This window comes from Arachis ipaensis, chromosome B7 (assembly GCF_059453495.1).
Source record: "Arachis ipaensis isolate K30076 ecotype BB chromosome B7, ASM5945349v1, whole genome shotgun sequence".
Lineage (NCBI taxonomy): Eukaryota > Viridiplantae > Streptophyta > Magnoliopsida > Fabales > Fabaceae > Arachis > Arachis ipaensis.
This window is the reverse complement of record NC_142442.1, coordinates 20,651,860-20,723,948: the sequence shown is the minus strand read 5'-3', so window position 1 is coordinate 20,723,948 and position 72,089 is coordinate 20,651,860. Positions and strand designations below refer to the sequence as shown.

The following is a 72,089-nucleotide window of genomic DNA, read 5'->3' as shown; positions in this document are numbered from 1 at the left end:
ACCACAAACACCCCTACCTGCAAGGGACTTTGATTCCTAAGTCATTATTCTTTGGGAATGACTTCAGATGATCATGGGTAGTTATTTCTTATAAAATGGGAAGTTATCCCATGTTTGAGCTCGTTATCTCCTTAGTGATAATAACCGAAGTTGCGGGTGAAATTTTTTAGGTTGCTTCGTAAGTCGGGTCAGTTACAGACTTACGGATCAAGAGGCCCATATCCACGTTGGTCCAATCCATGTGGATGAGACCACACAGGTTGAATTCATTACTATTGGACCAACCCTGTGACGCAATTTTGGATGTTACTCGCTTTTTGTTTGGGTTGTGGAACTGTTGTCTTTATGCCCAAGTTTGAACATGTATTAAACAATATTTCAAGACCTTTCTTTTCCCTTAATTTGAAATTATTTTTAATTGTCCTTATGTATGCTTAAACTTAATCGTGTATGTTAAAAGCTGTAATTGATATAAGCTGTGATTGATATAAGAGTAAAACCCCTTTTTAGCTCCTGTTCATTTTCATTTTAGACAATCACGTACCCTATCGATTGGAAAATGAAAACGCAACCCCTATCCTTCATTTTCGTTAGACACATGAGATCCTCTATCAAATTCTCCGGCAAGTCTTTACAGAATTTAATGACATGTCACGTTGGACTCTATGATGTTGTGTCACTTCTTCTATGTGGACTATAATCATTCAATTAGAACAATTAAACCCTGCCGAATCATCAAAATAACGTTGCATGGAGGACTGTAATCAAAGGTCTCTCTCAACTTAAACCCCAAAGAACCCTCACTCCATTCTCAGAATTACAGAAAACCATAACGAATAGACACTTTTTCTTGCAAAATATTGGTGACAAAGAGCTTCAGTGAGGTGGTCGTGACGACACTGTACGGAAGGAGCAGAGCTATTAACGGAGGCTTTCACGGAGTATTAGTGGTGTGGCTGTCTGGTGCACGAATTGTGAATCACACTTTTCATAATTCGTACCGCTAACCAGCAAGTGCACTGGGTCGTCCAAGTAATACCTTACGTGAGTAAGGGTCGAATCCCACGGAGATTGTTGGTTTGAAGCAATCTCTGGTTATCTTGTAAATCTCAGTTAGGAGGTCAATTATAATTATCATTTGACTTGCAAATGAACAAGGGAACATAAAATAAATACTTGGTATGCAGTAATGGAGAATATGTTGGAGTTTTGGAGATGCTTTGTCTTCTGAATCTCTGCTTTCTCCCTGTCTTCTTCTTCACGCACGCAAGGTTCCTCCTATGGAAAGCTGTGTGTTGGTGGATCACCATTGTCAATGGCTACCATCCGTCCTCTCAATGAAAAAAGTCCAGGTGCGCTGTCACCACACGGCTAATCATCTGTCGGTTCTCGATCATGTCAGAATAGGATCCATTGATCCTTTTGCGTCTGTCACTACGCCCAACACTCACGAGTTTGAAACTCGTCATAGTCATTCAATCCCTGAATCCTACTCGGAATACCACAGACAAGGTTTAGACTTTCCGGATTCTCAAGAATGCTGCCAATGGATTCTAGCTTATACCACGAAGATTCTGATTAAGGAATCCAAGAGATATTCATTCAATCGAAAGTAGAACGGAGGTGGTTATCAGGCACGCGTTCATAGGTTGAGAATGGTGATGACTGTCACGGATCATCACATCCATCATATTGAAGTGCGAATGAATATCTTAGATAGAAACAAGCGTGTTTGAATAGAAAACAGAAATAGTTGCATTAATTCATCGAAACACAGCAGAGCTCCTCACTTCCAACAATGGAGTTTAGAGATTCATGCCGTCAAAGAGTACAAAGTTCAGATCTAAAATGTCATGAGGTGCGAAATAAACCTCTAAAAGTTGTTTAAATACTAAACTAGTAACCTAGGTTTACAGAAAATGAACAAACTATGATAGATGGTGCAGAAATCCACTTCTGGGGCCCACTTGGTGTGTGCTGGGGCTGAGACTTAAGTTTCTCACGTGCCTGGGCTATTTTGGGCGTTCAACGCCAGGTTGTAACCTGTTTCTGGCGTTGAACTCCAACTTGTAACTTGTTTCTGGTGCTGGACGCCAGACTGCAACATGGAACTGGCGTTGAATGCCAGTTTATGTCATCTATCCTTGAGCAAAGTATGGACTATTATATATTGCTGGAAAGCCCTGGATGTCTACTTTCCAACGCAATTAAGAGCGCGCCATTTGGAGTTCTGTAGCTCCAAAAAATTTACTTTGAGTGTAGGGAGGTCAGAATCCAACAGCATCAGCAGTCCTTTTTCAGCTTGAATCAGATTTCTGCTCAGCTCCCTCAATTTCAGCTAGAAAATACATGAAATCACAGAAAAACACACAAACTCATAGTAAAGTCCAGAAATGTGATTTTTAATTAAAAACTAATAAAAATATACTAAAAACCAACTAAATCATACTAAAAACTAAGTAAAAACAATGCCAAAAAGCGTATAAATTATCCGCTCATCACAACACCAAACTTAAATTGTTGCTTGTCCCCAAGCAACTAAAAACAAAGTAGGATAAAAAGAAGAGAATATACAATAAATTCCAAAAATATCTATGAAAATCAGTGTTAATTAGATGAGCGGGGCTATTAGCTTTTTGCTTCTGAACAGTTTTGGCATCTCACTTTATCCTTTGAAATTCAGAATGATTGGCATCTATAGGAACTTAGAATTTAGATAGTGTTATTGATTCTCCTAGTTCAGTATGTTGATTCTTGAACACAGCTACTTTATGAGTCTTGGCCATGGCCCTAAGCACTCTGTTTTCCAGTATTACCACCGGATACATACATGCCACAGACACATAACTGGGTGAACCTTTTCAGATTGTGACTCAGCTTTGCTAAAGTCTCCAATTAGAGGTGTCCAGGGTTCTTAAGCACACTCTGTTTTTTGCTTTGGACCTCGACTTTAACCGCTCAGTCTCAAGTTTTCACTTGACACCTTCACGCCACAAGCACATGGTTAGGGACAGCTTGGTTTAGCCGCTAAGGCTAGGATTTTATTCCTTTAGGCCCTCCTATCCACTGATGCTCAAAGCCTTGGATCCTTTTTATTACCCTTGCCTTTTGGTTTTAAGGGCTATTGGCTTTTTGCTCTTGCCTTTTGGTTTAAAGAGCTTTTGGCTTTTTCTGCTTGCTTTTTCTTTTTCTTGCTCTCTTTTTTTCTTTTTTTTTCGCTTTTTTTTTTTTTGCAAGCTTTGTTCTTCACTGCTTTTTCTTGCTTCAAGAATCATTTTTATGATTTTTCAGATTATCAAATAACATTTCTCCTTTTTCATCATTCTTTCAAGAGCCAACAATTTTAACATTCATAAACAACAAATTCAAAAGACATATGCACTGTTCAAGCATTCATTCAAAAAACAAAAAGTATTGCCACCACATCAAAATAATTAAACTATTTTAAAATTCGAAATTCATGTACTTCTTTTTCTTTTTCAGAAAATAATTTTCATTTAAGAAAGGTGATGGATTCATAGGACATTCATATCTTTAAGACATAGACACTTAGATACTAGTGATCATATAGTAAAGACACAAACATAATTAAACATGAAGCATAGTAAACGAAAAACAGAAAAATAAGAACAAGGAGATTAAGGAATGGGTCCACCTTAATGAGGGTGGCGTCTTCCTCTTCTTGAAGAACCAATGGTGCTCTTGAGCTCCTCTATGTCTCTTCCTTGCCTTTGTTGCTCTTTCCTCATAGCTCTTTGATCTGCAGTCAATTGCTCATCACTGAATTATGGAAAAACAAAAGCAATGCTTTTACCACACCAAACTTAAAAGGTTTGCTCGTCCTCGAGCAAAAGAAGAAAGAAGTGGAGAAGATGGAGGAGATGGAAGTGTGTGAATGGGTGGGTTTGGGAGGAAAATGGTTTGAATTTGAATGGTGAGGTAGGTGGGGATCCTGTGGGGTCCACAGATCCAGTGGGGTCAAGGATTTAGCATCCCTGCTTCAATTAGGCGTACAAAATGCCCTTACTGTGCAATCCTGGCGTTTAACGCCAGACTGCTGCCTGTTTCTGGCGTTAAACGCCTAAATGTAGCCTGTTTCTGGCGTTTAACGCCAGACTGATGCTTGTTTCTGGCATTAAACGCCAGCTTGGTGCTTGTTTTTGGCGTTAAACGCCAGACAGATGCTTGTTTTTGGCATTTAAACGCCAGAATGATCTTCCTCCAGGGTGTGCTATTTTTCATGCTGTTTTTCATTCTATTTTTGATTTTCCATTTGTTTTTGTGACTTCACATGATCATCAACCTAACGAAAACATAAAATAGCCATGGAAAATAAATAGATATAATTAAATAACATTGGGTTGCCTCCCAACAAGCACTTCTTTAATGTCAATAGCTTGACAGTGAGCTCTCATGGAGCCTCACAGATAATCAGAGCAAGGTTGGGACCTCCCAACACCAAACTTAGAGTTTGAATGTGGGGGTTCAACACCAAACTTAGAGTTTGACTGTGGGGGCTTTAGTTGACTCTGCAGTGAGAGAAGCTTTTCATGCTTCCTCTCCATGGTTACAGAAGAAGAACCTTGTGTCTTATAGTTTGCAATGTCTGCAAACCACAGAGTTTCTTGAATAGAAAACAATTGCTCATCCGGAAAGGTTTTAGAGATCTCAGTAGGAGGGAGGGATGCTCCTGCTACTGGTTCTATCCGGGACAGGTGATCGGCTACTTGATTCTCTGTCCCTTTTCTGTCTCTTATTTCTATATCAAACTCTTGCAGAAGCAACACCCATCTTATGAGCCTGGGCTTTGAATACTGTTTTGTGAGTAGATATTTAAGAGCAGCATGGTCAGTGTACACAATCACTTTTGATCCTACTAAGTAGGATCTAAACTTGTCAATGGCATAAACCATTGCAAGTAATTCTTTTTCTGTGGTTGTGTAATTTTTTTGGGCATCATTTAAAACACTGCTAGCATAATAAATGACATGCAGAAGCTTATTATGCCTCTGTCCCAATACTGCACCAATAGTATGGTCACTGGCATCACACATTAGTTCGAATGGTAATGTCCAGTCTGGTGCAGAAATAACTGGTGCTGTGACTAGCTTAGCTTTCAGGGTCTCAAACGCCTGCAGACACTTTGTGTCAAACACAAATAGCGTGTCAGCAGCTAGCAGATTGCTCAGAGGTTTTGCAATTTCTGAAAAATCCTTTATAAACCTCCTATAGAATCCTGCATGCCCCAGAAAGCTTCTGATTGCCTTAACATTGGCAGGTGGTGGTAATTTTTCAATTACTTCAACTTTAGCTTGATCCACCTCTATTCCCTTGTTTGAAATTTTATGCCTAAGGACAATCCCTTCAATCACCATAAAGTGACATTTTTCCCAGTTTAAAACTAGGTTGGTCTCTTGGCATCTTTTCAGAACAAGTGCTAAATGGTTAAGGCAGGAGCTGAATGAGTCTCCAAATACTGAAAAGTCATCCATGAAGACTTTCAGAAACTTCTCTACCATATCAGAGAAGATAGAGAGCATGCATCTCTGAAAGGTTGTAGGTGCATTACACAGACCAAAAGGCATCCTTCTATAGGCAAACACTCCAGAAGGACATGTGAATGCTGTTTTCTCTTGGTCTTGAGGATCTACTGCAATTTGGTTGTAACCTGAATAGCCATCCAAAAAGCATTAATATTCATGACCTGCTAGTCTCTCTAGCATCTGGTCTATGAATGGTAAAGGAAAATGATCCTTCCTGGTGGCTGTATTGAGCCTTCTGTAGTCAATACACATACGCCACCCTGTAACTGTTCTTGTAGGAACCAGTTCATTCTTTTCATTATGAACCATTGTCATTCCTCCCTTCTTAGGGAGAACATGGACAAGGCTCACCCAGGGGCTATCAGAAATAGGATAGATAATCCCAGCCTCTAGTAACTTAGTGACCTCTTTCTGCACCACCTCCTTCATGGCGGGATTTAGCCACCTCTGTCGTTGAACCACTGGCTTAGCATCATCCTCCAATAAGATCTTGTGCATGCATCTGGCTGGGCTAATGCCCTTAAGATCACTTATGGACCACCCAAGAGCTGTCTTGTGTGTCCTTAGCACCTGAATTAGTGCTTTCTCTTCCTGTGGCCCTAAAGCAGAGCTTATGATTACAGGAAAAGTGTCACCTTCTCCCAGAAATGCATATTTCATGGATGGTGGTAGTGGTTTGAACTCGGGTTTAGGAGGTTTCTCCTCTTCCTGAGGAGTTTTCAGAGGTTCTTTTATTTCCTCTGGTTCCTCCAGATGAGGCTGAACATCCTTAAAAATGTCCTCTAGCTCTGATTCGAGACTCTCAGTCATATGGACCTCTTCCACCAAGGAGTCAATAATATCAACGCCCAGGCAGTCGTCTGATGTGTCTGGATGTTGCATAGCTTTGACAACATTCAACTTAAACTCATCCTCATTGACTCTCAAGGTTATCTCCCCTTTTTGGACGTCAATGAGGGTTCGTCCAGTTGCTAGGAATGGTCTTCCTAGAATGAGAGTTACACTCTTGTGCTCCTCCATTTCCAGCACTACAAAGTCAGTAGAGAAGGCAAATGGCCCAACCTTGACAATCATGTCCTCAATTATGCCTGATGGGTATTTAATGGAACCATCAGCAAGTTGAAGACAGATCCGGGTTGGTTTGACCTCTTCAGTCAAGCCAAGCTTTCTGATAGTGGATGCAGGGATTAGGTTGATGCTTGCCCCAAGATCACATAGAGCTGTCTTGGTGCAGTTACCCTCGAATATGCATGGTATCATAAAGCTCCCGGGATCTTTAAGCTTTTCTGGGAAGCTTTTCAGAATGACTGCAATGCATTCTTCAGTGAGGAGAACTCTTTTAGTTTCTCTCCAATCCTTCTTATGACTCAAGATATCTTTCATGAACTTGGCATAAGAGGGTATTTGCTCAAGTGCCTCTGCAAACGGAATCTTTATTTCAAGAGTCCTGAGATAGTCTGCAAAGCGGGCAAATTGCTTATCCTGCTCCTCTTTGCAGAGTTTTTGAGGATAAGGCATCTTGGCTTTGTATTCCTCAACCTTAGTTGCTGCAGGTTTATTTCCTACAGAGGTAGGTTGAGAAGCCTTCTTGAGGGATTTATTATCAGCACTTGCAGGTGTCTGATCCCTCACTGGCATTTGAAAGCCAGGGTTGGAAGCTGGAGTGGCATTGGACGCCAACTCCTTACTTGTTCCTAGCGTTTGAACGCCAGAACTGAGCTTCCATTGGGCGTTTGACGCCAACTCCTTGCCTGTTTCTGGCGTTTGAACGCCAGAGTTATTCCTCTCTGGGCTCTTACTGTCCTCAGAGGGATTTTGGATAGCCGGTTGTTCATTTTTTAGCTTCCTGCTGCCTTGAAGTGAGGTATTTAATATTTTCCCATTTCTTAATTGAACTGCTTGGCACTCTTCTATTATTTGTTTTGATAACTGCTGTTCTGTTTGCTTCAACTGTACTTCCATATTCAGATTAGCCATTCTTGTGTCTTGTAGTATCTCCTTGAATTCGGCCAACTGTTTTGTTAGAAAGTCTAATTGCTGATTGAATTCTGTAATTTGTTCTGCAGGACTGAGCTTAGCAGTTACTGTTTTAGCCTCTTCTTTCATGGAAGATTCACTGCTTAGGTACAGATGCAGATTTCTGGCAACTATATCAATGAGCTCTTGAGCTTCTTCAATTATTTTTCTCATATGTATAGATCCACCAGCTGAGTGGTCTAGAGAAATCTGAGCTTTCTCTGTAAGCCCATAATAGAAGATGTCTAACTGCACCCATTCTGAAAACATTTCAGAAGGGCATTTGCTTAGCATCTCTCTGTATCTTTCCCAGGCATCATAAAGAGATTCATTATCTCCTTGTTTAAAACCTTGGATGTCCAGCCTTAGCTGTGTCATCCGTTTTGGAGGGAAGTATTGATTCAGAAATTTTTCTGTCAGCTGTTTCCATGTCCTTATGCTAGCTTTAGGTTGGTTATTTAACCACCTCTTAGCTTGATCTTTTACAGCAAATGAAAATAGTAATAATATGTAGACATCCTGATCTACTTCCTTATCATGTACTGTGTCAGCAATTTCTAAAAACTGTGCCAGAAACTCTGTAGGTTCTTCCTGTGGAAGACCGAAATACTGGCAACTCTGTTGCACCATGATAATGAGCTGAGGATTCAACTCAAAGCTACTGACTCCGATGGAGGGTATACAGATACTACTCCCATATGAAGCAGTAGTGGGGTTAGCATATGACCTCAGAGTCCTTCTGGACTGTTCATTTCCACTTATGTCCATGATGGAAAAAGGGAGATGATGCAGATTGCAAATTATTTTTTTTTTTTTGAAAATTGAAATTAAAATAAAATAAAATAAAATAAATGAAAAAGTGAGTATAATTTCGAAAATTAGAAGAAAAAGAAATAAAAAAATTGAAAACTAAATTAATTAATTAAAAAGATGTGGGTGAGGATTTTCGAAAAATGAAGAGAGAGAAAGTAGTTAGGAAGTTTTGAAATTTAAATTTTAAATTTGAAAATTTGAATTTTGAATTTTGAAAAAGTCAACAATATAAGATAAGGATTTGAAAGAGATTTAAATTTTGAAAAGATTTTATTTTTAAGTTTGAAAATTAAATTTTGAAAATTAAATTTTGAAATTTGAAATTTTGAAATTTGAAATTTGAAATTTGAATATTAAATTTTTAATTTGGAATAAGATAAGATAAGATTTTGAAAAAGATATGATTTTTGAAATTTTAAAACTAAGATAAGATGAAACAAAAAGTTTTAAAATAAAAATCTGAATTTTTAATGAAAAATTTCGAAAATTACTTAAAATAAAGAGAAAAGATATTTTTGAATTTAATGATGAAAGAGAAAAACACACAAAAGACACAAGACTTAAAATTTTTAGATCTAATGCTCCTTGTTTTCGAAAATTTTGGAGGGAGAACACCAAGGAACACCAAATTTAAAAATTTTAAGATCTAAACACAAAGAAGACTCAAGAACACTTTGAAGATTCACAAGAACAACAAGAACAACAGAAAGAACACCAAACTTAAAATTTTTAGAAAACTTCAATAAAATTTTCGAAAATTATAAAAAGATTAACAAGAAAACACCAAACTTAAAGTTTGGCACAAGATTCAATCAAAGAAAAATTATTTTTGAAAAAGATTTTAAAAAGAAGATACCCAATCACCAAGAACATAAACCAACGCTCTAACCAATTGAGCAGTAAATGTAACACTTGTTTTAAAGAGGTATTTTTAATAACTAAAAATAAATTTTTTGAAAACTAATGTTTTGAGAAAGCACAAGTAAAACAAGAAAAGACACAGAACAAGAAAAACTAAAGATCAAACAAAAAAAATAAACAAGAACAACTTGAAGATCAAGGAAGAATAAAGAACACAAATTCGAAAATTTAAGAGAAAAAGATAAGAATGCAGTTGACACCAAACTTAAAACATGACACTAAACTCACAAAAAAAATTAAAATTTAATAAAGAAAAATAATATTTTTGAAGAAAAAAAAAATTTTTGAAAATAAATTAAAGGAATCAGATTTGATGACTCTATAGCAACAAAATAAATTATTCCTAATCTAAGCAACAAAATAAACCTTTAGTTGTTCAAACTCGAACAATCCCCGGCAAGGGCACCAAAAACTTGGTGCACGAATTGTGAATCACACTTTTCACAATTCGTACCACTAACCAGCAAGTGCACTGGATCGTCCAAGTAATACCTTACGTGAGTAAGGGTCGAATCCCACGGAGATTGTTGGTTTGAAGCAATCTCTGGTTATCTTGTAAATCTCAGTTAGGAGGTCAATTATAATTATCAGTTGACTTGCAAATGAACAAGGGAACATAAAATAAATACTTGGTATGCAGTAATGGAGAATATGTTGGAGTTTTGGAGATGCTTTGTCTTCTGAATCTCTGCTTTCTCCCTGTCTTCTTCTTCACGCACGCAAGGTTCCTCCTATGGCAAGCTGTGTGTTGGTGGATCACCGTTGTCAATGGCTACCATCAGTCCTCTCAGTGAAAAAGGTCCAGGTGTGCTGTCACCGCACGGCTAATCATATGTCGGTTCTCGATCATGTCAGAATAGGATCCATTGATCCTTTTGCGTCTGTCACTACGCCCAACACTCGCGAGTTTGAAGCTCGTCACAGTCATTCAATCCCTAAATCCTACTCGGAATACCACAGACAAGGTTTAGACTTTTTGGATTCTCAAGAATGCTGCCAATGGATTCTAGCTTATACCACGAAGATTCTGATTAAGGAATCCAAGAGATATTCATTCAATCGAAAGTAGAACGGAGGTGGTTATCAGGCACGCATTCATAGGTTGAGAATGGTGATGATTGTCATGGATCATCACATCCATCATATTGAAGTGCGAATGAACATCTTAGATAGAAACAAGCGTGTTTGAATAGAAAACAGAAATAGTTGCATTAATTCATCGAAACACAGCAGAGCTCCTCACTCCCAACAATGGAGTTTAGAGACTCATGCCGTCAAAGAGTACAAAGTTCAGATCTAAAATGTCATGAGATGTGAAATAAACCTCTAAAAGTTGTTTAAATACTAAACTAGTAACCTAGGTTTACAGAAAATGAACAAACTATGATAGATGGTGCAGAAATCCACTTCTGGGACCCACTTGGTGTGTGCTGGGGCTGAGACTTAAGTTTCTCACGTGCCTGGGCTGTTTTGGGCATTCAACGCCAGGTTGTAACCTGTTTCTGGCGTTGAACTCCAACTTGTAACTTGTTTCTGGCGCTGGACGCCAGACTGCAACATGGAACTGGCGTTGAACGCCAGTTTACATCATCTATCCTTGAGAAAAGTATGGACTATTATATATTGCTGGAAAGCCCTGGATGTCTACTTTCCAAAGCAATTGCGAGCGCGCCATTTGGAGTTTTGTAGCTCCAGAAAATCCACTTTGAGTGCAGGGAGGTCAAAATCCAACAACATCAGCAGTCCTTTTTCAGCCTGAATCAGATTTTTGCTCAGCTCCCTCAATTTCAGTCAGAAAATACATGAAATCACAGAAAAATACACAAAATCATAGTAAAGTCTAGAAATGTGATTTTTAATTAAAAACTAATAAAAATATACTAAAAACCAACTAAATCATACTAAAAACTAAGTAAAAACAATGCCAAAAAGCGTATAAATTATCCACTCATCACTGTCGCTTTCGTTGAGGTAACCTTTTTTAATTATTTTCTGAACTATGTCCAGTGGTCCCATTTTTGTCGTCTCTTGTATGTTTATTTCTTTACTTTAACGAAAAATGCTATTTTAATCTATGATTAGGTCAGTAATTAGTTAATCTTTTTTTTTAATTTTTTGCATGTAGATGTCTTAAGAGGTTATCCCTGTCTTTCACCACAGGGGTTGGTTTGAAAAGGACTCCAATGGGGGTGATGTGCTACATGGATGTTAATGTGCACAGATTTTCTCCATTAGATATTGATCTTGACAATTTCATAAATTTGGAGCTAATGTTTAAAGGACTATGGTATTCTAGTTATAGATACTTTTGTGTATTTTGTGTTTGTCTTTTGATATGCATATGGATGCATTAGGTACTTGACATAGTTGGTTATGGTATTTTGGATGGATAATAGTTTGCTAATGGATGAAGTTGTTACTTAGTTGGCTTCATATTTGCTGTATGAAATTGGCAAATTAATATATTCCTATTATGGTTATTTGTTGTTATATTAATCTCTTCACAAAGCACCTAAGCAAAATCAAATCAAAAGTTAAATTCCATGCATATGAAAACAGGTTCAAAATACATAACCAGGTATTTAGTCATAGTTTTCTTCACATAGCACATCAACTTAGTAGAATACACCATACATAACTACTACAAATGCAGATAACAGAAACATCAAAATAACACATCTCCAAAAGCTAATTTCCCAACTTCTTTGTTATTTTCTGACTACATTACTCCAACTTTTGCTCCACTTTTTTCATTTTGTCTTCCAGCATTATCACCCTTTCATCAAAATCACCATTTTACATCATCACTCTATCTTTGCATATTTTCATACTTGGTTAAAATTAACTCATCAAACCACACGAAAAACTTGCAGTGTAGTTGATCACTCTAAAATTAAAATTTATTATAACAGTACAATCCAAATTCTGTAAATTAGCAAGTTGCATAGTTGCAAACGTCAAGCAGCAATTGCATAAATTAGACTCTGAAATAGCAGTACTTAAAGCATACTAAAACTAATAAATGGAAATCCACTTACACGATAGTAGCAGCAACCAAGAAAAATTCTCGTTGAGTTCTTTGTTGTCCCTAATTCTTGCATCACAGCATATGCTCCACATTCACGTCTAGGGTGCTCGAATTTTCCCCTCCAAATACTTGCACTTTCCATGGTGATCGAACCCATGAAATTCACACTCTTCCTACCTCCAAGACTTCGCTGAGATGTTAAAAACTACTCTGCATCACTCTTGGTTTCCTTCTTCTCCTAGGGTTAGCTTATTCTATTAGGTTTAGTAATAAAAATCTTTTCCCACGCGATATCATTTTGATGATTCAATAGAGGTTTAATTATCTTAATTGATTTATTATAATCCACGTAGGAGAAGCGATACTATGTTATAGAGCCCAATGTGACATGTTATCAAATTCCGTCAATACTTGTTAGAGAATTTGACAGAGGGACTCATGTGTCTAACAAAAACAAAGGGTAGGGATCGGATTATCATTTTCTAATCAATAGAGTCGAGTTGTCTAAAATAAAAATGGACAGGAGTCGAAAATGGATTTTACTCTTAATATAAACCAATTTGAAAAGTATATTTATTTTTCTTAGAAAAAAATTCAAATTAAATTGAATTTTTTAAAGTATTAATTTTTTGTAAATTTGAGTTTTGGTGAGAGAAAATAAACAAAATGTCACGTTTTTAATGCGCCTGGGGAACTGGAGCAGTTTCTAAACCGTCAATATGGTGTACCGTGCGGAGATGGGTGGTTTTGCTTTGACTTGGGTCATCTTTGTTTGAATTTTTTGTGCGCTAGTGGGTAAAGTTTCGTTCTTTTCGTTTCTCTCGGCCTTGACTGGTTTTTTGTGTTGGGGTTATTTGCTGAAGAATGGACAAAAGAGATTAGTGTTCTTTACTCTTCATTTTTTCTAATTTCGGTGCCATTTTCTTTTGCGATGGAAAAGGGAAAAGCTGTTATGAAAAAGAATGCCAAGGGTCGAGGGAGAAAGGCTGTTGTTGAGGATAAAGATAGACTAGTTGAGGAAGTTTTTGTTTGGGATCCTCGTGATCCCTTTGCTTGGGTTGCTGAGTCTGTGACGAAGTGGGTTTCGGTTTTTTATGATGAGAATAGTATCTCTCAGCTAGGTCCAGTGTCGTCTTGGGTTAGGGATGGTTCAGATATAAAAATGAAGTTTTTGCCATGCAATGGTGCTGATCGTGTGTATCATCGGGGCGAGGGTTTTGAGTTTTTCTTTATGTACAGTTCTGTATTTGTTGAGCTTGGTGTCAAGTTTTTGTTTTCTGAGTTTGAGTGTGGGGTGTTGATGCAATTGAAATGTGCCCTCTCCTAGTTACATCCAAATTCCTAGGCGTTTGTGAGAGAGTTTGAAGTGTTGCTGAGTTGTCTTGGTGTTGCACCATTGTTGGAGGTATTTTTGCTTTATTTCAGTGTAAAGGTGTTAAGAGGGGTTGTTGGTTGTGGTTTTAGGGATTTTCGGGGGAGTAATCCTTTTGGTTAGTGCTCCGATTCCGAGGTTGTTAGTGTGGGCCATACTTTGGGTAACGGATCAAACCTATTGAAAACCAAAAGATTCAACCCGAACCGGTGCTGTTTAGAGGCATGACCGGCGCGTCTTCACAATGCACCAGCAGGGATGCGACTCGAACGGTGAACCTTGTGTTAAGCTGCAACTCTCTTGCCACTAAACCAGACATACTCACTCTATTGTAGGCTAATAATAGAATATATAATAACCAAGTTCACATGAGTAATGCTCCAAGCCTACAACCTTACACTAGTTCATATGTGTAAACGAGATTTTATTAGAATAACTTTAACCTCACATATTTACTCATGTAATTCAACTTATATATGTTTATTTCTCTTTTAAAATTTTAATTGTTTCTTATATATAATTTTTTTTTAGATTAGACCCATTAAATTAAAAGCTAATAATTTATATAAATTATATATATCACATTAAAGCAATGAGCTAATGAAATATATACATATAATTTGTTTAAATTTAAATAATATAAAATATTAAACACTAATGTGTCAAACGGTTCAATCACTGATCCATCAGTTAAATTACTAATCCAATAATTTTATTGGATCGATTACCGGTTCAGTTTTGATAACTATGTTATTTTCAATTCACGTGAAAAATCTATTATATATATCCAATTTTACAACCAAAATGTGCCACATGTCACTTTCTCATTGCAATTGAAATCAAATCTTTCCCTCCAAAAGTAAAGAATTCTCCTCTCCTCCTTAATAATTCTACAACCAAAATGTGCCACATGTCACTCTCTCATTGTAATTAAAATTAAATCTTTTCCTCCAAAATTAAAGAATTCTTCCCTCCTTCTTACTAATTTTACAACCAAAATGTGCCACATGTCACTCCCTCATTACAATTGAAATCAAATCTTTCCCTAAAAAATTAAAGAGTCATCCCCTCCTTCCTCTTCCTTTCTGTAACACCCTACCACACAGAGCTTTAAGCTTAAGCCGTAAAATAGAGGTGGTGTGGTATTATGACCTCTAAAACAAAATGTGTACATATAATAGCAGAAAGAATATAATACACTAGGACACTTAAAGAACAGATGAAATAAAAATCGCGAAATAAAAGTGCAATGTTCAGAAAACGAGTTATCTTGCATACTAAGAAAGCTATAGCTGTCAAGAATAAGATAATAAAAGTAGGAGTAGAGGGCCAAAGATACAAAATAACAAGCTCCTAACTCAACCCGCGAAGTTAAGGCTGGCCGGAGAATATTTACACATATATATACCTAACCAAAATCCAAATTTACATAAACAAAATATTGTCTCTCCATAAGCCTCTAAGAGGGTTAAAAGAACAAGTCATGTGTAGAGGAAACTAAATACATGTATATACATAACTATACAATCAAAAAGTAATCCGATAACCACTTTGCTTCAGACGACCAGACGCCTAACAAAGTGCCTCTCGACCTGTATCTGAAAAACATCAACATAGTATGGGATGAGAATCAGAGGTTCTCAGCATGGTAAAGGTGCCACACATATAAGATATAAGGTCCTGAGAATGCTAGAAGCAATACTAGAACGCCGACACTCAGATTATAAAACCTAAAGTATTAAACAGAAATCATAAAAGGTGATTTTCTAAGAGTATTTAAGCCTAACTTAGCTTAATCTTGAACGTAAGTCTTACTGCCTTTCCTCCATAACATATCACAGACACATAAGCAGATAAAGGCAAGCACAAGAAGGTTACAAGTATTGTAGGTAACAAATATACATTTAACATAGCAAGTACACTTAGGCACACCCAGTTAATGCACAAACAAGTAATTCAAGTAATATGCACATGATGCATGCTTGTCCTATGGCTGATGAGTCTCATCTGTCGGTTATCAAGGCAATCCGACAAGTCCGGTTTGCTAAACCCTTAGACTGTCCCTCGACGTACATCCCCAAGAATCTATGCATAGTTTTTTCTCAAATAATCAATATTGCTCAATGAGGGTTAACATTCCGAGAAATTTAAAAGTGCCCGGTCACCCTTACGTCGTAGGCTCAACAGAGTATCGAGTTTCGACCTGGTACATGTGGTGGCAAGTCGCGGTACTTTACCCAGGGAATCTCGTATCTCAGATCATTTGATTATTTAAGCCAAGTATTATACATAATTATTCACAACTTTTCATATTCAATTCATCACTTTTTCAGCTTTACTTCACCTCCAAGTTATCCCCATTTCCTAACTTCATTTGATTATCAAGCTTAATACTATTATTTATGACTAGAAGAATGAAAATAGAGGTTTAAAAGTGTGAAATAAGGTTTAAAATTCAGAAAACCATATTTGTTGGAATAGGAGCCACGCGTACGCGTGGGAGTATAAAAGGCAGCTCGCGTGCGCATCCTCTTATCATACGTACGCGTAGGTGAGTACCTCATGTCACACGTACGCATGGACCATGCGTACGCGTAGACATGCATGCTGGCCCATTACGCGTACGCATATAAGGAGGTCATTCAAAAATTTCATGCCACGCGTACGCGTGGACGTACATATTGCAAAAATCTGATTAAGTTGAAAGCTACAGAATTTACCTATTCCAAACCTAAACTTCCGACGTGCATAACTTAATCATTTTAAATCCATTTTCATCCGCTCTTTGAACGGCATAAACTTCACGAACCCAATATTTTATCAAAATAAGTTTGAAACCATTTGGGGGTCCGGAGACCAAGTTATAGCTCGCTGAATTTCGGCCAAAACCAAAATTTTGCAAAACTTCCAAAACCTCATTTTCATTCAAAAATTCCATCCCATTCATCACCAAACCTGCAAATATCAACACAATATGCCCTTTCTCATCATCACAACAACTACCACAATAATCATACCTCAAATCAATAATAATACACTTACACTACCCAAATCCATCAACCAAACTATAGCTTACAAATTCTGGCTTACATGTTTATGTCCTCAAGTCATCAGTCAACAATTCACCAAATCACCAACTAATCAACAAGCACCAAACCAAACACATTTATTAACAACATACTAAACAATGAATATACACATACATTCCAACTTATCCTATGGTCATCTAGCCTAAGTTTTTACATAATATTATATATTAAATGCAAGAAACCTAGACCATACCTTGGCCAGTTCCCACATAATGATCAAGGCAACCCACCAAAACAAACACAGCCCCAAAAGCTCAATAAAATACTAGTGCTCAACCTCCACCAAATTCCAACGTCCATAATTTCAAGCTCTAATTATTTATTCACAACCTAATACATATCTGATACGTCACCTTTATCCTCGGCCGCCCGAAAAGCTCGGCACGTGAGCAGATAAGCTCGGACTCACTCATTTGAAAATAAGAAACGTGCTCAACAAACCTAATCACTAAAATAGAATGCGATAACCAACCTACAAACTAGGACTTATCCACTATAAATGGGTAAAACAACTCCTATAAAGCCGAACTAATATTCTCGGCTAAGGATCAGGTTCCATTCTCAGTCTTCATATTTACTTAATTACTCTCACTCGAGATTATCACTAACTTGAGCGTCGGAGTATCTTTTGCAGGTATTCCCGCCGATGTGTTCGATCCAGGCCGACGTATAGCTCTTCCCCTCCGACAGTCGCTTGCTTGGAATTGCTAAAGCTCGGCCACTCCAGTACCAGGACGAATCACTTGGCGCCCACCGTGGGGCCGGGAATATATCTGACCTCACCATCCATTTTATTTAGTATCTTACCTTATTTTGCAGGATTTCTGATCCTCGGACATGGCTGATAATGGGAACCCCCAACCCACACAGGCAGAGCTCCTAGCTCAGATCGCCAAACTCCAGGCGGAAGTGGGGAAGATAACTAAACTGACTGCACAGAACAACGGAAAGCACGAAGGAGAAAGCTCTAAAAGCTCGACACAGGGCAACACAGATCCCCTAAACATCACCCCGCCTAAGGAGAAGCTCACCCTCGAAAATCCCTTTTCTGAGGAGATCACTAAGTTCCAGATGCCGAAAAATTTTGTACTACCTACAGCACTGGAGCCATACAAGGGGTTCGGTGACCCCCGAGCTCATGTCAAGAAGTTTCAATCCATGATATTTTTTAATGGCGCTAATAACGAGCCCATGCTTCGCCGAGCTTTTCCTACTTATCTTGATGGTGCTGCATTACTGTGGTTTTCTAAACTGTCTACAGGTTCAATTTCCTCCTTTGAGGAACTGGCGAGATCGTTTATTGACTACTTTGCGGCATCAAGAATATACGTCCATGGATCAGACTACCTAGGCACGATCAAGCAAGGCCAACACAAGAGCTTAAAGGCCTACATGACCAGGTTTGCCGAGGCTACTATGGAGATCCAAGACTTGGGTCCGGCTGTCCACTTACATGCCTTCAAAGCCGACCTCTGACCAGGAAAGTTCCGGGAAACCATTGCAATAACAAAACCGAAAACATTGGAGGAGTTCCGAGAAAGGGCTGCAGGTCAAATGGAGATTGAAGAACTCCGCGAGGTCCAAAAGCCGAACAGACAACCACAACGAAGGGATGAGGAAAAAGCTTTCAGATCACCATGCAACAAGGATACCAAGAGGCCCTTCAAGCTCATACCAAAATACAACACGTATACCCAATTCAATACTAAGAGAGAAAACATCATCAAAGAGATTCTGAATGCCAAAATTGTGAAGCCACCAGCCCGAGCAGGGAACTACCAAGATCAACGGTTCGTAGATAGAAGCAAGCATTGCGCCTTCCATCAAAAGTTCGGCCATACCACGGACAACTGCATCGTTGCAAAAGACCTTCTCGAAAGACCGGCACGCCAAGGGCTCTTAGACAAATATGTCGAAGCTCGAAAAGCTAGAGGGGCAAACTCGGACAAGAACGAGCATAAACAAGCAGTGACAGATAAGAACAAAAAAGAACAGACAACTCCTGATCCGCCAAGAGGAATCATCAGCCACATATCAGGAGGATACGCAGGCGGAAGTGAAACAAATTCGGCCAGAAAATGAAGCTATAGGGCGATGCTGGCAATCGAAGGAACAGTACAGCCAAAGAAGAAGGAGGACCCAGATGTCACAATATCCTTCAATCAATCAGACTTCAGATCGGCAAGCCCTAACCTTGATGACCCAGTAGTGATCTCCATACAGGTTGGAGAGCTATTGGTAAGGAAAACACTGCTAGACCCAGGTAGTAGCGCTGATGTTTTGTTTTATTCTACCTTTAAAAAGATGAAGTTGTCAGAAAAACTAATACAGCCTTCCTCGGGATAGCTAATTGGGTTCTCCAAAGAAAGGGTCCCCATCATGGGACATATATGGCTGAGGACCACGATGGGAGAGATCCCTATGTCGAAGTCCATTGATATTCAATACCTAATAGTAGACTATTATAGCCCTTATAATATCATAATTGGGAGACCCGCCTTGAATATATTCAAAGCGGTAGTATCCACATTACATCTGTGTGTCAAGTTCCCAGTGCAGGAAAACAAGATAGCTACAGTGTACGCCGATCGCCAAGAAGCTCGGCAGTGCTACAATGCCTGTCTAAAGTAAGCCCACTTGAGGGAGATAGCTCGGCCCCAAGTCCAAGACATACATAACTCGGCCGAAGCTACAATGCTAGCTGATCTCGACCCGAGAGAATACCTCGGCAAAAGACCTCAGCCAATGGACAACCTTCACCAATTAACATTAATAGCAGATGAAAAGCAATACACATACATCGGAAAAGCACTAGAAGGAAATGAACGAGCAAGACTTATACACATACTGTGACAGAACGCCGACCTATTTGCATGGACACCAGACGACATGCCGGGAATAAGCCCAGAAGTCATCTGCCACAAATTAGCAATCGACAAAACAGTCCGACCAGTGGCACAGAAGAAAAGAAACCTCGGAGAAGAGAAAAAACAAGCAGCACTTGAAGAGACTAAGAAGCTCCTCAATGCAGGTTTCATCAGAGAAATCCGCTTCACCACATGGCTATCAAACGTGGTAATGGTAAGGAAAAACTCAGGTAAATGGCACATGTGCATCGATTTTACAAATCTAAACAAAGCTTGCCCTAAAGATGCATATCCATTACCTTGCATTGATAAATTAGTTGATAACGCTTCTGGTTTCAAAGCCTTGAGTTTTATGGATGCATACTCTAGTTATAACCAGATTTTGATGCACCCAGAAGACCAAAGCAAAACAGCTTTTATAACAGAGCATGGAAATTTTTGTTACAAGGTAATGCCTTTTGGCTTAAAGAATGTAGGTGCGACATATCAAAGATTGATGGACAAAGTATTCCAACAACAGATAGGTCAGAATATGGAAATCTATGTCGATGACATGGTAGCAAAAACGCATGTACAAGGGTCACACTGTGATGACCTGGTAGAAGTTTTCAATCAACTCCGAGCATATAACATGTGACTCAACCCGGACAAATGTGCTTTTAAAGTCCAAGGAGGGAAATTTCTTGGCTTCATACTAATCTCACGAGGTATAGAAGCCAACCCAGAGAAATGCAATGCAGTGCTGACCATGACAAGCCCAAAGACAGTAAAAGAAGTCCGACAATTAGCAGGGAGAATAGCCGCCCTATCACGTTTCCTACCCGCAATGGCAAACCGATCTTATCATTTCTTCCAGACAATCTCCAAGGGGAAGAAATTCTCATGGACGGAGGAATGTGAAAACTCCTTTATGGAACTCAAACAGCTCTTAACATCACCTCTAGTACTCCAAAGACCAGAGATTGGTAAGCCATTGCATTTGTATTTATCAGTATCTAACTATGCTATAAGCTCGGTCCTAGTGATGGAAACAGGAAAAAAGCAAAACCCAGTATACTTCATTAGTAAGGTACTGCAACCAGCAGAAATAAGATATCCGAAGATAGAGCAACTAGCGCTGGCACTAGTCACCACGGCAAGAAGGCTGCGACATTACTTTAAAAGCCATACAATCATAGTACGAACAAACCAACCACTAAGGCATGTATTAACCAGACCCAAGCTCGCCAGACGACTAATAAAGTGGTCAATCGAACTATCCGAGTTCGACATTCAGTACGAGTCGAGAAAGACTCTGAAATCACAAGTACTTGCCGACTTCGTGTCAGAAATGACTAATGAGACACAATATACAGCAACCAATTGGAGCATACACGTGGATGGAGCATCAAACAGAGAAGAAAGCGGAGCTGGGGTACTGCTAAAAGAAGGAGAGAAAGTGATAGCCGAACAATCACTACAATTCTGCTTCAATGCAAGTAACAACCAAGCGGAATATGAATCTTTGCTAGTAGGATTGAAGCTTACCCAGCAACTCAGAATACCTCAGATAACAGTCTACTGCGACTCATCACTTGTAGTACATCAAATCAAGGGTGAGTACCAGGTAAAAGATCCTTTGTTAGAGAAATATTGGCTCATAACAAAGGATCTCATCTCAAAGTTCAGTAAATTTGATATTATTCATGTAAACCGAGAACAAAACACCAAAGTCGATGTGTTATCCAAGTTAGCCACAACAAGGCAGGCGGAAAACACACTGGCCCTATCCCAACTAACACTCAACAAGCCGAGCTTTGAGCAGGACACAATCTTAAGCATCATGCAGGTACCAGATTGGAGAATACCTTTTCTCAATTACATCAACACAGGTGTCGTGCCAAACGAAGAGCTGAACTTGCCGCTCTTCCGAAGGAGAGCAAGTTTTTACACAGTACTCGAAAATACCCTGTACAGGCGAGGACACTCCCAACCACTCCTCAAATGCATCAGCAATGAGGAAGCCGAAGATGTTATGGTAGAAACACACGAAGGAGTTTGTGGAAACCACATCGGCGGCTGAGCATTGGCTGCAAAGATATTGGGAACAGGATACTATTGGCCGACGATAAAAAAGGACTGTATTTTGAAAGTCAAGGCATGTGACAATTGTCAAAAGCATGCCACCCTCTCAAAGACCCCGGCCGAGGAGCTCCACACCATAGAGGTAAGCTGGCCTTTCGATAGGTGGGGATTGGATATCCTCGGACCTTTTTCAAAAGCGCCAGGCCAGGTAAAGTTCCTTTTAGTATCAATAGACTATTTCTCTAAGTGGATAGAAGCACAACCACTAGCACATATAACGGCAGAAAAAGTGCGATCTTTCTTATGGAAAAACATTATATGTAGATACGATATCCCAAGAGAGATAATCTCAGATAACGGGAGACAATTTACTGACCATAAACTCGCTGCCTTCCTAACAAATTTTAACATTAAACATCATTTTAGCTCAGTCGAGCACCCACAAACCAACGGATAAGTTGAATCAGCTAACAGAATTATCTTGCAGGGATTAAAAAAAAAGCTCGGTGAGACTAAAGGAGAATGGGCCGACCTCATTCCAGAAATCCTATGGAGCTACAATACCACCATTCAATCTGCTACAGGAGAAACCCCTTTCAAACTAGTATATGGTGCAGAGGCACTGATCCCAGTAGAGGTCAGCATCCCAACATTAAGGGCTGAGCTTTATGATCAATCGAATAACTTGCAAGCTCGAAGAGCCAAGCTGGATCTTGTGGAAGAAGAAACAGACATCTCAGCCATAAAGCAACGAGCCAGAAAGCAATACATAGAGCAAAGACACTACAAAAGAGTAGTTCATAGGTCCTTCAATAAAGGAGACCTCATACTCAGACGAATAGAAGAAGCTCGGAAACCTCCAACACATGGCAAATTAGCAGCAAATTGGGAAGGACCTTTCCGAGTTCTCCAGAATCTTGGAAAGGGGGCTTACAAGCTAGAAACCCTTAAAGGAGATCAACTTCCAGGAACATGGAATGTCTCCTCACTAAGGGAATACCAATCATGACACATGCTGTAAACCCGCGAATGATGGTACTCTTTTTCCCCTTCGAAGGTTTTTTCCCAAAACACATGAGTTTTACTCGAAGAGGGTTTTAACGAGGCCGGACGCCATAAATCATCATACCAATGTAATTTACATTGCAAGCAAAACATTTCTTATCTTGGCAGTTAGCATATATTTCAATCAGTATAACATTCAAAACAATCCGAGCTTCATACTCGAAAACCAAAAATACATATGCCGAACATATTACTCGGAGAAATACAAACAAACAAAACAAAATCAAATTGTCTAAACGAAGCCCAAGGGCTCACTTCGCCATACCTCCTATATCAGAGCTACCACTCTCCTTATTGATAGTCTGATAATCTAAAGAATAGCAACAGACAGCCATCTTCAATACGTACACATAATTGCTATCATAACATAGTACTATTATCATGACTTTGCCAAAATATCATATCTTATAAAAGCCTAAATAGACACCATAAAAACCGAGCTATATACTCAGAAACCAAAAGATCACAACTGAGAATAATACTCGGAATTATCCAAAAAATCAAACAAGTCAAATACAAGTCTAAAAACCAGAATACCATATACAAAGCTTACAAAATAAAAGCATAAACTAAAGGCCTAATCTGCCTTATCACCAATGCTGGACCCCTCGCTATCACTTCCAGCAGCAGCCTCGTCATCCACCAGCTGACCATTCACGACCACCTTCATAACATCAAGCCTCGAAGGATCAGCTTCTGGGTATAGCACCTTCACCTGAGAAACAGCGCGACCAAAACCTTGAACAAAAGCCTCATAGATCCCACCTTCCAATTCTTTGATCCGAGCAGAAAGTTAATCATTCTCGAACCCCATAACCTTCAACCTTTCAGACGATGTCTTGTGCAACTTCCTCTCATCAGCCAATTCCAGCTCTTTCTTCTCCACAGAAAAAGAGAGCTCGGCAATCTTGTTATCTTTTTCCTGGATGATGCCAGACAGCTCCTCTACACGAGAAGCCTCCTTCTCCTCCCAGCCCAAGGCAAGCTCCTGTGCCCGACCAATGGCCACAATCTGAGCACCAATCACCTACAAAAAGAAAAACAAATAAATGGGTGACATTAACAAAAACATATTTACAACACTACAGCAAAACCTGTACCTGGAGAAATCGGCTAACACCAGCTCGGCCAACTTCGTCAATCATCTTCATGTCATCTGAGAAACAGCAAAATTCATCAGCCTTGGTACTAAAAGGATACAGCTTTGCCCACAAATATCTACCATGCTCATTCTCATCATACCCATGGAGCCTCTTCTGAGATTCATATGCAGACTCAACCATCTGCAGCATCATGGACGACTCCCTTTTACCTTCTAAGACCTCGGCAAGGCTACCCTGAACTTGTCCTCTCTTCCTCTTATGCTTCTGCCCAGGACCATACTGAAGTAAGGCGGCAGGACCTTTCCCAACATTTGAGGAAACCTCTTTTTCACCTTTCTTGCATTGATTAAAGTAAGATTTCAAACCTGCAGTAGTAATCGTAGGAGCTTTCTCGGCTGCAAATCACAAACGACCAAATCAGAAACAAATCAAAACAGAAAAGGAAACAAACATAGTAAAACAATTTACCTATGTGATCATACACAGCCTGCCTATCGGTATCCCATTTCAACATTTCAGCAACTGACAACAAACCCTTCGAACCCAACGACTTAAACAAAAAATCCATCACAACATCATCATCAAGAAGCCTATCATCTACATCCAGTGCTTGATACGGCTCGGCACACTAGAATAAGGGGAACCTTTCCACTAAATGTTCGTTTAAATAAAAGGGGAAATCCTCGGGTATACTCCTAACCTTTACAAACATAAAATTTGAAGTCCTTAAATGATGACTTATACAGACCAAATACAGCACGGCGGGGATAACTACTAAGGTTTACCCACAAGCCCCTATTCACCCCCTTCGCTTGAAATAATGAGAAAAATAGCCTGAGAGACGGCGGATGCTCTAACAGTTCCATCAAAATCTCGAACGCACGGACAAAACCCCAGGAGTTAGGGTGAAGCTGGGTTGGGGCACAATTCAACCAATACAAGACCCCACACTCAAACTCGGTAAAGGGAAGTCTCACACCCAACTCAGTGAACAGACAACTATACATGAAGAAGAAAGACCAATCATCCAATCGGTTGCACACCCGGTTACCTCTCCCACAAGGTAATAACTCTATCCTAACATTACTACCCTCCTTGACCCAGAAATTTGACCCCAACAACCTCACTGACTCCTCATTATCAAACTGGGAGACATGCTCTTTCACCCTAGCATCCACCCAACCATATGGGTCACCCACATTACAATTCTCCATCAAGGACAACGAAACAAAAAGCCAGAAAACAAAGAAGAAAAATAGGAAAAGAGTTAACACTGACCTTTCTTACTCACTCTCAGATAGGAAGAAACACAAACTTTTTTTCTGAAACACAGCAGTATGAAGGAAAGGAAAATGCAACTAAAGATAACTCCTCTAAAGCACAAACGGTTACTATATCATAGCATTTAATCCATCTTGCTAAAAACGAGAGAAGCATTAAAACCACTACGAAATCCAATGGACAAGGGTGCCTAGAAAAACGGGACAATTTCACATCAATCATGTCATGATGGCGAGCAGAACGAAGCCACCAATGCAAAACCGTTTTGAATTCTACACAGAACCAAGCCGAGCTTGGAGACTGTAAGGAGCATATACGACAACAACTCAGCGACCGAGGATTGCGGTATCCCTTGTTCGAAAGCTCGCCTTAGTCCTGTCCAAACCAAGGCAAGCTTGGGGGCTATGATACGTCACCTTTATCCTCCGCCGCCCGAAAAGCTCGGCACGTGAGCAGATAAGCTCGGCCTCACTCATTTGAAAATAAGAAACGTGCTCAACAAACCTAATCACTAAAATAGAATGTGATAACCAACCTACAACCTAGGACTTATCCACTATAAACGAGTAAAACAACTCCTATAAAGCCGAACTAATATTCTCGGCTAAGGATCAGGTTCCATTCTCAGTCTTTATATTTATTTAATTACTCTCACTCGAGATTATCACTAACTTGAGCATCAGAGTATCTTTTGCAGGTATTCCCGCCGCTGTGTTCGATCCAGGCCGACGTATAGCTTTTCCCCTCCGACAGTCGCCTGCTCGGAATTGCTAAAGCTCGGCCACCCCAGTACCAGGATGAATCCATATCCATAACACATATACACCCAATTAAATACCCAAAGCACAAATTCAGAAAATTAAATAGAGTTATAGTATCCTCACCTTACCCAAGCTTCATATAAGCAAGAGAACATTTTTCTCAAGCTAATTGGATCCTAATACATCAAAAAGCAAAGAAATTCAACACCACTACATAATTTTCAAAAATTGGGGGAAGGAGAGGTTGAGAGTAATTAAATGGCTTACCTATGAAATTATTCTGGTAAAATCGTAGAGCTCGACGCGGAGGTCGCGTGGTCACAAACAGTGTGGCAATCGAAACTCGAACGGAAGCGATACGGTGATTTGAAGTAACGTAAGGGGTTAGGGAAATTTCTTTTCTTCTCTCCCCTGTTTATGCTTTCAGTGTGTTCTTACTAAAGTGGGGAGGAAGAAGAGCCTTGGCTCATTTAAGTGCTGGGCCGGTTGGGCCCACGGGCTTGGTTCAACCGGTTCGACCTGTTCGGTCCAATTTTGGGCCAAATTCTTTGAAATTAGTGTCAAAATTCTTGTTTTGATGAGCTCTATCCTAATTTAATATAATATTCATAGTTCTAATTTTTTAATAAAAATTAATTTATTGACTAATTATTTACTAATTTAACGGGATTTACATCCTACCCACCTACAAAGAATTTTGCCCTCAAAATTCAAATTTAGTTACTTGAAAAGAGGTGTGGGTAGTCTTTCTGCATATCTGATTCGAGTTCCCAAGTATGTTCCTCAATACCAGTTCGACTCCAAGCTACTTTTACCAGTGATACTTCCTTCCCGCGCAATCGTTTAACGCTAGTGTCATCAATTCTCACTGGGATTATTGGAAGTGTTAGATCTTCTCTCACTTGATTGGTTCCGGTTCCAGAATATGACTTGCGTCAGGAGTATACTTCTGAAGCTGTGACACATGAAACATATCGTGCAAGTTTGAAAGATATGGCGGTAAAGCAATCCTATAAGCCATCGGTCCAATTCTTTTCAGGATCTCAAACGGTCCAATATAACAGGGATTCAGTTTCTTAGTCTTAATGGCTCTTCTCACTCCAGTGGTTGGTGTAACCTTCAGAAAGACATCCTCTCCTTCTTCAAATTTCAAAGGCTTTCGCCTTTGATCAGCATAGCTCTTTTGATGGCTTTGGGCTACCAACATTCGATTACGGATCTTCTTTATTTGCTCAGTAGTTTCAGCTATCATTTCAGGCCCTAGCAAACTTCTTTCTCCAGCTTCATACCAACATAGAGGATATTGATATTTTCTGCCATATAGAGCTCATATGGATCCATTCCGATACTCGCGTGATAGCTATTGTTGTAAGCAAACTTCGCTAGTGGCATATACTGATCCCAGCTCGTCGGCTGGTCCAAAACACAAGCCCTTAGCATATCCTCCAAGGTCTGGATAGTTCACTCTGATTGACCATCTGTCTGAGGGTGATATGCAGCACTCAAATTTAACTGAGTCCCAAATGCACGCTGAAAAGCTCCCCAGAATCTTGATGTGAAACGAGGATCTCTGTTAGATATAATGGTGGAAGGTACACCGTGCAATCTGACAATCTCTTTGATGTATATTCGAGCCAATTCTTCCATTGTGCAACTTATCCGGATGGGGAGAAAGTGAGCTAATTTTGTTAGTCGGTCCACAACCACCTAAATAGCATCATAACCAGTTCGAGTCCTAGGTAAACCCGTCACAAAATCCATTGTAATATTTTCCCATTTCCATTGTGGAATCTCTAAAGGCTGAAGGGTTCCTGATGGTCTCTGATGTTCGATTTTAACTTTCTTACATGTTAAACATTTGGATACATGCAACGCCACATTATTCTTCATTTCCGGCCACCAGAACATTGCTTTTAGATCTTGATACATTTTGGTGCTTCCTGGATGGATTGAAAACCCGCTCTTATGAGCTTTCTTCAAGATACTTTGTCGTAGGTCTCTGATATCTGGCACAATAATCCAGTTCTTAAACCTCCATAAACCATCCTTATCTTCTGACACTCTCCACGGTTTTCCTTGTTCAATTGCTGGCAAAACCTTATATATCTCTTTGTCATCTTGATGAGCCTTTAGGAGTTCAACCTTGAAGTCACTTGAAATTTGCAACTGGCTTAAACACAAAATTCTGGATTCTTCCCTAACTCCCAGTTTCAAACCCTGAAATGCTTTTAGTAACTCTTCTTCTCGCAGCATCATCCAAGCTGCATATAAAGATTTCTGACTCAAGGCGTCCGCCACAACGTTTGCTTTTCCAGGATGGTAATTCAATTCGAAATCATAGTCTTTCAGAAGCTCCATCCACCTCCTCTAACGCATATTTAACTCTTTCTGCTCAAATAGATACTTGAGAAAACATGAAACTTAACGCCATAAAGATAATGTCTCTAGATTTTCAGAGCAAACACTACGGTAGTAAGTTCTAAGTCGTGAGTCAGATAGTTCATCTCATGCAGCCTTAATTGTTGTGAGGCATATGCTACAACATTTCGGTGCTGCATCAGAACGCACCCCAAACCCTTTAATGATGCATCACAGTACACTTCAAATGGTTCACTTGGCTTAGGCAACACCAACACAGGTACAGTAGTCAACATTTGCTTTAATGCTTGAAAACTCTCCTCGCACTCCGAAGTCCAGACAAAAGGCGTATCCTTCCTAGTCAACTTAGTTAAAGGTAAGGCGAGCTGTGAAAATCTCTTAATGAATCTCCGATAATATCCTGCCAAACCTAGGAAACTCCTGATCTCTGTCACTGAAGTTGATCGCTCCCAATTCATTACTACTTCTACCTTAGCAGGATCCACAGCTATTCATTGCTTGCTCACTACGTGACCGAGAAACTTCACTTTACTCTTCTAGAACTTGCATTTAGATAACTTAGCATATAACTTCCTGTCTTTCAAAATTTGCAGCACAATTTTGCAAGTGATCAGCATGCTCTTCTTCAGTCTTAAAGTAAACAAGGATATCATCAATAAAGACAATAACAAACTTGTCCAGGTACGGCCGGAAAATCCTATTCATATAATCCATGAATACTGCTGGAGCATTGGTTAACCCGAAAGACATCACTGTATACTCATAATGACCATAACACGTTCTAAAAGCAGTTTTCGGAATATCTTCACCTCTAACCCTTATCTGATGATACCCGGATTGCAAATCAATCTTAGAGAATACACCGGTACCCTGTAACTGGTCTATTAGGTCATCGATTTTAGGTAATGGATATTTATTCTTCACGGTAATCTTATTCAGTTGCCGATAATCGACACACAAGCGCATACTTCCGTCTTTCTTCTTTACTAGTAACACTGGCGCTCCCCACGGAGAAACACTTGGTCAAATAAAATGCTTACCCAGTAAATCTTCTAGTTGAGTCTTCAGTTCAGCCATTTCTAGAGGTGACATTCTGTAAGGAGTACTGGAAATCGGACTGGCTCCAAGCACCAACTCAATTGCGAATTCAACCTCCCGGTTAGGTGGAAATTTATTAATATCCTTCGGAAACACTTCTGGAAATTCACATGCAACCGGAATCTGCTCTAAACTCTGATCATCACCTGATACTCCCGCAGTTAATAACATAATACCCTGACATTCAGTTCCAGAACAATTGACTATCATAGAGTTCAAATAGTAACTATTCACAACAACCGGTGCTTCTGACCCTTCCGGCATAAAATGTACTGACTTCTCAGAATAATCAAGCAAAACATGATTCTTGGATAACCAATCCAATCCCAAGATTAGATCAAGACCAGTCATCAGCAAACAAATTAAATCATGCACAAATTCACGTTGTTGTACTCGAAATGGAACTTGTGGACATCCTAACCTAGTCACCATAGCTTCATGAGTAGCATTATGCACTTTCAAATCATAACCTAAAACCACCATTCTCAATCCTAATTCATTAGCCTTTTCAAATGCAATAAATGAATGTGTTGCTCCTGAATCAAATAAGGCATTTAAGATTTTACCAGCCATTTTACAGTTACCTCTAATCAGTGTCTTAGATCTCTCAGCACCTCCTGCAGAAGTGGTGTACACTCTCCCTGGCTGCTGTACTCTATCAGTCTCATATTTCTTCTTCTCTGGACAATTACTGGCTAAGTGCCCGGGCCGTCCACAAAAATAGCATACCCCAAGTCCTGATCTGCACGGAACTCCAATATGATACTTCTTGCACCTCTGACAGCTCAAATCCTGTTGTGGCTGCTTTCCAAACTTTCTTCCTTGATTAACATTAGTATTCGACCTTTTGTAATTGCCCTGGCCTTGATTATGCTGCGGAACAAAGCCTCCACACTTGAAATTCCTACCTCTCGGAGGGTGAACTTTTAGAAATGTTGCAAGTGTCATAGGGCCTTCTTCGTCATTATTATTCTGTCACCTGCATAGCTACAGCCATATTTTCCAAGGCCGCCATAAAGTCTACTGGATCATTCCCTACCAGGCCAGGATTAACAGTGCCTATCCTACCTCTACCTCGCCCGCGATCGTGTCTGCGAGTCGACATCTGGTCCCTATACACACCAAACATGTGATATTAAGTTGATCAGTCTCAATATCGCAAGTCTAACGCTTTAAGTTCCAAATGCATGCTCACAAACATTTATGCCATATATATCAGTCAGATATTCTAATAGCACATAGACACATATACCGAGAATGCACAGAAGCATAATCAGTCCATCTTTCAGGCTCTATAGGAACGAACTACTCTGATACCATAATGTAACACCCTACCACACTGAGCTTTACACTTAAACCATAAAACAGAGGTGGTGTGGTATTACGACCTCTAAAACAAAATGTGTACATATAATAACAGAAAGAATATAATAAACTAGGAGCCTTGAAGAACAGATGAAATAAAAATTACGAAATAAAAGCGCAATGTTCAGAAAATGAGTTATCTTGCGTACTAAGAAAGCTATAGCTGTCAAGCATAAGATAACAAAAGTAGGAGTAGATGGTCAAAGATACAAAATAGCAAGCTCCTAACTCAGCCAGCAAAGTCAAGGCTGGCCGGAGAATATTTACACATATATATAAATAACCAAAATCCAAATTTACATAAACAAAATCATGTCTCTCCATAAGCCTTTAAAAGGGTTAAAAGAACAAGTCATGTGGAGAGGAAACTAAATACATATATATACATAACAATATAATCAAAAAGTAACCCAATAACCACTTCGCTTCAGACGTCCAGACGCCTAACGAGGTGCCTCTCAACCTGCATCTAAAAAACATCAACATAGTATGGGGTGAGAACCAGAGGTTCTCAGCATGGTAAAGGTGTCACACATATAAGATATAAGGTCCTGAGAATGCCAGAGGCAATCCTAGAATGCCGACACTCAGATTATAAAACCTAAAGTATTAAACATAAACCATAAAAGGTGGTTTTCTAAGAGTATCTAAACCTAACTTAGCTTAATCTTGAACGTAAGTCTTACTGCCTTTCCTCCATACCTCCATCTCCGACAACATATCACAGACACATAAGCAGATAAAGGCAAGCACAAGAAGGTTACAAGTATTGCAGGTAACAAATATACATTTAACATAGCAAGTACACTTAGGCACACCCAGTTAATGCACAAACAAGTAATTCAAGTAATATGCACATGATGCATGCTTGTCCTATGGCTGATGAGTCTCATCTGTCGGTTATCAAGGCAATCCGACAAGTCCGGTTTGCTAAACCCTTAGACTGTCCCTCGACGTGCATCCCCAAGAATCTATGCATAGTTTTTTCTCAAATAATCAATATTGCTCAATGGGGGTTAACATTTCCAGAAATTTATAAGTGTCCGGTCACCCTTACGTCGTAGGGTCAACAGAGTATCAAGTTTCGACCTGGTACACGTGGTGGCAAGCCGCGGTACTTTACCCAGGGAATCTCGTATCTCAGATCATTTGATTATTTAAGCCAAGTATTATACATAATTATTCACAACTTTTCATATTCAATTTATCACTTTTTCAACTTTACTTCACCTCCAAGTTATCCCCATTTCCTAACTTCATTTGATTATCAAGCTTAATACTATTATTTATAGAGGTTTAAAAGTGTGAAATAAGATTTAAAACTCAAAAAACCATATTTGCTGGAATATGAGCCACGCATACGCGTGGCTCACCCATACGCGTGGGAGTATAAAAGGCAGCTCGCGTGCGCATTCTCTTATCATACGTACACGTAGGTGAGTACCTCATGTCACGCGTACGCATATAAGGAGGTCATTCAAAAATTCCATGCCACGCGTACTCGTGGGTCACACGTACGCATGGACGTACGTATTCCAAAAATCTGATTAAGTTGAAAGCTGCAGAATTTACCTATTCCAAACCTAAACTTCTGACGTGCATAACTTAATCATTTTAAATCGTTTTTCATCCATTCTTCGAATGGCATAAACTTCACGATCCCAATGTTTTATCAAAATAAGTTTGAAACTATTTGGGGATCCGAAGGCCATGTTATAGCTCGCCGAAGTTTGGCCAAAACCAAAATTTTGCAAAACTTCCCAAACCTCATTTTCATTCAAAAATTCCATCCCATTCATCACCAAACCTGCAAATATCAACACAATATTCCCTTCCTCATCATCACAACAATCACCACAATAATCATACCTCAAATCAATAATAATACACTTACACTATCCAAATCCATCAGCCAAACCATAGCTTACAAATTCTAGGCTTACATGTTTATGTCCTCAAATCATTAGTCAAAAATTCACCAAATCACCAACTAATCAACAAGCACCAAACCAAACACATTTATTAATAAGATACTAAACAATGAATATCCACATACATTCTAACCTATCTTATGGTCATGTAGCCTAAGTTTTCATAGAATATTATATATTAAATGCAAGAAACATAAACCATACCTTGACCAGTTCCCACATAGTGATCAAGGCAACCCACTAAAACAGGCACAGCCCCAAAAGCTCAATAAAATACTAGTGCTCAACCTCCACCAAATTCCAACGTCTACAATTTCAAGCTCCAATTATTTATTCACAATCTAATACATATCCATAACACATATGCACCCAATTTAAAACCCAAATCACAAATTTAGAAAATTAAATAGAGTTATGATATCCTCACCTTACCCAAATTTTGTATAAGTAAGAGTGAACGTTTTTCTCATGCTAATGGGATCCTAATACATTAAAAAGCAAAGAAATTCAACACCATTACATAATTTTTGAAAATTGGGGGAAGGAGAGGCTGAGAGTAATTAAATGTCTTACCTATAAAATTATTCTGGTAGAATCATAGAGCTCAACGCAATGGTCGCGTGGCCACAAACGGTGCGGCGATCGGAGCTCGGACGGAGGAGATACGGTGATTTGAAGTAACGTAAGGGGTTAGGGAAATTTCTTTTCTTCTCTCCCCTGTTTATGCTTTCACCGTGTTCTTGCTGAAGTTGGGAGGAAGAAGAGCCTTGGCTCATTTAAGTGCTAGGCCGGTTGGGGCTACTGGCCCAGATGGGTCCACAGGTCTGGTTTGAGCTCGGTTCGATCCGTTCGATCTAATCTTGGGCCGAATTCTTTGAAATTAGTGTCAAAATTCTCGTTTTGATGAGCTCTATTCTAATTTAATATAATATTCACATTTCTAATTTTCTTTATTAAAAATTAATTTATTGACTAATTATTTACTAATTTAACGGGGTTTACACTTTCTCTATTTCTCTCATTCCTTCAACCACTCTATCTATTTTATATATATCATTATCAATATCAATGACTATTTACTAATTTGACAATTAAAATGTGCAACATGACATTTTTTAATTGCATTAAAATTAAAATAAAAATATTAAAATTGAAATTGAAATATATTTATATTATGTATCATATATTACTATCTAATTTAATAATCAAATGTATCACATGACATTCTCTTATTAAAATTGAAAAAAAAAATTAAATTAATAAATCCCTTCCTAAATTCTCTCATCTACCTCTCTCCATTTTTTTTTCTCTACCATTTTTACTCTATACACAATTTATATTTTATATTAGTAATTTGACAAATCAAAATATGTCATCCGATATTTTTTTACAATTAAAATAAAATTTTTTCGTTCAAAATTAACAAACTCTCACTCTCACTCTTATTCTTCATATTTATCTCTCTTTTCTCTCATTATTTTTTCTATCTTTCTATTCTACAGAAAAAAAAATTAACAAAATAATATAATTTAAATAAAAAATTATTATTATTATTATTATTATTATTATTATTATTATTATTATTATTATTATTATTATTATTATTATTATTATTATTTATTTAGTTTTAAATTTTCACCGCTTATCTTTCTAATCTATATTTTCATTTCTTTTCTTTCAAATATTTATTACATATAATTTGGAGAGAATACTAATGTTATAATTAAAAGTTAGAACCAAGATTCAATTGTTTTAAAAAAATTAATTTTGACACATAGAATGTTTTGGTGGTAACATGTTAGGCACGTGATCTTTTCACACATAGAAACCTTGGTCCTTAGGCGCATGACTTTTTTGAAGACTACAGGTAATGTTTTTAATGCCTTGCACATTTGGCCACTACCACTAAGAATATAGATGTTGCTTTAGTGGGGGACCTTATAAAGTGAAATTCACGGTGGGATTATTTGAATTATTGTGGACAATTTCGTCCCCAATCACTCTAAAGTTGTTGCATTGTTTTCGGAGAATGATTGAATCCATTATTAATATTATTGATGTTGCCAATGACTATAATTTACAGGTAAGAGAACAAAGCGATGGTTGAAGCTATGACAAAGAGAGGAAAAATATTAGTAAAGAAAAGGAAGGAGCTCAGATGTGGCACTTTTCGTCGGAAGATTCAGACGATGGTGATAGACCCAGCCATCACAGTTGACACAAGACTCGTCATAGCTCTCTTAGAAGTGCACCAGCCGGGAATCGAACCCGGGTCTGTACCGTGGCAGGGTACTATTCTACCACTAGACCACTGGTGCTTTGCTGCTGCTATTATCCGATTTATTTTAAATATACTTTTACTAATTTGGTTGACATAAAGGAAAATATGTTGATATATACATGTAATTCTCATTTAGATAATGGCACGTATGACTTTCTATGATTTATTACCTACTAGTATTTTTCCTTGTAATAATACTATGGGAGCATTTGTTTTTATTGTTCATTTATTTGTTTTATTACTATGGGAAATGCTAGTTGTACAATATTAATCAGTCTTTAATCAGCCTTTAATCAGATTTAAATAATATTTAATTATTTTTTTAGTGTAACATGTTCCTATTTTGTAGATACATATCTATAATTAGATTTTAATTTAAATTTAAATTTTAAAACCCACCCACTTCATTGGTGGTTACGGTGACTTTGCTTTACTTTCGTAACTTCACGTAACAGATATTTAAATTCCTTATTCTACGGGATATTTACACGCATTAGTGAATCCCAAACCAAAAAGAACGCTGCCAGCTGAATTCTCCATCTCCTCTTCATTGGTGAAGACCATCACCACTTCCAGCTGAAGCACTCTCTCATTTTGCATTGGTGAAAGGTATCATTATTTTCCACACATGTGTTTATGTAATTTGTTAAGAAATATCATGTTCAACATTTTTAATTATATTTTAATTTAAACATAAAAACACTCTGCTGATTTAATTGGAACAAGGTTGATCTTATTCAATTTTATTAATAAAGTTGTTGCAAATAAAGTATATAATCAACAATTAATTTAAAAATTATGAATGGTCGAATATAATTATATACATAAACTAAAATATTTTCAATTGTAGTTTCTTTTTCAATTGTAACACATCTAAAATATTAAGTTATACAAAAAATATTTTTAAAACACATCCAAAATCATAAATCTAAAATTTAAATTTAAACATTAAAAAATAATTGTAACACATCTAAAATTATGAAGTTATACAGAAAATATAAAATCATAAATCTAAAATCTAAATTTAAACATTAAAAAATAATTGTAACACATCTAAAATTATGAAGTTATACAGAAAATATTTTTGAAACACATCCAAAATCATAAATCTAAAATCTAAATTTAAACATTAAAAAATAATTGCAACACATCTAAAATTATGATGTTATACAGAAAATATTTTTAAAACACATCCAAAATCATAAATCTAAAATTTAAATTTAAACATTAAAAAGACAGCGTTGTAAATGAGCGCCGAAAAGGAGGAAGGCAGCGTTGAGGATGAGCGCGGAAGAGGATGAACGACAACGGAGGATGACTTCTCGATGTGCACCTCTGAATTTTCCATGTGCGCCTCTGAATTTTCGACATGGCGCAAACGTGACTTCTCTGCTTCTTTAAGTGTTTTGTATTGAGTTTAATTAATAATTTGATAGTTTAAGGTTTATTTTATATTTTTAAAATCAAAATTTTGAATTTTGAATAATTTGATTTTTAGATATGTATTTAAATTATAATATATTAATAATTAAATATATTAAATCTGAAACAAAAATTTAAAATTTAAATTTTAAATTTCAGTTTTTTTAGATTGTATTTTAAATGTGTATTTAATTTTAAAAAAACAACAAATCTATTCATAATTTTTAGTTGTGTTTGTTTTAATTTTTTTTAATTATTGTAATAAAAAGCTGAATGTTGTACGATTTTTAAAGGATACCTAGTTGAACCGTATTACTATTGTTTTCGTTAAACCGGAGTCAAACATTTAACATGAAATCAAAAATGAATCTTTCATTAAAATTTGTTATGACATCTTAACAACTTCATAGTTTAATAAACAAATTTTGTATAAAATAAAAGAAGGATTTGTGTGCAAGACATTTTGGAGTTTTTAAATTACAAAAATGAAAGTGATAAAAAAAAATATGCTTTTTTTTCTTTTAGAGTAAAGTATCGTTTTTGTCCCAAACGTTTGTGGTAAGTTTTAAAGTTGTCCCTAACGTTTCAATCGTCCTATTTAAGTCCCTAACGTTTCAAAATTGACTCAATGTTGTCCTGCCGTTAGGAATCCGTTAACAAAATTGACGGCGGGACAAAATTGAAACAATTTTGAAACGTTAGGGAGTTAAATAGGACGAAAACGTTAGGGACAAAAACGATACATAAAAATAAATTTTAATTTAATTTTATCTTTCAATAATATTAATTTTTTACTGTACATAGTATTCAATTATTTTTTAATTACATCTAAATAAATTACACTTAATCACATACATTACTTTCATTTTAAATAAATTTATTTTTTTATAATTTTAAAGAATTTTGATACATCAGAGACAAAAGGTATAATTTATATATATATATATATTTTCTGCAAGTTTATATACTAGTCATTCTATAAACATTTCATGATAACTAAAAATCTTTAAAAGTAAAATTATAAAAAAAATTAATTTATTTAAAATGAAAGTAATATGATTAAGTGTAATTTATTTAGATATGATTAAAAAATAATTGAATACTATATAGGGTAAAAAATAGATATTATTGAAGGATAAAATTAAAATTTATTTCTATGTATCATTTTTGTCTCCAACGTTTTCGTCCTATTTAAGTCTCTAACGTTTTAAAATCGTCTCAATTTTGTCCCGCCGTCAATTCTGTTAACAGATCCTTAACGACAGGACAACATTGAATCAATTTTGAAACGTTAGGGACTTAAATAAGACGATTAAAACGTTAGGGACAACTTTAAAACTTACCCCCAAACGTTGGGGACAAAAACAATACTTTACTCTTTCTTTTAAATCACATTTAGAAACACATTTTTCAAAGTGAGCCCACCCCTATAAATATTTAAATCTTCGGGTTAGAAACTCTTAAAATGCCTTTGTAATATGTATATGAAACTTAGAATTATAATTATTACAAATCATACATGTTAATAAGCCAAAAAAAAATGGTATCTGTTGAAACTAAAACACTATGCATTTCAAAATGCAGCCTTAATTGATTGTCCTTTATAGTTTTCCAGGCCTGCAATTCTAGCAGCTTCGACTCATATAATTAGATGTATTTCGATTAAACATGGATCATCCTTATTAATTACGAGTCTTCTTTTAGTCTGGAGAAATGGTAGACTCAACTCAACCAAGGGCGATAATCTATAAGGGTACTCTCCGGAGAAGTCCCTTCTCTTTTTTTTTTTTTTTCTCTTTTTTTTTCCCAATTAATGTGTTACAATAGAAAGTTCCTTAGCAATAATATACAACTTATATCCAACCGAACAATCCAAAAAATGGTACTTATTTTTCTAATTTTCCTGCTGATTTTGCCTGAACAAAAAATGGAAGCCAACATCTACAAAAAAATTATCATTATGAGCTACACAACATAACAAAAGCTACATCGCTACACAACAGGATGAAAACCAGGAATATTATCAATGAGCTACACATGATAGAAACTACCAACTATTGTTTCTCGGGGTCATCATCAAGGCTATTTGAATGGCCATGGACTCCACCAAGGATAATGCTGTCATAAAGAAAAACATCACATCTAATGGTCAAACTCGGAACTATATTCTCAATTTGAAGAAACATGAGAGGAGAAAATAAAATAAAGGAACCAATACACATTGCTACTTTAAAGAACAGAAATCATTTTCATATGCACAAAGGTCATTTAATCTGTTTCTAATTTTACACTTGAATCATGGATAGGGGTTTAGACAGGACAACTACCGCAGTACCTTTTCTTAGTGAGAACAGACTATTATAAATCAAATAAGAAATAATATTACTTTTTCTTCCAAAAGCACCACCAAGATCAATGCATTTACTTGCAATTTTCTTCCTCTAGCTCTCTATCAAACTAGTCTACAATTGATCAAACTCCTCTATTTACCCTTCTTTTTACATAACAAATCCTTCTTCGCTCTAATTGTTCTGCAACCCTTTTCTTTTTGATACGTTAATTCCTGATCTTATACCAGTATCATGCAAAACCACCAAATCCAAAAGCCTTAAAAGAAATTAGATCTAGGAGGAATTAAGTAACAAAAACCACACACCGCAATTATGCTGACTAGACATAATTCATTACATTCTCTCATTCATAAATAATGAAAATTATATCTCAGCTCAGTAGAATATTTTTATTGTCATAAATGATCTCTCCCAAGAAACCACATTAATATCTGTAATTGCATCGCTAACAGGCCCCCTCCCGCAGGAGGCCAATGTGGATAATGCACAAACCAACACCACCTGCTAAATTAAGAGTGACAATAACTGAATACAAGACCACTTGGTCATAAAAGCTGAGAATATGTCATGAACCATCTCTCTCAAAAGCTTAAGCTACTAAATCAGAAGACATGAATGGCTTGCATTGTTTCCCTAACTCAACATGGCAGATTTAGGAGTTTTGTGCATTACTGGTATGCTATGACTTACCTCTTCTCACTTTGGGTAAAGCATATGAAATCTTGAAGACTCTACTTCATTGTAGAACAAGCAAGGTCATGCATAAAATCATGGGCAAACACACAAATACCCCCAAACAAAAGTAAATTTATTACACTAATTGCAACTGACAGAAAACCATGTGTGGAATTCCATTCCGATATCTAAAATTTTGTGGGTTTATACTTTAAAACTACAAACAACAAAACTATAAACTCAGCTTCAGGAACATCACCCGATATCTACATCCCTAAATAATCCAGAATAAAAACAGGAGTGGAGATCAAAAAAAAAGTAAGCAGAATGTACACGCAGTTTTATACAAAAAGACCAACTACAGCAAGAAAAAGGGGAATGAGGGTGTCACAACACCCAATCTAGTTTAACTTTAACCTAGTTTGTTAGCATCTAAGGCTAGTCTCAGCATTTCTCACTTATTCAGTACTCTCACTTCTATGTATTGAACAATCTCTGGAAGAGACCCAGAGTTGAGGGAAGCTATCTTCATTTTTGAGATGCATGCACATTGTTCATACTTCTTAGTTCTTACAAAATCGGCTTCCCTTGGTTGCACCTGTTGTAAGGTAGGCAAATCATAATTGTTTCCATGTATTGACCATTACGGTTAATGATATTACATATTCACCATCCTTCACTGGCACTCAGTGGGAAAGTGGAGGAAAGTCATCTTCATTCTTCAAATGATAAGCTCCCACGTCAATCCTGAATCCCAAACCATAGACACCCCCTTAAAGGAGAGGAAAACTAGGAGCACAAACTATGAACATGTAATGGTCTAAGCATTAAAATTTGCCAGTGGTTTAACATCATTTGTGATCTCTGTACCAATGAATAAGTATCAACAGAGATGTTATATTACCTTTTGTTATCAACTGCAGATAATGAGTCAGAACTCTCCTCTGACACGACCCCTGTGCTGGGAGCAGAGCCCTTAGTAGTAGAAATGCTTGATTCATGTAGATTGCTAACTTCAATTCTTGGTGGTCCACGATGCTGAGGGCTTACAGTACCAGACTCATGCTTTTCAGACGTGTGAGGGAAACCGTTAGAATGACGTGGTCCCCATATGGCAGGTTGGCTGAAATACGTTTCTGATGATCTGGACTTAGCACTGCCAAGAGGAGGATATACTTCAAGAGGATGTTCAAAACTTCCCTCCACAGACAAATTCAACTCTTGTAGAGTAGGAATGAAGCCGTTGTTACGACTATGTGCATGTCTATGTTGTTGCCCATGAGCACCAGATGCTTGGCTCCGTCCCCTTCCTGACATTGGCCTGTTATCCCTATATGGACGAGATGACTGCAAAATTATGAGCTTTATAGTTAGAACATTACTGAAATATAATCTATATACCTAAATAGTTCAGGTGTGCATTACCATATTAGGGAAGTATGCGCCTGTTCCTCGAAGTTTTCTCTTCTCTTCTGAACCAAAAGGGGGGATCGGTAGAGTAGCATGATTAACAAGGTAAACTGGTCCAAGAACACCATTTGAATTTGCCTGTGAATGAATGCTTTGATTAATCTGAAGACATTGCCTAACAGTTTCCCAAGGATTCCTATTCTGTAACTTTGGAGACCTAGGAGGACTAGGCACCACAAGAGGAGAGACAGTATAACCATTGCACATCTGACCATATTGTAGATTCCTAATGTTACTTTCATAATCCCCAGCCAGGTCCAATAGGGATTTTGTAGCTTCAGTACCCCAAGATACAGTAGTAGTGTAACTATCACTATGAGGGAAATTATTTTCAAAGACATCAACTGCATTTCTCGAATCAACTAGCCCATAAGACGCCACACTATTTTCATCAAGATTTGACCTAGAGTTGTTCTCCATAACATGCTTCTCTTTCTCGTCATCAATAAGAGAATTAACTGTTGTTTCATTAGAAGCAATCCCATTTGAAAAATATGATGCATCATTACTGCTTGCAAGATCCAAGCATCCTATTGTTGCAACATCCTTAGAATCTTCAACTAGTTTATAAATTGGATCTGCATTTTCATCCCCAGATGAGTCAACTGATGGCCCTGCCAAAGAGGAGAAAACTTTTACTCCATTCCTTTCTCTTTCATTTTTAGTTTCACAATTATGTTGATTTCCGGGTAAACTTTCCACTTTGGATCCGGTAGAAACAAAGAAAGATGTCTTGTCTTCAGAGCACACTGCAGCCTCTGATGTTCCTGAGAAGTCAAAATCTCTAGGACTACAACCAAGACTCGGAGTTCGCATGTCATTCCCATGATTGCATCCATGCCTATCCAATGTGTTCGCAAAGAACCTATTAAGCTCATCTGCTATTCTATCTTCTGGTAGCATAAGAATCCAGCCAAGCTTTCGGGCACCATACTTAAAAGCACTGCGTATTCGATAGAAATTACCTGAAAAAGAAGAAAATAAACATTGTTCTAATGAGAGAGTACTAGACTAAAAAAATAATGGACTGATACACAAACGCAAGACACCTACAACTATTTATAATGCCACACTCGAGATCCATAATGGATTGTACATAAACAGAATCTAAGAACACATAGCGGCAACAGTGATGTGGTAGTGATGTATACAGTAGCAGGTTAATATCAAGTTGTGTCTGTTTGCTCATATATTTCTTCTAACACACTAGAAAACCAGGACTGTTGAGCATTGGAACCTTGAAAGCAATGAACCTTGACAAAGCATCTGCTACTTGGGGCTTTTACTAATTACTATATGTCAATCAAATCCTAATAATTTTTGCACTCATCTCTATTGTCCTTCACAAATCACTCACTGGTCCACAAGCTCTTTTTTCCTATCTGGATGACAAAATGCCTCCCCATCAAATAGTGTCCCCACTTCATCAATTAGAGGGCTCAAATAAGGGCTTTGACATAGTGAAATAAAGGTTGATCAATGCAAGAGTCAGGCCACTAATCTCTCCCACCACACGAACATTACCAATGCCCACATCTGGTCCAGAACCCACCCCACCCCCCCCCCCCTCTCCTCCCCTCCTCCTGCTCCCAGGTAAAAAATAAAAAAATAAAAAAACTCATCATTCATATTCTCAATCACCAGACAGAGTCATTCAATTACTCCCTCCAGTCTCCATTTACCAAAATCAAGGCTCCCTGATACAGATTTTGACAACTAAGGAATAGGTACTAGAATAAACTTTGACAAATATGGAATAGGTACTGGAATAAACTAATATTGATTTAGAAATAGAGACCTCAACAGTATTTGGAATGTCAGATTATGAAGTATATCACCACTCAAAGTAACAACCAGAAAAGGGCACCTATGGACTCGGACCTCAGTCATCTCACCACAATTTGTTCATCCTTCCCCACCTGCCCTCTCCCCTTTTTCCCCCTTTTCCTTCCATTTCTCATGAGAAGATATGCAATAATAATATTCTCCATTCAAAGCCCACCAGTTGCTCCTTCCTATCAAAGAAATAGTCATTCCAATCATCTTTCCAATTTCTCCCACAAACTCATGTAGATTATTGATCCCCATATTTGGTCCAAATACACACTGCCCTCCCTCAAGCTCGTCATTTCTCTCCTCAACAACATGCTCTCTCCATTGACTCCCACCACCATATGCACATTTTTCATACCTAGATTTGATGCAGATGCATTCTCCAATCTTTCTCTGGTCATCCACATATCCTCGCACAACCATGGGTTACAAAAATCATATCCCCATTTATAGAAGGACTTTATATCATCAAGTAACTGCTGCGCTTGCTTTATATGCAACTGATCTACTATCTAATATTTAAACTTCAACAAAAGAAGATGAACGACCATTCAGTACAGAACATTTCAATCAAAGGTGTCTTTTAAAAGGCACAATAACATATAAAAACTGGAAAAGAATTTATATCAGAACAGAGCATAATGGCATATTAAAACTAACGGGATATTCACTTCAACCTTTATTGACACTGCGACCAAGGTTGTTGTTTTCCTTTAGTGGATCAATGATGTTAAGATGTTTCTGAGGAAATGCACGAAAATTTAAATCAGGTCCCCTTGAAGGTACCGAGAATGATTCCACACAGGTTTTGATGAACTCCTCAGTCAGCAGAGCGTCTCCTCCATTTTCTGCCACCTCAGCTTCACACAACAGAGAGTCAGAAAACAACCTAAAAATACTATATCATTCAAAAAACAAAAACAGGGGGAATTTCATACCAACTATATTAGGCAGAGAAGATTTTCCAACTGGTCCCTTCAAACTAACACAATAATTATCCCAGTCGAATTTGCTGAAGTAGTCCAAAAATCTATAGAGAACCTGGATCGAAGGGCAAAGTGCAGCTTACTTAAAGAATGCATAGTCAGCATCAAGGGATGCAGATTTCTCTCCTTTCTTTTCCTCATTAAAATGACCCAAATAGATTTGATGGAGAACTTACCGCTAGTGGACCATCTAAGGATACATGAAACTGATGGAAAATATACAGAACAAGTGTTTCCAGAGCATATGTTGAAATCAAGCCATGATGAGCACCCAGAATACGACTCTCATAGTAGCACCAAGCTTTTATCAGTATAATGCTACGTTTGAAGAGATGATCCTTGCCAACAAGTCGATCAACCTAATTACGTAATGGAATTGTATAAGCATAATAATACAGTAAACATTGCACGTGTGGACACAGTACAGTACAAAAACAATAATGACAGACTACAATGTCTGCATGCATACAAGTTCTCCAAAGAATATAATACATAATACTTGCTTCTGTAGCCTTGATACATTGAATAAAATAAAGAAACTAAAAGATTGAGTTGAATCATCCTGCTTTCAAAATGTTGGCCAAAGTACATATGAACATGTTTCGTCACAGAACTTTTCATGATTTAAGTGGAGAATTGCCACATTAAGGGTACCTTTTCAAGAAAACATAACGTACTGAGTCCTCCTAATTGATTGAAAGAGATGTCTACAACAATATTCTGTACAATGCATTTGATAAGCTTAACCTGCATTAAGAAAAGGGGAGAAAAGGCACTTCAATATAAGGACCAACACTTTTTCTGTCCACACCGTACAGTGAAAACATATTAGATTTAAACTAACCAGAGTGACCATCATTCGCCCCAGATTCTATGCAAGGTTACCAACACAAAATTCACTACCTTTACAAAGATAGAAGAAACACAATGGTGATGGGTGAAAAATTTTGTGGCTTATTGAGCATAAAACACAAATAGAACAGTCTTAACAGAGCTTGCTTTGAAAAACTGACCACAAAACACAAAAATAACACTATAAACAGCCTGTTTTGAAAAGGAGGAATCATAAGGTAAGGGAAGAGAGGCAATCATGAATCATCTAAACATGTGAAAAGTTTCAATAGAGAGCAAGACTAAAAGACAGGGTCAATTCCATCCTAGAGAGAAAAGAAGTAATTCCTTTCCAAATGGAAAATTAAAGGAAATGCAGATTCAGCATTTCAGGCTTATAATAACTCTGGAATTATAATTTTACGGTGGTCATTTGGCACACAATGCTTGCAAACAGAACTGTATTCAATTTCCAATAAGGTGCCAAGAAAGAAGAAAAAACCTCTGCATCAATGAAACGAACATCCTTCACTTCATATTCAGCAGCTTCATTGATTTCCTCTCCTCGTAGAACAGTGTGAACATCCGACACTAAGCCATCCTCAATATTTTGACAACTGAGTGCAGTCAAATCAATATCTCCATCTGGAAGATATGTTTTTAAAGGAACCGACCCATATGGAAAGACCTGCAACAAAAGAAAGAGTATTTTAAATTTTAAGGTGAGCAGGCAAAGATGCATATATATATATTGACTGAATTCATCCATGTCATCATTTAGTGGTTTAAAATTACAGTGCACTATGCATCCTGTTTGTTCAAATATAATACAACCTCACTTTAAAGATGTTTTGCAAATGCAAAATATTCAAATAAGATTACATCCAGAGGCATGTGCATTTTATCATTTATCAACTCAAAGCAAATATGAGATTACAACCCATAAGTGATAATCCATTAAAACAAATCAGAAAATTCAAAATTGCACTTCGTTAACAGCACATATACATATTATTAAGCTAAACATATATATCCAGAAAAGGGTAATTCTTATAGAATGATTATACACTTAGACCAAAATCAGGAATAGATAGCTGATCCCGGATTTATTCATTTCCACAACTATCCTAAGGTTCGGCCTTGCGATTCTATCGGCCATAAAAACTCAACCAACCAAACAACCATACTCCATATCCTTCATTCCTTCTGCACTTAGCTCCCATAAACACGACTCAAGCTACAGGACACTCAGCTTGAATGGTAACTAGCGGGTCTTCCTACCTCCCAATCAAGTGCCATTAGAACAAGAACCCCCTCAACACATTCCTAAAGCTAAAAAGTAAAAACAGCAATCACCAACGTGCCATGCATAATCCACAGGCAAAAAGCACCGTTCAGTGAACACAAACAAAAACCCAACAACAACACTACATAACACAACAATCCAAACTCCCAATTGATGTGTCAAACAGCATATACACACACACTTGAAATTGCTCAGCAAACTATAACAGAATCATCACAAAACACAACAATATAACGCCAAAACCTCCAAAAACATCCAAGATCACAAAAAGAAAAGCATCCAATTCAAACAAAAGCTGCATGAAGTAAAGCACAATTATGAATCGAAAATTCAATGAGCAAACACAAAAATAAAATAAAATAACACCTCACACCGAGCGCCATATCGAATCAGCCTCTGCACGTAATCAACAACCTCGCGGCGCTTCCGGTCAGCACCGAGCGTCGGCCTAATCCGGCGGAGAATCGCGGAGGTGGTGGCCTCAGCGGCTGACCATGCGTCTGCAGCGACGGAGCTCGGATCGGGGTTTGACAACGGCAGCGGCGGCGACGGCGGCGACGAGGCGCAGGGGCGATCCTCCCCGAAAACGACGCCGTTCACATGAAGATCGCCCATGACAAAACGACAGCGCCGTTAACCCCTAACGGTTTAAAAAAAAAAGGAAAAATCCAGAAGACCAAAAAAAAATTGAAACGGCGAAATAAGCTTCCGAGAGCTCCGAACCCGAAATGGGGAGGCGAATTCGGGTACCCGATAACCCGAAACGGGTTTTGCGAACCCTCTCGGATGGAATTAAAAGGGGGAAGAGTGTGTTTGAGGTGAATCTAGCGACAGTGGGGGCATTAAGGGGAAATCATGAAATTGGGAAGAGGAAATGGGAGAGAGGGATTTTGAGGGAAAATGGGGGTGGAAATTCGATTCTATCTGGGGAAGAATATTGAAGGGGAGAAAGCATGAAGGCCAAAAACCGAAAAAGGGAGAAAAGAAAAGAAAATAAAATAAAATAAAATAAAATGTAAAGGGGAAGAGGAAGAGGGTAGAGGGTAGACGGGAAATAGAAAGTAGGGCTCTTTAGTTGAAGCGAGGAGAGCATTAGAGGAACTTGAACCAAGTCAAGCAGTTGGTCTCTTCTTCATTCATGTTACAAAAAATAAAATTTAGATTAACTCTTGTAAAATTTTTTGATAAAAAAAGTTAGTTATTTATGTCTTAAATTTTTTTTTGTGACTATTTCTGTCTTAAATTTGAAAAGGTTGAAGTGTTTTACAGACATTTATAAATATATTTTTAAAATTAGTTTGTAATTTTTAAATTAAAAAGACTAAATATAATTTTATATATTAACGAATATTTACATTTATTATTATTCTTTATAATATTTATAGGCCACAAAATTTACCTACGAAGATATAAATGGCGTATATGATTAAGAATGGTCTATTTGTGTAAAATTACATAGATATAATAGCAAAGCATTTTATTGGACGAAAAATCTATTTTATTATAGTCTATTTTAATAAATAGGATTGCTATACATTCAAGTATTTTTTTATTTAAGTTTATTCAATTAGGTCCAACACCAACAAAAATCACTATCATTAAAAGAGCATTATTACATGCGCTTTTTCTTCTTTTCCTCCTTCGCGCTTCTTCTTCTTCTCCCCTACGCTTCTTCTTTTTCTTCTTCTTCTTTTTCTTTCAAATACACGCATACGTCATCTTCTTCTTCTTTCAAATTCACGTATACCTCCTCCTCCTCTTCCTCCTTCACGCACGCAGATTCTTCTTCTTCTCCTTCAACTCCTCCTCCTCTTCTCCTCTTTCGTTATCGTCATCACCAACAACACCAACATTTTGCTAAATCGAATTGAATGGACGCAGCTGTTCTGAATTGAATTGAATTGATAATCTCTAAATTATAGACACAGGTGTTTTGAATTTGATTTTATATAATGAATAATGTTCCGTTCATTTAGTACTTTACAATTGTTTCACCTTAATAACGTGTTCAGTTCATTATGCAAAAAGCTGTTTTGAATTTGATTTTATATAATGGATAATGTTCCATTCATTTAGTATTATACAATTATTTCACCTTAATAACGTGTTCGGTTCATTATGAATTGAATTGAATTGAATTGATAATTTCTAAATTATAGACACATGTGTTTTGAATTTGATTTTATATAATGGATAATGTTCCGTTCATTTAATACTAACAATTGTTTCACCTTAATAACGTATTCGGTTCATTATGCAGGAAGCTGTTTTGAATTTGATTTTATATAATGGATAATGTTCCGTTCATTTAGTACTATACAATTGTTTTACCTTAATAACGTGTTCGTTTCATTATGAATTGAATTGAATTATTTTGAATTGAATGGACGCATGTGTTTTGAATTGAATTTAATTGAATTGATAATCTCTAAGAGGAGGAGAAGAAAGAGGAGGAGAAGAAGAAGGAAAGAAGAAAAATATGTGTGCAAATTTGGAAGAAGAAGTCTGCGTGTGCTTTGTTGGAAGAAGAAGAAGAAGAAAGAGGAGGAGAAAAAGAAAGAAAAGAAGAAGAAGAAGAAGGGAAGAAGAAGAACATGCGCGAATTTGGAAGAAGAAGAAGAAGAAATACGAAGGGGAGTAGAAGGAGAAGAAATGGAGAAGGAGAAGGAGAAGAAGAAGAAGCGCGTGATTTGAAAAGTTATTACAACAATTTGGATAAACCTGGATAAGGATTTTACTTGGATGTAGAGTTTTATTCTATAATAAATAAGAACAAATCATTCCTATATAGACACAAATTACAAAAAAAAAAATATTTTGAAACTGTTGTTTTCCTGATGAATGTATTATGTTGTTTGATTTATGCTGATTTATTTTAAATTTAGACTCTGAAAATAGAATTATCAATTATTACTTCTCGTGTATCTTAATCGTAATTAGCTTTTTTTTCTCAAACATCTTTTTTTTTTAGGTTATGAATCTTCTTTTCTAATTTTCTTTTTTGGTAACTTTGATTTTTTCTAATCTATTAGCATTTTTTTAAAATTTTTATCTATTTACTTATTTCTCTACTTATTTATTAACTCTATTCAACAACTTCTTTTTCAAAATACATGTAGAACAAGTGTTACCATTAAATTCTTTTCACTTCTGCAAAAAATTAACTTTTATTCAGTAAAAAAAATTATATGCACCACAATTGTATCTTATACCATCTATATTTTAAAAATTATTTTTTATATTGGTTTAATTTTGGTGTTGTACAAACTGTACAGGGGCTAAATCTGTGTATGATGAGAAAAACTTCTCGCAGGAAACGAGTATTTGATGCTGGCACCACGCAGACAGAAAAAAAATTATAGTTGTAACGTGTTCTGGGAGCACCTGACATTGACATCATGCAGACCGCAAGAAACTAGGATCTTTTAGCAGTTTTTCCAGCTTCTCATAGGTCACGATGTGTTGAGTCTGCTGCCACTGTCTTTTTGTTGGAAACGAAATGCTTTCATGGCGACACGATTATAAATACAGGAAAAAAATATAAAGTTAAACAAAAAAAGTATTAAAAAAGGTAGTTTATGTGGTGAATGGAGCTTAGGTAAGAGAAGATAAGATGGATTGTGGTTTGGAAATAAAGAAGGATTTTTTTATTGTTATGATTCTTATTATTTTGTACTTTTTTATATATTTAATGCTGTGTTTTAAGGTTTGTGCATTGTTGGCTTTGTTTTTTTGGTATTCTTGTGAGCAAAATAGTTTGATGTTGGTTATTTTTTATTGTTTATAAGTAGTACCTGGGTATTTTATGTGTTTGGATTTAAATTTTTATGGCTATATTTTTGTGATAGCATGGGATTATATTTTAGGTGGAGGCTGGATGAGAAAGAACAACTAGTCTTGATGTAGCGATGGGGTTCAGTGAAATCTAAAATGAGACTTAAATCAAACTGAAGCTCAACACAATTATATTTAATTAAAAAAAAAAACTCCATCTCACTTTTAGTGAGAAACATTGTCTGAATATCAAAATAAAATAAAATAAAATAATCTCGCATACAGAGAGATACTGTAAATACTTAAACAATTATATTTATCTTTCTTGAAATTGACAAGAAAATTTTGATTTCACTACAATTAAGAATAACATCCTCCAATCTTATGTTGGAATATAATTCCAAAAATCTTTTCATATTAAAATTTTTTGGCCTCTACATTCACCTTTATATTAAATATTATTTTTTCTCCATATTAAAGTGACATTTATGAGTTGTAAATGCATGTGAGTATTGCAGGGCTGATATTTGATTACTTTCTTTCATTTATGCATGCTATCATTCTTGTCTTTGTATTTTTAGCTTGTTATTTTGTATCAACTGTATTATTTTGTCATTTATATTTATTACAAGATTATCTTTCAGCTATAGTTACTCATCTAGCCATTGTCAAGTTTTTTATTTTCAATACAAATTCAAACATGCTTTATCTCTATTTCTAGAGCTTTATAAACTAATACTACTGTAAATTTTGTGTGCAACTCACCAAAAAAAGTAATATCTATTCTCTAAATTAACATTTTGATAAAAAGTTTGATTGATAGTTTACTTGTTTGAGCAAAATATAATTAGCATACACCTTAAGCAAATTTTATAAATAATATAGTCAAATGTAATTTATATTTATTTTCAGTATTTTTTAACCAAAAAATTAATGACTAATTTGTTATATATTTGAGCTCTATTTAAGAGTTTATTATTGACAAAGTTACACATACAAAATTAACTTTATTGATACTTTTAATAAGACTAAATTTATAATTATAATTAAAATACTAAAACAGAATACTAAAATATAATAACAACTAATTTTTTGTATTCATAAAAGAAAATGTCTGACATGATTATAAGAGGAAATAAATAGTGCTGAAAAAGTATAAGTTTTTGAGTTGATTTTATCTTCATAACAGAATTTCTACTGCTGAGTTCAAATTTTATCGTGCTCTTTCAGCGTCTGTATATGTCCAAGATGCCGACAAGCTCCTGAATCTCTCTTTCATTCTCTCAAAGATTGTACCAAAATCAGAGAAATTTGGACTCTTACAAGTATGTATTTAGTTTGTCCTAATTTAAAGAATTGGCTAAAGTGGAAACTCAAGATACTTTTTTGTTCTATTCAACCCAATGATGGATTTGGAGGGATAAAAATAATGATCTTCTTAACCCTGATGATGGGTGGGGGTGCCAACACAGTGATTAGTATGTTCTGGAGCTCAGTCAGGGAGTTGTATGTCATTTTTAATATGCATATTTCTTCATCTTCTCTTTTACTCTATTTTTCGTAGGTTTCTCCTTCTGTAAACTTGATTAAAGTGACTTGTGATGCTATTCTGAGCCCTTTTAGTGTGTTAACTGATTTTGGTCACCTTATTCGCAACTCTAACGGGTATTAGATAAAGGTTGCTCTAAGAAGTTAGAAAATGCTAGTGTTCTCCATGTTAAGCTTTATGCTATTTGAAGAGGATTAATCCTTGCTTAGGAATATGGTTCTCTCAATGTTGTTTGTGAGACAGATTGTTTGAAAGCTTTTTATATGATATATAAACAGAAATTTGATGATAGTATTCTAAAAGGGGACTCAATGAAGATCTAAGAACATCTCTAACCGAAAAAAATTTGAGTGTCCATTTCTGTTGTGTCAGAGAGAAAGAGGAATTTATGCATTGGAGTGAAATGAAGGAAAGTCCCTTATCTTAGATCCAGAAAGAGCAATCTCTCTAAAAAGAGACTTTAGACATCTAATAAAATTTTGTCATGTGATAAGTTAGTAAAAAAAATAAAAATATATATTACATATATATTAATAAATTAATAACATATGATTGTTGCATATATATTATATTACATATACATATTAATAAAAACATATGACCATTGGATTATCGTTATTATTAATAAATTAATATTTTGTTATTCTATATATATTACTTACATACATTTTTATTCCATAATTGTTTCTAATTTTTTTCAATCTTCTTTTAAATTTATGAAATGAAAGCTCTACTGACATTTAAAAAAAAAATAAATCCAAATCAATTCAATTTTTTTCAATTACTTACAATTTTTTTCTCAAAATCCAAATATCCAACAATGGCATCCTTAAAACTCTTAAATTCTAAATCAAAACTTCACACTATCAAATACATTTCAAAATTCAAATCATGAAGTTTTCCTAATTTCAATTTTCAAGTTCTGTATAATAATCAATTTTCTATTTTCAACCACATAATCAAAATTTACAAATACCGCAATATCCATTTTTATCCATATTTAAACCCTTTATTAAAAATGTTACTCCAACAACTTTGTTGTTTCCAACTCACTTCAGTGTAACGAGACATGACTCATCTAATGTTCATGATGTAACATTCTCACTATCAGAATGTCACGCTCCCGGCTGCACCACTCTGATAGCAAGAGGTATTACGACGACTTCATGTACTTAATAATAAAACATGAGCCTTTGACTCGAAACCGTGTCGCTATTTTATTTGAAAAACCGGAAAAAAATACTTTTACAATAAAACAAACAAGCATATAGATAAACAAAACTTCTTACTCAAGTAACTTGTACATATTATATACATACAAATCATACAACTCCTATCCTTCTTACAAAATTATAATATTAATGATGAGGGAAGAATAATAATAACTAAACTAATACATCCATTTCACATAAGCTAAACTAAAAAACTCTTCATGAGCTTTTTCGTCCGTTCCCTGAAAAGGAAAGTCTGTAGGGAGTGAGGACATCATTCTTGAAAGGGTTCTCAGTAGAGGGTTTTGAGAGTTGTCGTAAGAAGATATTATAATTAAAACTATTTTCAAAACATAGTGATTATCAATTTATTATTCAAATCTAAAATTCGTATTTCTCTTACAAAAATTCCATGTAAAATAACATTTTAACCCAAAACTTATCTCTAATCCAGTCAAGCATGGCCTCCGGCCCAAATCAAACCAAACCACCATCACCGTTATCATCAATCCACCATCAAATACTTAAAATAGAAAATCAAACACAAATGCAAGCAGGTACAAGGCAAACACATTTAAAGAACAAGTACAACAAGTATCACAGTTACCAGTTAACATAATTTATCAGATAAGCAAACCAAAACAAATAAGCACACACAACCAAATGCAAATGTACAAATAACATGATGCATGTCTATTTCTAATGCAGGCCATGAGCTCATGTGTCGGTTGCCTACCCACTCCTGACATTACCCGGGCACGAGTCCCAGATATGGCTTTCCAGATGTATACAATGTGCTTATAAGTCTTACAGTTAGGCCGCATACAGTGTGACTTTCAATGTGTTTACATCTGGAAAACAGTTCTCAGTGTGTGGGCGTCCCCACTATACATTTGGCACTAAGGCTCAAACAATGTCACATCTGCTCTCCTGTGGCAGACAATCTCTTAAAGCTTTTTCTTTGTCTTTATCCTCTGCTCTCATATGGCAGAGATTCCTTTAGTTAATACATTCTTTTAATCTTTGTTCTCTGCTCTCCTGTGGCAGAGATTCCTTTTCTTAATAAACCGAACTCAAATCATTTTTATTTAAAACCAACACCACTCTTTATAACCTTTTCCAAACCTCCGAAACCACTTTACTTACAACAAGTTATTCTTTCATACAAAAACCAGTTCTTACTTAATCATGATTTTTCCAAACCAACTTCAAAACCATTTAGATTTAAACCTCTTTCAAAAGACTAAAAGAATCATTTATTAAGTAAATCTCACGGCAGAGTCTCGAGACTTTAGGGGGGGACGACAATCAAACTCGTTCTTTAAAATTAATAAACTCCTCGAATTATAATTCCTTAAAATGTAGTTCTTTAATCAAACTCAAAACATGAAGTCTTTCTTAACGAGTCAAAACTCAATACATAACCTTTTCTTAATAAATCACATTCAAAACGTAAAGTTTTGGGTTAAGTATAGTTTTGGTCCCAAAGGTTTTCCGCCAGAATCGAAACTGTCCCTCATCTAATTTTCGATTTAGAATCATCCTTAACGTTTTTCCCTCATCTTTTCTTAATAAATTAAACCCAAACATAAATCTTTTCTTAATAAATTAAAAACCAAATAATACGATTTCTCAAGTCCAGTCTTTTTCTAAATATTTCAAACAAAGTCTTAACTTTCATAATAAAATTTCGACAGCATCTCCCCTAAAACTCAAACTTTGCCACCCTTTTCGGGTCCCAACCGAACCATTCTCAACCTCTTTTCAACAATTTCCAATAACTCAAACTAATTCCAATATCAGAAACCATTTTCAAATCTCAATTCAATACCAACAATTCAAACCAATCCCAATGTCAAAATTTTTACCGATCCTCAAAATCATTTTCGATAAACCAATAAAACTCATTCCCAATGTCTCAGATCGTTTCAAATGCGGATTCATTTTCAATATCAAATTAATCCCAAACCAAAAAAATCATTTTACATAATATTTAATCAAACTGATTTTCTAACTCAATAAACTCAATAATCAGAAAAAGCCACAACCCAATCATCATTATAACAACCTTAAACCAAGTACAAAAGTCAACTAAACATCTCCAATCAATCAATAAACCATTCAAACTAGCATTTACATTCATTCCAGACAACTCGTTTCAATTCATAAAACTTGCGAAATGATAAAAATATATTTTTCTTATTAATATCGACTTAAAACAATTCTTAGTAGTAAATTAAGTTTAAGAAATTGCCCCTATCTCAATTCAACGAAACTCACAAAACCCAAATGCGTCAAAACCTCTTCTTCTCCCAGCCCACAGCAGCGATAGTTACAACGACAGCTATGTCCTACTTCCGCAGCAACAACAGCGGCTTTAATCAAAACATGCACTGACGGAATCATGACCCTATGTTACCAAAATCCCAGAACCTTCAACAACTCATAACATAATACTGATTTCAAGAGGTTTCGGAAACGAAAATGCTTGCCAAAATGATAGGGCCCCCAGCGGCGGTTCTCGACAGCTAGAACGGTGGCGGAGCAGCTCCAACAACTACATGCAACTCAGTGGCAACCTTCAACCATAGCAACAGAAACCATGACAAAACCCCTCCTTACCATCACCTTCTCTCTCTTCCCAGCGTCTTCCTCTCCCTCAGTCCAGATCGGCGATGGGCCTGACCTCACCAGCAATGGCGATGACGGCGGTTTCTCACGGCAGCAGAGGAGCATGGCGACGATAGCACGAGACCTCCTCTGCTTCTCGCGTCTGGCTCTCTCTTCCGTATTCAGCGGCGACAGATCTGGTGACAACGGGAGTCACGGCAGTTCACGGTAGCGACGCATGTAACGGGCTTAGCGGCGGTGCTTCAGCGACTAGGTGTGGTGGCAGCAGCTCCCTCTGGCTCTCTCGCTCTTAGACGCATCTCTCTCTCTCCGATCGCAACCTTCTTTCTCTCGTCTCCCTTAATCCATTTTGCATTTGTGTGGGTTTGTTTCATGTGTAATGAAGAAGGAAGGGAAGCGATGTGGCGGTGAAGGGACCGAAAAAGTTAGGGTTTCATTTTAGGGACAATTAATAATATAATTAGGTATAAAGTAGTATTAAAAACTAATTTTAGTCCAATAAAATAATTTAAAAAAAATACTATTTGTTCATCAATGTACAAATTATATTCAAATAACTACTAATTAAATAAAGATTAGAAATAATTAAATTAATTTTCTTTCATTTATAAAATAAAATTCAATATCTAAATATTCAATTAATATAAAAGTCTCTAAAAATATATCCTTCAATAAATGAAATAAACCATAAATAATTTATTATTAAATTTCTAAAATCTGGGATTTTACACATGACTCTTCTAACTCATCTCCTCAAACTCTAATATATTGTAGTTAGAGGAGTTAATAATGGATCAGGAAAAGAAAAAAAATGAAGAGAAAATATAGAGAAAAGATTATGCAATCAAAGAAAATAAGTTACAAATTCAAGCAGCAATAAAGGAATAACAATTACAAACTTAGAAGTATAATAAAAAAATGGAAATAAATATAAAGAAAAGGAAAATAGAAAGGATGGCTAAGGAGAGGGAAAGAAAATGGATATGCAAATACGTAATGCTGACACATCTACAATGAATGAAAAACGACGAGCTTTTTACGAAATTGCATATGAAAAAATAATTAATAAATAGATTATTTAATGGTTTGTTGTATTCATAGAGTTAAGTAGTATGTTTTATTTTCATCGTGTATTTTCATATGTGATGTAGTTTGTTTTATTCTATTTTAGGATGTAGTATGTTTTAAAATGAGTCAATTTTATTATGTGTTATTGTTTATAAAAGTAATCATTGCAAAATTAACTATTTTTTAGTTGTTATAAATTAGTCATTCTAAATTAGATAAGAAAAACTAAATGTTATGAAATAGGCGTTGCAAAACTAGCAATTGAGAAGTAGCTACTTGTTGCGAAGACACTTGTAAATATCAATTATCAAACATTTACAATCACAAATTTCACTTCAAAATTAGTTTCTCACCTCAAAAGAATACTAAATATTATATTTCAACAAATGGCTAGAAATTTTGAGAATATATTTAATGAAGCTTTGTATGCAAGATAACACACTAATAATTGGATCGATGAGTGTTTGTTCAATGATTCAGAGGAAGAAGACATCGAGAAAAGCTCTTTCCTAACTCCTCGTAGATGGATCAACAGAGATCGAGAAGCCGACATGATCGCCTTTTGAAAGATTACTTTGCAGATGAAACTGTGTATAACGCTAACATTTTTTGAAGGAGGTTTCGAATGGGAAGACACGTGTTTTTTCGGATGGTAGACACCCTCTCAAATGTCTATCTGTATTTTTAACATAGGGTTAATGCTATTAGGAGAAGAGACTTGTCACACTGTAAAAATACATTGTTGCGATACGAATGTTAGCATATGGTATATCAACTGATGCTATTGATGATTATGTGCGCATAGGCAAAAGCACTACAATTAAATGCTTGAAAAATTTTTTTGAAGGTGTTATTTTAATGTTCAAGGATTAATACTTGCGAAGACTAAATTCAAATGATGTACAATGTCTACTACAAATGACAGAGGCTCGTGGCTTTCCTAGCATATTGGATAATATCGATTGCATGCATTGGCAATGAAAAAATTGTCTAAAGCTGTGGAAAGGTATGTACGTTACTAATTATCGTCGGGTTACAACTATAGTAGTTGAGGTTGTAGTATCTTCAAACTTCTGGACATAGAATTTTTTGGAGTTTCTAGTTCAAATGATGATATCAACTAGTTAGATCGTTCTCTGGAGGTAAATTATACTATTAATAGTAATAATTATATAAAGCGATACTATTTAGTGGATGATATATATCTTGAATGGACCACATTTGTCAAATCAATATTAAAGTCACAATGAGAGAAATGCAAGTTATCTACACAATACTAATAAGGAGAAAGAAAAGACGTAGAGCAAACATTCGGAATGTTGCAAGCACGCTTACGTGGTCCAACGCATTTTTGAAAAAAGAAGTTTGCAAACATAATGAGAACTTGTATTATATTGCACAATATGATTGTTGAGGATAAAAGAGACACTTATGCAGAAAATTTTACTCAAGACCTAGAGTATGACGATGTCGAAAATGGCTTATCACAACTTCAGTTGGAAGAGGAAGACTTTGCACCACAGCATCAATTTCTCCAAAGAAATGCTCAACTTCGAAATAGGCAACAGCATTGACAATTGAAAGAGAACTTGATTGAATACGTATGACAATTTTACAATGCACATCATCGTCAACTATAGAGTGTAACTATATTTTTCTTTATATTAAGTAATGTTGCAAATGAGTTTAAGTTCGAATTATATATGTGTATTATTGTTATTTATGAAGTTATTAGTTTTTTTAATTTAACTTTTTTATAATAGTAAATTATTTTTTAATTTATAAATTTTAATAATATTATTGTAAAAAAAATTAATAATTATATTAATTTTAATTATTTTAATTAATTAATTAAGTGATACTGCAATAAAAATTAAATTTAATTCTTTTTAATAAAAAAAGAGAAATATTTTAAATTTTTATTTATTATTTATGACATAAAAATTAATATAAAGTTATTTTTTATAACAAGTGAACCATAATTAAAAATTGCTGAGATGAGAATTATGTTATTCCAAATTTGTATAGAATACATTGCAAAATTAAACTTAGTCCTTGAGAATTAAGTTATCCCAAAGAATATTTTTCAATAAAAAATAAAGGATAAAAGTTGTTATTTTAACATTTAAAAGAAAATAAAAAATAAAAATAACATGGATAATGTATACTTTTTTTTAAAAAAATTAATTATAATTTTCATTATTCATCTAACTTCACTTTTTACTAAAGATTTTTTCAGACTAAATACTTGAATGAGCAAAAGACAATATGCAGCCTGAGTTAGAGTTGGATATTTATTTAGAATATTAATTACATATATAGAATATATATTAAAATTTTTTATAATAATCAAAATTAATCATACATATATATTTTCGTAATAATAATAATAATAATAATAATAATAATAATAATAATAATAATAATAATAATAATACATTTCTACCTAATAATTATTTTTTTATAAATACTAAAAATTAGTAGCATTGTATTTTGTATTTTTTTCATATTTTTCTATAGATAAGAATTTAATTTAAAAATATCATAAAAGATAAAGATGTATTAAAAATGATTGAAAATATGCTTTTTTTTTTTTTTATTTCTAATACGTTTGATATATCAAAAGATTTAAATTTTTTAATTATTATCTTCTTAAAATGTGCCTTTAAAATACAAAATAGCTAAATTTATATATTTTTATAAAATTTAATTATAAATAAAAAATCTAATTTAATTATATTATTTATTGAATTTGATTATATTATAAATATAATATTATTTCCTATAGAGATATATTGATATTTAGTAGGGCTGTCAAATGGGTCAGTCTGTTTCGTTTAAGATCATGGATAAATGGGTTGACCCGTTTAACTCCGTTTTATTCGCGAGACATAATTTTTCAACCCAAATCGTTTATAGTCAATCCGATAGATTAAAAGAGTTGGGCCGTTTACCTTTTTATTTTATTTTTAAAAAAATATTTTGACAAAAAATGATCACGCTTAGGTAAAAAATCTTAAATAAACTAAATTTTTTTAGTTGATCGATCGAATTTTCGGGTCGGGTCATGAGAAATATCGGCTAAAAATGTTACTTTCTTTTGAAAAACTATAAAAAGTAAAATAAATGAGCTGCTTGTTTAGCCCGCGGGCTAGGTCGTTTAACCCGTCATTTTTTTCAGATTAATATAGCTCAGCTCAAAATTTAAGCTGACTTAATTTTAAGGAAAAACAACCATTTGTACCCATGAACTTTACGAACGCTGACAAAAGTACCCATAGAAGACAGAAAGTGACTTCGTACCCATGAAAGGCTGGGTCCGTCTGTCGATAGTACCCGAACGTCTTTAACTCGTTTTGTCCGTTAACTTAAAGGCCAACATGGCATGTTAAGTGCTTACCTGGCTTTTGATTTTCAATTTTTATTTTTTAAAGAACGTTCCAGGTGGATATAGGAAAGGGAGAGAGAGACGTGAACCACCTACTGGGCTCCAACAAAACTGATATGAAAGTTGAAGGCGGCCACTCCAAAATCCACAATCGTGGTCCGGTGGTGATCCTTTGATGGTGTGGGTGACGATTGGAAGACAGTTGTCACTCCCACAGTGAGGGGTAAGCCATCTTTCTATAGTGCTAATGCCCAATTTCTCATTTTAGTTACCAATTTTTTTCAATAAACTCGTACACTATGAAATTGTTAACTGAAGTTAGGGTTTTTTGATTTCACTGATCGCATAGAGTTTGTCACTGGGGGGGTTGTGTTTCAGTTTTAAAAATTTGGAAAAATAGTAGGTATATTATTATGGTTTGTTCATTTTTTGATGTTTTATTCATGTCTTCTTAATTTTGAAAAAAACTGCGTGTTGGATAATGTCATAAATTTATTTTTATTATTGATAGTTTATTCACTTTTTGGTGATTTATTCATTTGGGTGTTGGGTAATATTAGAAGATATGATTATATTTTTTTTTGTTATTCACAGAAATGGCTGCCACCACGTATATCATGTTAGTGATACACCATAGAGGTAGACTTGAAAGGGGTCAGATGACAAGTTGTGTTATATACAAAGTGAAATTATTGAGGTGGAGAGAGTTAAATGGATACCCTGAATGGCTTCTTCATTAGTGACCTACTGAAAGACATTGGGTATCCAATTATCTCCGATTTTTACTGGCAACAGCCTGGAATGGAAATTGATGGTGGTTTGAGGCTTCTACAACTTGACATGGATATTGTTAAGATGTATGAAGCTGCTATAAAAAATGGACATAGGATTGAATTATACACAGAGCACCCCATCAGCCAAGCAGATGTTATAGATACAAGGGCTCAGAGGCTGCACAATATCTTAGGCTTCGTGACTATTCTAATGAGATATTGAAGACAAATTCAGGGAGTATAGTAAAAATACATACTTCTCCTATGCCTGGGTTGGAGAGTTTCTTATTTAAGAGAGTTTATGTTTGTCTGAATGCATGCAAGAAGCTATGGCTAGCGGAGGAGCTGCAGCAGGTAGTGGTAGTCAACATCAGGGTGCAGCAGCAACAACTGAAGGTATGGATGTTGATGATCTTGATGAGGATGCTGCCAAGAAGCAAGAAATATATTGGGAAGAGACTTTGGAGGCTGCAGATGTTGAAGCATCAGCTTCAGATTCACCTAACATAAGTTTTTTGTATTCACTCTCTTCTTCCACTTATTAGCATGAAAATAAATTTATCTTGCACTAAACATTTGAGTTAATGCAATTATCCTACATAGGTAAATGTTGATGTGGTGAACTCTGTGAAACCTTCTGAAGAACCTATGGCAATAAGACCTCCACCTTTTAGGTCCTCTACTGCACATGTGCCACCTAGACCTATCATAAAGCTAACCATGTCCAAGCGACCAATTAGGAGGAGAAATGTTAAGAGGCCACCACCATCACAACTTTCTCCCCTCAGACCTGCCCCACCACAATCTACTCTCATAATGCCTACCACACCACAACCTCTTCCTGTTAGGTCTACACCACCAACTAACCAACCTCCTCCAAAAGTTACCAGACAAATAATGCATGGTGCAAGTCGAGGGACCACTACAAGATTTATGCAATTCATGCCAACTCCATCATCCACAATTCAAACAGCAGGCAGATGGGCAGTACCTGGGTTCTGCCCACCAACAAGAGCATCTTTAAGTGGCAACAACAATGGGGTTCTAGTGGCAGCAGCAATTTCACACCTAGCAAATAGGATTTTCTAGTGTGACTTTATTTTTTGATCAAGGACTTACCGTAATGAGAGCTTTAAAACTCTGATACTATGATTTTTTTTGTAATTTATGTCTAGTGCTTACCTGATACTTTCATGTTCATAGTTTGTATTGGTACTTTTAGGTAATTTGAATTTGCTACTTTCTCATCAAACTCATAGACTTGTTTTGAGATTTTTGTTGATAAATGCTTATGTTAAAATTATTTCAAGGTTTATTATAGCATATAGAATGAATGTCTTTTATTTAGTTCTACTTTCAAGTTACATTTTCGTTATTTAGTATACAATACCAGATTTTTTGCTAGATTTGTCAATTCACGACATTTATATGTCTTGTTTTATCAAATTTGTGTTACATCCAATAACACACATGTCAAATACATTAACAATCATGGGAATTAATGTTATAACACAACTTGACTTTTCCACAACAAGTGAAGATATTAACAGAGTTTTGAAATTCATTATCATTGAAACTAAATAGCTACAAAAAGACCCCAGGACAAAATACACCATACGCACAATTACATATTGATTAATTGGAGCAGATTCAAGCCTACATAAATCAACAAACTAAAGAAATTTGTTATAATCCATGACCTAATGGTTCTAATTTCACCTGGAGCTTCTCCATTTTTATCAAGATCTTCACACTATTCTCTTGAATCTCTCTTCTTTGCCCAGTGACATTAATCTCATGGGTAGCACAGTAGCTATCTTGATTTTTTCTAACAATGGTTCTTGCCAATCCCTCCCAACCTCCGTCAATTTCATCCACCCATACAAAATACTTGCAATCCATCATCTGTAGCGTGAAAGGGAGGAATAAGGAATCGTTCACAATAAGTTAACCTAAATAGAAGCACAAAAATAAAAAGACTTACCTTCCATAGAGGATACCTAACGAACCATCTCCCAGGATTTGTAAAGATTCCAGATTGTAGCAACACCATACCCTGTCCACAAAATCATCTCTCAGACAAAGTCTTCTCTTCACTCCTTTTGGAAGACGAAATCCCTTCTTCGCTGATGCTTCTATTTGAAGAACAATGATTACCTCTGCTTCTCCTAGACATTCTAGGGTTTCCAATTTCAAATTTGGAAAATAATTGAGGATAAATTAGGAAAATGAGTGATGTTATAACGGTAACAACATGCTTGGACAAATCAAATTGCTGTCTCATAGCCAAGTAAATACTTAATGTGCCATGTTGGTTTTTAAGTTAACGGAACAAAAGAGTTAATGACGTTCGGATATCATCGATAGACGGATCCAGCATTTTATGGGTACAAAGTCACTCTCCGTCTTCTATGGATACTTTTGTCAGTATTCGTAAAGTTCATGAGTATAAATGGTAATTTACTCATTTATTTAAATGGATAAACACATTAATCTGATAAATTTGGTTCATTTTAACTATCATAATATTTAATATATATTTATCCGTTGTCACATAGTTGTTAATATATTTTTTCTTTTTTTTAAAAAAAATATTTATATCAGTCTGGTTTTGGGGCAGGACATTACATTTGTAACATAGGATAGCCATAGGTTATATGAAGCCAATTTTAAAAGGCAATTGGCACATGAAATCTGTCACACAACGTTTTCAAGTTTCCACACAAGAGACCAAATATAGTTGCCGTAAACCGCTCATACTCCACTTAACTTCTTAGCGAGGGTGGGCCTCAGTTAACTCTTCCCCAAATTATGAATTGATACACTTGCATGGTCGACATGTCACGCACACTTATCATTAAATTAAGAAAAATATTAGGGGTAAATAAGTTTTGTAATTTGTAATCATCAATTAATTATTATTAGTATTTTTAATAATATAAGATATTTAATAATATAAAATTATTCATTTTTTTTTACTGATTAAGTGTTGACTAAATTTTAATAAAAATATGAGTAATTATCCATATCAGTTCTCTATGATTTTAAAAACGGACATTTTAGTCCCAAAAAAATTAATACACAGATTAATCCCCAATGTTTACTTTGACAGACAAATCAGTCTCCAGTTCATTTGTCGGCAGATCAGTCCCAAAGATTTTAAAAACATACATTTTAGTTTCTAAGAAAAATTAATATACAGATCAATCTGTTATGTCTAATAGAGAAAAACATTGGGAATTAATTTGTGTATTAATTTTTTTGGAGACTAAAATATCCGTTTTTTAAATCCTTTTAGACTGATTTGGGTAATTACTCTGTCAAAAAATAAATTGAAAATTGATTTGTCTGCGAGAATAAAATCTTAGAAATTGATATGTATATTAATTTTTTTGAGACTAAAATATCCGTTTTTAAAATAAAGAACTAATTTAAATAATTACTCTAAAAATATTAATCTCGTAAACTTTGAATTTGATCCGAATATCAATAAATTGACGGAAAATATTGATGAAATACTGAGATATATAATATATAAGTGACTTTTGATTATTTGACAATGTGATCAAACTTAAACTAATTTAAAATTAAAAAAATCAATAAATCTAAAAGATAATAATAAAAAATATATGCCTCGTGGTATACGATGTTTTATGATTACTCACTGCGATGGCCATGTCCAATACAAAACAAAACCATGATGACAAAACGGAAAATGACAAAACAAAATGAATGAAGCTTTGGCTCTGGCACTAGCAGCAATCAAATATCAGAAAGTAACGTAACGCTCAAACATTGAACAATTCAATTTGTGGTTTGATATTTTCAATTTTATTTGATGCGGTTAAATGTAATATCTTATTTTACTTATATTTATTTGCCTTGTTTTGATTTTACCTAGAAATTGTACGATAAAAATTACCCTTAACTCTATTGAGTGAAAAATAGAATTGAGAAAAATCGTTAAAAGAAAGTGATAAACATAAGGTTTCAAGAAACATATGAGTAAATAGATAGGGAAGAGAAATGACTAATGACTAAAGAGCATGGTTTTTTATGCTTAAAGGCAAAGAAGATAATCGAAGAATTTCTCAGATTTATCAACATTTTTTTGGACAGGTCATATTTATCAACATTGACTTCTTATCATTTTGCCTTGCCGTCATCTTTGAGATTTTTTTTTTGTTCATAAGAGAAGTTCTTTTGTTTTTGGTATATAAGAGAGAAGTTATTTTGTTTTGGTGATACATATAAAATGGGTTCTTACAGCAACATAACCCAATATGGATTTGGGCCTACTTAATGACACAACCCAATAGCTTGGTGCGATTATAAAAAAAACAATTATTCATGACCAAAAAAAAAATACAATTATTCATGACCAAAACACAAAATACAATTATTATTATTAATTAGTTATATATTTATATTTTTTAAATAACAAAACAAAAAATATATATTGATTGTTAAAAAAATACAGTTATCAGAATTATATATAAGGGTTTACACATTTTCGGCCTAGTTATGTTGTTCATCTTATTTTATTTATTTATTTATTTCAATATTCCCTTCTCTAAGTATAAATTTGGCGTTTATTCCATATTATGATTCTTGGTATATTTTATATTGTTTTTTAATTCTTTTTTTATTTTAGAAAAAAATATTTGCTTCGTTCAGCCTGAAGAAAAGAAAAAAAATATATATATATATATATATATATATATATATATATATATATATATATATATATATATATATTTGGATATAGTAGAAAAGGCATTTTATTCTGGTAATTAAGAGAAAGTGTCTTTTTATTTGGACCTGAGAAAAAGAAACTTTAGGATAACTAAGGACACATGCATGGGTGAGAGTAGCTAGTCCAGAATCTCTGTGGGTTATACAGTGGTTCATCTTTGTTTTGGACTAATCATAGCGAGTACACAACCTTAAAATATTTGATTATATATAATAAAATAAATAGACAGCATTATTTTCTTAAAAGATAATGATGAACCCCAAGGTTTACTGAAAGTTAATTTTATAAAATTAAGAATCCAATAATAGCACAATACATTACATATGTGAAGAAGTCCCTAGCGGGTGTTATATTAAATCACCTCAGCTATACTTACCAGACCAATAAAAACACTCTGGCCCTTCTTAAATCACACGGCTACAACTTACAACAACAATCAACAATACCTAATAACACTTCTTTAATTCCGTCCACCAATAATAATAATAAACCAAAAACATACACACACTTCTTTAATTCATTTTTTTTCACTTTCCGAGATGAATGAATTTTGTTAACACAAACTAATCATATGATTAGTCCATGTTAACAAAAAATTGTGAGTGTACAATTTAATTTAACTAAGTTTATTTTTTTATTTAATTAAAACTGAGCACCTTGGAAAGTTTGACCAAACTGCCAGTTAGCTGGTGCCACGTTGAAGCTTGTGACGGTTCTACCGTCACTGGCGGTGACTTGAAAAGAGAGGCTCTGTCCATTAAGGTATGAGTTGCTTTGCCAATTTTGCCCCCAGTTCCTTGACATTGTTTGCCAGCCAGTTCTTGACCCTTTGATTGAGACTGCATGGATGTCCCCTGCACCCGCGACGTTTGTGATCAAAACTAGGTTGAAGTATGAATGCCCATTGATGGTGAACCTTATTCCTCCCTTTTTCATACAAGGCACTCTGCCACGTCCAATTTTGAACAAATTTAGAACAAGTTTGATACATTTAATCCTCATCATAAACTAATGCAATCAGGCTAGATATTTTTTTTTCAGTTTAATGTTTACTCATTGCAGGTGTAAAAAATTTATTACGTATTAATTCAATCTAACTAACTTAGATGAAATTTTATAATTTTAAATAGAGAAAGTACAGAAATTTAATTTTTAATTAATTAATATTAACTAATATTAGATTTTTGATTTAAAATTTAAAATTAATAATTTATAATTTAAAATTAAAATAAAATATTTTTTAAAAAATTAGTTAATATTAACTTAAAAAAAGAATTAATTTCCTAACATCACTCTTTTAAATATTCGAATATATATAAAATTACTAGACACGACTAAAATCATAACTATATATATATTATATATATATATAACTATGTTACGTAAACACAAAAAATAATTATAAAATTAATTATTTATATAAAATATATATTAAAATATTAAATATACATAAAAAATAAATTAAATAATATATTTTATATATAAATATATGATGTCTAATTTAGTGGTCCATCTTTAGCATGCAGATATCATTTTCTACTTTTTTTTTTGTGACTAGATATCATTTTCTACTTGAATATCAATAAAGTACTCCAATGATTTAGCGACTCGATTAGATTAGGTACCACAATTATTACAAAACAAATGTTCCATTTACTAAATTTGTACCTTTAAAAAGAGTAATACATTAATTCTTTAACGTATGATTTTTTTGTTACTAAATTTGTACCTTCTAAATGCAACAGGCACAATTCCAGCTCTATACTCAGCAATTTGAAGGAATGCAGGTTCAGCCATGTCAAAGTGTTGAAGGGGAGGGTTGCACCATCCACCATTGTTGTTAGCCAAAGCAAAATTTGGGGGACAAAAGTTTGTAGCAGTGACAATAATGGTGGCAGGTTTGCACCATCTTGGATCATCATCACACCTCATCTCATAGCAAGCACCACAGCTCAATCCATTGTTGAACAATGCTGTGCTTAGTGCTGCAGTGTTGGTTCCATATCCTTGGCTATACAAATTTCCATAACCACATGCTCCTCCTGCATAATCATGCACCAATTCCAAAAGGGTGAGTTTAATTTAAAATCCACCATTTGAGGGGGAATACACTAGAGGATACATATTGGTACACATTAATTCTTCATGGAGCATAAACTAGTTTTATTCTTAAAAAAATGATTTACGTGTGATAGAAATATTTGTTATATCGTATTTAATTATATATTTAACATTATAAGTAAGTAACTGATATGGTAATATATCATTAAATATCTATGCAAAAATATTTTAACTCTGCATACAAATTATAAAATTAAGTTTTATTGGCCATCAATAACAATAATGTAGTTATTTTTAAAGAACATTGTGTTTGAGATTTTATATTTTCTATAGTTGAAGATCAGAAAAAAATAATGACTAAGTCTAAACAAAATGTATAAAACTAACACTTTATGTTATTATCATGTTAATATAATCAACACATACACAAAAAATAGCTCTAATAAACTGACCCATTGTGCCGGAAGCATCACCACCACCATAGAAAGTGGCATGTCCACCCTGCCAACTACCACCATAGTCAGCAATGGCACCTTGAAGATTGATACCAATAAGTAAACCAATGAGAGCAACTAGAAGTGTAGTAGTAAAAAGTGCCATTCCAATTTTCTTAGTCCTTTCTGATAAGAGAGAAGAGAGTGTGAAAAGCAGGGGAAGTTGCAAGTTCTGTTTGCTATGTTGTGAGCTTCAATGCAATTGGGGGGACCTCTATTTATAACCAACATTTTTGTCATAATGGTTAATATAACATGCATATTTTATATATAATATTTAAATATTGTAAATGAAAAATAAATAACTCAAAATACTCTCTTTGGTAGTATTTTAAAGCTGTATTTGAAATACAAATTCAGAAATAATAACATAAAATTCTATTTAATAACTGAGGTAAATTAAAAAAAAAACTTTTTTTTATTCTTTCAAAAAAAAAAAACAAATAAAGATAAGAGATTGAAATAAAATTTTCTATCTCCATCTCAATTTGAAAACATTCTGCAACAATATTCAGAAGGATTATACTAGGTAATCAATGATTTTTTTGAACAACATGAATAACGGATTCTAAAATTGGTCCAATTCAAGCAAAACACATTACACTTCAAATTACTCACTTAAATCTTAATATTAGAATAAATCTGCACACTAATTAAATTGAACATCTGATATATCCATTGTTCACATTATTTAATATTTTCATGGTATACTTTTCTTATTCAAAATTTCTAACTATTGTATTTAATATATTAAAAAAGAAAATGAAAGTGTGTATTTGGATAAAACGACATACATGTGCAGGTTCTAGTTGTGATTCCCAACCCCTAATCTTGTAGGGCAGGACCATCACATGCAACCCCAACCATCTTCTTCCCAACTTTATAGACCCACTATCATATTCTTTGAACAGCCACTAGTTTAAGAGTTTTTTATTTTTATTTTTTAAATAAATTTCTTTTATTCATGTCTTTCTCCTTTTCACACTTCAAAGCTGTTATTAAATAGATTTAATGGCATAGGTGTCGTTAGGTGGTTCCTAATAGCTGTTTTTGGAGGACCAAAGTGATAAAAGGTTATGACTTATGATTGCTGTTTCAATTGAAATATATGTGGTAATGGTAGGTTCTTACATGATCGTATCTAAGCACATGAAGTAGCATTTGTCTAGCTGGGAAATCAAAAGCAGAAGCAGCTAAGAATTAATTAAGGGAGCATTTTGCTTTGCATATGCTCCCACTTTTAAGCACACAAAAGGAGAGTATATATATGTAGTATCTTAATTAAATCGGTAACGTTAGGAAAGAATAATTAAAATTATCTTATTTAATATAATATTCATAATTTTTTATAATTATATATTTATTATATTTAAAATTATATTATTATTCTAATGATAATTAATAAATAAAATAATTTTAACTGTTTAAATAAATTTTTTTATTATTTTTCGAACATTATTCATCTTAAATTTTATGTGGTTCACACTTTGGCACACAGGCATAGAGTACAATGCAACAGCTTACTCATTAACTATTTGGTTCTTAAATATAATTAAAAGTGCTTGTTTAGCTATTTAACGAAAAACAGCCTTGCCTCCAGTCTGTTACAATTAAGGTTATGGGGTCTGAGATAATTTGTGCATGGTTGGGGGTGGGTACATGCCCTAAATTGAACCTTTTTTGTGTGAGGAAAGAGAATCATTGCTAATAATTACTTGACATGCCTCTAGCTACTGAGATTTTATTTTATTTTTTAAGTTAGATTATGTGGAAATTTTGTTGTTGCATATGTCATGATCAGATTATATAGACTGTTCAATATTTGAGATAGAAAAGTCATATATGATGATTTAAATAAATAAAATATTGGAATAGCGATACAATACAACTGATTCTCTTGGAAATCAGACAGACAAGCTGGTATGTGTAAAACAGAAATAGATCAGAAATTTATTCTATAATTGACAACTTTTCATTAAGGAATTATATTCTCACATTTTAATCTGTTTTCATCCTGGTGACCCAACATAAGTGTTACCTTATTTTATAATATAAATATTAAAAATGTTATTTATATACTAAAATTAATTATTAAAATCAGTTATTATATTTTTATGTATAAATATATATGTAATTTTATTATTTTTAATGTGTATATTATATTTTAATATATATTTTATTTTAATAATTAAGTTTAATAATTAATTTTAGTGTATATTTAATATGATTATATAAATATATATTGATTGAAAGACGAGAGCTTGTCATTTTGTAACAACAAAATAGGAGAGAAAACTCTTAAGAAAACAAATAAGACTCGAGAAAAGTTTAACCTATATTTTAATTTTAGTTTAATTATTCTGTTGGTTTTTACAGTTTTACCAAATTTTTAATTAGGTTTTTATACTTTTTTTTTTAATTGAGTCCTTATACTGTTTTTAATTTTGTAATTACGTCCTTTTCATGTTAAAAATGTTAAAATTAACATAATATTTTTACCAAAATACATGTGGTCAAAGATTTAATTAAATTTTTAATTATAAATATCTTCAATTTGTGAAGAAATATTCAGTTAATTCTAATATTTTTTACACTAGAAAGGACTTATTAATTACAAAATTAAAGCAGTGTAAGAACCCAATCAAAAAGAAATAAAAGTATAAAGACCTAATTAAAAATTTGATAAAACTATAATAACCAACAAAATAATTAACATACATTCAAATTCAACTATTCATTCTCTCTATTTAAAGAAAAATAAAAAAGTTATTCATTCTCTCTTATTTAAGTATTAAGAGCACTATTCTCATTTTAGGTAGAACAAATTTAAAACTTTAAATTAAATATTTTACGTTCCACAAAATGCTTACAGTAAATTAGTGGTAGAATAATCATCATTTTTAATTAGGACGGTCAAAATGAATCGAGCTTCAATTAACGCACTTTTAGTTCTAAAATAACAGGTGAAAAATAAAATATTTAACGAATTTTATATTGAACGATCGTTAGTCTGAAAAATAAATGTGCTAAATTATTTAACCCGTTTTATTTTTTACTTTTTAATAATCTAATCCAAATATTTTAAGTTTTAACGAAACTGTTATCTCAATTTCAAACCTAATAATTTATTAAGAAGACAAAAATTTGGCTCAGGTTAATATTTTAGCTCAATTTTTTTTAATGAAAAATTATCTATTTAGAAAACAGTTATTTAGACAAAAAAATAAAACATAAAAATAAATAGACTGATCAATTTAGTCAAACAAACTTCTTTTAAATGGACCAAATTTATTTTTAAAACTTAGATATATATACTTGATATACAATTGACTCATTGCATTGGTTTCAATCTATAAAAATTTAAATAAGCAGACTTAATGAATCCAATGAGTCGTTTATCAGTTCTATTTTTTTAACAATAGATACTTTAGTCATGAAAAAGAATACAGAACATTATTCTTATCGTTTAATCATGAGAACGCATGGCACTTGGGTGCTAAATGTCAAGAATTTGTTCGGATAAGAAAATTAAAAAAAAATCTTAAGAAATTAAAAAAATAATCTCGCTTGGGAAAGATGTGAATAACGTGAACAGACGGATCACATTTCAGATCTATTAACCATCCAATTTTACTTTCATCCTAAACTCATCACTTTTACTTAATTTCACTTTGACCTAATTACACCCTTTTTAATCCAAACCCCCTTTTCACCGCAGCCGCCATCCATCACCTAGCTCAGCACGTAGTCCCTCTCGCCCGGGAGAAAGCTCCCAAGCGCCGCCGTCTCTCGCTGTCACCAACTCCGAATGTAGATGAGTCGTTCCGTATTAATAAACATCTCATTTACATGAAGAACAAACATCCTATTCGCATTAAGAACAAACATTCCATTTGCATGAAAAATAAACATCCGCAGCGTAAATGGAGGACGAAATTGGACTGTTTGTAGCAGCACGACAACGCTGGGCTGCGTGCGGCGATTGGGGAGGCATGACGAAGCACAAATGCGTGCAGCAAAAGAACGGTCTTGCATCACAATAATGTCACTTCTTCTCCTATAATTGGCAAGGGCGCATTGCACAGGGTGGGGGGTGCGCGTAGGGATAGATGAGCGGCTGAGGGGGAAACGCGTCGGATTGGGTGGTGGAGAAGGAGGCGCGTCGGAAAGTGGAGAGGAGGGGGAGACACGTTCAGCTGATCGGTGAAGGGAGAGGATCGTCGGGCTGAACGGTAGAGGGGAGGAGCGTCAAGCTTAATGGTGGTGTGAGTGGCAAAGAGAAAGGAGGGTTAAAATAAAATGACAACTTAATGTGACAATGTGTTGAGATAAAAGGAGGTTACATTATCCAATCCTAAAAATTTAAATTCAAAAATAGATTATTTTAATTAATTGAAAATTTTAAAATCAATTGATTTATTAGGTTATTATTTACGTGGTTTAATTTCTATATTGTCTCCTATATTTTTTCTTAAAAAAAATGAAGGATTTGGAGGTGTGGGTTTCCACTTTTCCACTGAGCATATTTCAACA

General features: G+C 35.1%; 3 protein-coding genes, 2 non-coding genes and 1 pseudogene across 8 annotated transcripts; 2 read left to right on the top strand and 4 right to left on the bottom strand.

The window, feature by feature from the left end:
• The first annotated feature begins 17,940 nt into the window (after positions 1-17,940).
• On the top strand, positions 17,941-18,864 carry LOC148550536 (uncharacterized; annotated as a pseudogene).
• A 1,611-nt stretch (positions 18,865-20,475) lies between these two features.
• LOC107606862 (uncharacterized) lies at positions 20,476-21,711 on the top strand. Its single transcript, XM_016308872.2, has one exon. The coding sequence runs from the start codon at positions 20,476-20,478 to the stop codon at positions 21,709-21,711; it is 1,236 nt and encodes a 411-aa protein (XP_016164358.2).
• A 13,135-nt stretch (positions 21,712-34,846) lies between these two features.
• On the bottom strand, positions 34,847-34,934 carry LOC148550535 (small nucleolar RNA snoR114). The gene has a single exon (XR_015895230.1). It is a non-coding gene; the product is annotated as a small nucleolar RNA snoR114 (small nucleolar RNA).
• Positions 34,935-34,943: 9 nt separating this feature from the next.
• On the bottom strand, positions 34,944-35,014 carry TRNAG-GCC (transfer RNA glycine (anticodon GCC)). Its single transcript has one exon. It is a non-coding gene; the product is annotated as a tRNA-Gly (tRNA).
• Positions 35,015-38,143: 3,129 nt separating this feature from the next.
• LOC107608971 (uncharacterized) lies at positions 38,144-46,994 on the bottom strand. 4 transcript variants are annotated; one of them, XM_088495161.1, is made up of 10 exons: positions 46,218-46,969; positions 45,048-45,233; positions 44,369-44,461; positions 43,891-44,073; positions 43,667-43,769; positions 43,406-43,588; positions 40,851-41,860; positions 40,330-40,772; positions 38,451-38,517; positions 38,144-38,340 (listed from the first exon to the last, which is right to left on the bottom strand). In XM_088495161.1, the coding sequence occupies exons 1-9, from the start codon at positions 46,464-46,466 to the stop codon at positions 38,454-38,456; spliced, it is 2,514 nt and encodes an 837-aa protein (XP_088351287.1). In that variant the 5' UTR covers positions 46,467-46,969; the 3' UTR covers positions 38,144-38,340; positions 38,451-38,453. The 4 variants fall into 4 exon arrangements, with proteins under 4 accessions (XP_088351287.1, XP_016166261.1, XP_016166262.1 ...); XM_016310775.3 differs by having other exon boundaries at positions 38,144-38,517; XM_016310776.3 differs by lacking the exons at positions 38,144-38,340; positions 38,451-38,517 and adding an exon at positions 39,578-40,172 and having other exon boundaries at positions 46,218-46,994.
• Positions 46,995-65,266: 18,272 nt separating this feature from the next.
• LOC107609473 (expansin-A8) lies at positions 65,267-67,738 on the bottom strand. The gene is made up of 3 exons (XM_016311463.3): positions 67,515-67,738; positions 66,731-67,043; positions 65,267-65,947 (listed from the first exon to the last, which is right to left on the bottom strand). The coding sequence occupies exons 1-3, from the start codon at positions 67,660-67,662 to the stop codon at positions 65,644-65,646; spliced, it is 765 nt and encodes a 254-aa protein (XP_016166949.1). The 5' UTR covers positions 67,663-67,738; the 3' UTR covers positions 65,267-65,643.
• Between the last annotated feature and the right edge of the window lie 4,351 nt (positions 67,739-72,089).

Excerpts from the sequence above, each read along its gene's own strand:
- LOC107606862 (XM_016308872.2), top strand. The coding sequence starts at position 20,476 with ATGGCAAACCGATCTTATCATTTCTTCCAGACAATCTCCAAGGGGAAG.
- LOC107609473 (XM_016311463.3), bottom strand. The coding sequence starts at position 67,662 with ATGGCACTTTTTACTACTACACTTCTAGTTGCTCTCATTGGTTTACTT. Across the intron at positions 67,044-67,514 it reads TGATGCTTCCGGCACAATGG|GAGGAGCATGTGGTTATGGA; the intron begins GTCAGTTTATTA and ends ATGATTATGCAG. Across the intron at positions 65,948-66,730 it reads GTGCCTGTTGCATTTAGAAG|AGTGCCTTGTATGAAAAAGG; the intron begins GTACAAATTTAG and ends TGGACGTGGCAG.
- LOC107608971 (XM_016310775.3), bottom strand. The coding sequence starts at position 46,466 with ATGGGCGATCTTCATGTGAACGGCGTCGTTTTCGGGGAGGATCGCCCC. Across the intron at positions 44,074-44,368 it reads CGTTATGTTTTCTTGAAAAG|GTTGATCGACTTGTTGGCAA; the intron begins GTACCCTTAATG and ends TTACGTAATTAG. Across the intron at positions 41,861-43,405 it reads TGGTCGCAGTGTCAATAAAG|GTAATTTCTATCGAATACGC; the intron begins GTTGAAGTGAAT and ends CTTCTTTTTCAG.